This window comes from Lactuca serriola, chromosome 6 (assembly GCF_051521515.1).
Source record: "Lactuca serriola cultivar US96UC23 chromosome 6, Lser_US96UC23_V15, whole genome shotgun sequence".
NCBI classification, from domain to species: domain Eukaryota; kingdom Viridiplantae; phylum Streptophyta; class Magnoliopsida; order Asterales; family Asteraceae; genus Lactuca; species Lactuca serriola.
The window spans coordinates 46,574,389-46,646,036 of NC_136413.1; the positions used below are offsets into that span (position 1 = coordinate 46,574,389).

Consider the following 71,648-nt stretch of genomic DNA (forward strand, 5'->3'; position numbering starts at 1 on the left):
CGTGATAGTTTATACTTGCTGTCTGTGTGATACTTGTATGTGCCTGGTAGGGAGGTGAGTGTGGGCGAGGTCCCGTATCTCACCAATAGCAGGGTGTGGACGGTGTTTCACATCTCATTAGCAGCAGATCAGGGGCGAGGCCCAAGTTAGGAAGGGGTGAGTGTGGGCTGGGCTCGTATCTCACTATCGGTAGGAGTATGGACGAGGTTCCATGATTCATCAGTAGCAGGATAAGGGCGAGGCCCAGGATAGGCGAGGCCTTTGGACAGAATCCGTTAGCAGGTGTTTAGCTTATGTGTTGTAATATGATTATGTGTGATTATGTGTTAGTGGGCGAGGCCCTGAGACAGGCGAGGCCTAAGTGAAACAGATCTGTATCCGAGCAGGGCTCGAAGCCAGGCGGGGCCTGGAGCGGCGGGGCCGTTGTAATGGGCGAGGCCCGAGGTAGGGGGCGAGGCCTCGGTTAGCGGGCGTGGCCCAGTAAGTGCGGTATGTGATTATGCATGGTATGTGGTAGAGTGGGGAACTCACTAAGCTTCGTGCTTACGGTTTTCAGTTTTGGTTTCAGGTACTACCGGTAGCTGATGATGGAGCTCGGGGTGATCGTATGGCACACACCATAGATTTGTCAGCCTGGAAAGGTTTTACTCTGATAATGAACATGTGTTTTGAAAACTATTACTTTGATTATGTTTTGAATCGATGATTTTACTTTAAGTAATATTGTATTAAAAGAAATTTTTAGTCTTAAATTTTGGGACGTTACATTATGCCTATTGTATGTGTATGAGAACTGCATGCTAGAATAGGGATAAGGATCTAGGAAAATGCCTGATATGCCTGTTGTATGTGCTTTTTGAGCTGCACGATAGTACTGATTAGTCAGTGATATGATAATATGAATAGCATATGCTTGGTTTGGGTTATTCAATGCCCAAATGCTGCTTGCTTTGTGCTATTAGGAGTTCTACTTATCTTTAACTAACTAGTAAACGAATACACTAAATCACATATTACGAAGTCTGAATAATTTCTGAGGCTTAGGTTTAGCCTTACTTCGTAGCACTCGTTTGAGTCTAACCGTTGTAGGGAGAGACCTCTCATTCGAAGAATTATCTGGTCTTAGTAATATGTAATGGTATTCGCGAGCTAGTTAGGGAGAGATGACCGGAATTTCTTATGTGGCTAATGGCGGAGAGTAGGTCGGTGAGTTACCCTAGGGTAAGCCTAGAATGAGATTAGCAAAGAATGCAACAGTAGTAGAAGGGACTTGGTGAAGTCGAAGCAGTTCTTGAGGAAAGTACGGATAGATGTGGAAGGTAGTATGGGCCCGTACTATTGAAAACAGAGGATCCGTACTCGAGTCAAGGAGAGCTAAGATAGAACCAGGGAACTTGTAGAATGAATGAGACCTCTCGAGGTTATGTATGAACCTGAAGATTATGTGTTTTTTTTTTCAGAATGGTGATGATTAGGCGACATGGAGCAGGAGGGCCGGGATCAGGATTAGGATCAGGTTCAGGTTCGGGATCCGAACCAGTTGATGAGAGACTGCACGAGTTCATCGCGTCAGAGATCACGAGAGGCATCCTTGAGGTGAGCCCGGTGATTTTCGGGTCGATCAAGGAGGGGATTATCGAGTTGATGGAAGATCGCCCCAGGGCGTTCAGGAGCGATATGGCATCTAGCCAGACGGGGACACGCACACTCTCTTTCAAGGAGTTCAGGGGATGTGGTGCGCTAGACTTCAAGGACACACACATTCTCTTTCAAGGAATTCAAGGGACACACACACTCTCCTTCAAGGACTTCGGGAGATGGATTGCATACATGGAGTCTGCCCAGTTGATAAGATTCTATCCTGAGGGCTCGAAGGTCCGGTATGTTGTGGGATGTTTAAGAGACAGAGCTAGAGATTGGTAGGAGTCGGTCGGTGACTCTTTGGGAGCCTCAGCCATTGAGGCTATGACTTGGGAAAACTTTGTGGCCTGGTTTAGGGCAGATTTCGTGCCGACTGTGGAGCTCCAACAGCTGGCCATGGAGTTCCTCGACATGAGGCAGACGACAGAGACAGTGGCAGAGATTACCGCCAAGTTCCAGGAGAGGGCCTTGTTGGTGCCTCAGTATACAGGAGATGAGGAGATGCTGAAGACCCGCTATCATGACATGTTGAGAGTTGATATTCGGGAGTATGTAAGCTACTCGGCATGCCCGACCCTGGATTCTATGATTGCCAGGGCGAGGGAGAGAGAGATTGACTTGGAGCACATCAGGAAGAGGAAGGCGGAAGAGGGATAGGAGACAGGGGTTTCAGGGAAGAAACCCAAGGGATTCGAATCTAGGTCGAAGGGCCATCAGGGCAAAAGCTGCTGTGGGAAATGTGTCAGGTCACATGAGGGAGTTTGCTGCACTGGGACATGATCATGCTGCTACAAGTGCGACAAGACTGGGCACTTTGGCACGGATTGTACTTGTAACACCCAAAAATTTCAAGCCAATTTAAAACTTTTCAAAACATTTAAATCCAACAGTTATTACATATTTGTTTTTCAAAATAGTCTATATCAGAGTTTTTCCCAGAAACATAAACAAAACATGAGGAGTTGTACAATCATGCCTTCACCTTGCCACGATCCCCTGATGTACCTGAAACAATAAACTGAAAGCGTAAGCCTGATAGCTTAGTGAGTTCCCCCAAAATACCGATACATTGCACATAATACATATACAAATAACAACATATACTGAGTCCACAGCCTTACAAACTGGATTACCCTCTGGGCCCACAATGTGAGTCTGGATTACCTTACAGGCCCACAACTCACATCTAGATTGCCATCGAGCCCACAATACGAGTCTCCCTTGGCCCGTAACTAGAATGCTGCAGGGTTTGTTGGATCACTGCACGGAGCAGTATCACCCACTATTGTAAAAATCCCGACTAGGTCCCAATTAATCTCCGATTAATCCCTAGGCGCTACCTGACCGATTAGAGGGCGCCTAGCGATTAATCCCTCCATACATAATGAGTGAAACAATATAAACTATGAAATTTTAACATTTTGAAGAAGTTTTATCTCAATGGAAACTATTTGAGGCATGATTAGTGTTGTATTAATTATATCCGCCTAGCTGATTAATCCCTTAACCTCAGTCCACCGACTAGCTAACGTCAAGCGTTTTTTACAATCTTGGTATCACCTCAACCCATCCCACATAATATGTCAACATACATCATAACTAATGTGCATATAAATGACCACATAACAACACAGGTAGTCCTACAGACCTACCTAACTGACATAACAACTAGCATGCAACACTACTCATACTCAACATACTACCACTGCTAGGATACCATATCCAATGGGTCGGCCTTGGTGCCTTAGACCCCTTAGTATAGTGAGGATAACTCACCTCGCAACTGTTGAATCGGAAGAAAACTCGACTCTCTGATTACCGCCTTAAACTCCACCACCTATATTTGCCACACAACCATGCTCATAAATTCCCAAAATGCCCCAGAAGTCGAATAGTCAACCCTTGGTCAAGGTCAAAGTCAACTGCCAAGGTCAATAGTCCATGTTGACCTTAACTCGTCGAGTAACCTCAGCTACTCATAGAGTTTCATGCATAACTCGCCAACTCGCCGAGTCACTAGAGTGACTCGTCGAGTTCCTGAGGTTTGCGACTATAAACTCCTTGGCCGACTCATCGAGTTTCCCTTGCAACTCGCAAGTTCATATGTGTCCAAAGGTTGCGAAAACCCTAGCTGATTCGCCGAGTCACTCATCTGACTCGCTGAATCCACGACAATCTTCATCAGACTCGCCGAGTCGTCCATACGACTCGCTGAGTCCCTTCAGTCCTTCATCCATACAGATGCTTTTTAAGCCATGCTAAGGCTCCATATTGAAGATCCAGCTTCCCAAGGCATGTTTATCACGTAAAGTTGCAAACTTTACGTGCATGCAAGGCTATGGAGACTCTAAATGACACATTCAAGCTTGCAATGGAGTTTTACACCTTATGAGAGTCTCATTCATGCAAAAGTTGGAGGCTTTATGGACTTGGAGACCCAAGGGAGTTCAGATCTGAAGTTGCAACTTCAGATCTTAGCTCAACCACAAGAAAGGCTTCCTAATATGCTAGAAAAGCCCTAAAATCCACCCAAAAGAGGTCTAGAATGAAATGAGGTCAATATATCAGCTTAATACCTTCCAAAGGATGCCAAATGAGGTAGATCTCTTATTCCCACACGTTCCTGGCTCCTAGTCACTTGATCTCCAAGTTTTTCTCACCAAAAAAATCCTCTTCCAAAGCTTAAAACACACCAATGGAGCACACTCACACGAATTAGGGTTGATGAAGTATCAAGAGGATGTAAGAGGAGGTTGAGGAGGCCAATGATCCTTTAAATATGGTGCAAAACCCCAGAATTTAGGGTTTCATCCTCCAGCTCCTACTTGTTGAGTCCATACTTGGATTCGGCGAGTAGGTCACTTAAACTGTAACGACCAAAAATTCAAGGGTAAAAATTTCATTTTTAATATAATGAAAACATAGATATCATTTATTCCAAACATGCAAAACATTATTAACTAAAACATTTATCAGAGTCCATCCCAAAATCATTCAATGCGGAAAACATGAGTGTGTTCACTGCGATCAATCTGTAAGCATGAATCTTAGTGAGTTTCCCAGAGCATACCCCACACGGTCCACATAATCACATAATCCATATTAGCTATAAAAGCTACAGAAACCATATCAATCATGTATCCATATCAATCACATATCCATATCAATCACATAGCCTTACATATCAACATATACGGATGCCGTGGGATCGTCCCCAAGGTCTTACTCCAGGATGCCATGGATCCCCCTCATGGTCTTACACCTAAGTGACATGGGCTCTCCCATGGTATTTGATAGGAAAGCCATGGGTTCTCCACATGGTCTTACATCTAAGTGCCATGGGCTATCCCATGGTCTTCCATGCAAATATCACAAAGACGACTAACATACCACGTAATCACTAGCATACCATATATATATATATATATATATATATATATATATATATATATATATATATATATATATATATATATATGCATGCATATCAGTAGTGAATCTACAATAAACACTACAACATAATAGGAAATTCATGGTCTTACATCCAGGTGCCATGGGCTCTCCCATGGTCTTCCATACAAGCACAACACATATACCACCAACATACTTCCTAGAAAATAACCAACTAATATGCCACATAATACAACTTCAGCTAGTGTACCCCATATCATAAAATGGGCCGGCCTTGGTGCCTTAGACCCATTGGTATGGTGAGGAGACTCACCTGGCACTACTGAAGTCCCGCAGATAAAACTCCAGTGCTGGTTGACAAGTTCCCGAACTGTCAACATCAGAACATCACCCAATTAATAATTGGGTTCCACTACATAACCATAAATACATACTTTGGATAATTACTACATTACCCCAAGCTAACTTTATACCAACCCAAGATCCAATCCATAGGCCCAAAAGTCAAACTAGGAATCAAAGCCCAACATATGGCCCAATTTTCCAAATTGGGCCCAAGCCTTTACATGGTCTTATTCAAAGGCCCAACCATTTATTCCGGTCCAACATTTGACACTCTAATGGCCCAATATCATATAATCCTTAAGGCCCAAACTATGACCCATCTATGGCCCAATTTTCCAAATTGGGCCCAGGCCTTCACATGGGTCTTACCATAAAGCCCAACAACACAGTCTAGTCCATACGATCATTCTTGGATTGCCCATTAATGATCCAATTACCAAAGCCCAATGGAAAGGCTCAACTCAAGGCCCAAGAGAAATTAGGGTTTCACATAAAATAATGATTAGGGTTAAGTGTTCCTACTTAACCTATTAAAGACTTATTCCCTTAAGTCAAATATTGCTTTAGATTAATTTGCCAACAATTATTAATTAATAATTTAAGTTTAATAAATAATCCCGATTCGGGCCCCAATCAGTCCCGAAATTAGGGTTTCATGACATTAGGGTTTTCCAAACCCTAATTAGGGTTTCCAAACCCTGATCCGGTTGGAATACCATACATGTCGGGTCCAATCAACCATCGGGTTGGTATACCCCCAACCTATTGACTGATGCACAGAGCAGTCCAATCTCACCATATACCATAATAATCATGTTGGGTACAATCAACCATCGTGTTGGAATACCCCATGCCCAGTCAATCATAGGGTCCAGTCATCCTCGGGATGGAATAACCTGGATTGGAATGCGAATATATACATAACTTGGGTGCAATCAACCATCAGGTTGGAATACCCTTGGTTTGTTGGCTCACGTACAAAGAAGTAAAGCATCAACCACCAACCAAATATGTGCACATATATACATAAGCATATAATCAGTCAGCAGACAATTAGGTAAATCTTCAGATCACTAAGCATATCATCATACTATCACATATCAGGATATCTAATCCAATGGGTTGGCCTTAGTGTCTTCGACCCGTAAGTACAATAAGAAAGACTTACCTCAATCCGCTAATAATCAAATAACTTCTTAGACCGCCGAATCAGATAATCTCGCACCAACTAACAATAAATACAATCTTAATCAATAATTAACCCTATAACCCAAAATACCCTTAGGTCAAACTTGGTCAACCATGGTCAAAGTCAAAGTCAATGGTTAAGGTCCAAAAGTCAATATTTCTTCCAAGCGGAGTACACCCTGCGTACCAAGAGAGTACGCCCATCTTACTCTGGGCGCTGACTGCATATGCCCAGCGTACTAAGCCCAATCCCAAAACTCCATTAAGTTCTTACATCCAAAACTCAGATCCAAACCCAAAATGATGTACTAAGTCATAAAGTTTCCAACTTTATGACTTTGTATGGTTATAAAGTGCTTAATGTCCAAAACCCTAAGTTCTTAACGCAAGAAAATATCACAACTCTTGCATGGAAGGGATAGAAGGGTCAATATCACATTTTTATAGTTCATAATAGCTTTATAATGGATAAAGTTTCCAACTTTATCCATTATAATGGTCCCAACAAACAAGATCTAGTCTTTAAGTCTCAAAGGGACCCAAAAGTTTATCTTTTTCAACTTAATCCATTAAGTATAAGTCGCCAACTTTCATATCTGAATCAAAATGATGTTTAGATAATAAAGTTTCCAACGTTATCCATAACAAGGTCACAAAATTTCAAGATCTAAACTTTATGCACTAAAATGACCAAAAGCTCGTGACATCCAAAACTAGTTAGATCTAACAAATGTATCATCAAAATTCAAACTTTATACCTCTAGAAGATAGATCAAGGTGAACAAAGTCTAGATCTACAAGCTCCAATGCAACCAACACTTCTCTAAGAAGTTCCTTCTTCTCCGAGGTACACCATGCATACTCCAAAGCACTCAAAAACACCTTCTTTTATCACAAAGGGGTCAACTAGGGTTATGGTTTCATGGAAGGGGTGTTAGAGGGGTGGAGGCTGAGAATGGAGTGGGTTTTGGGGAGTTAAGGTGCTTAAATAGGGATCAAACCACAAATATAGGGCTTAGGCCATGATTTCATACGCCCAGCGTACTTATGGTATGCCCAGCGTAATTAGGGTGTCTCAGTACGCCCAACCTACTCTCCTCTGTACGCCCATCGTACTCAGCATAACCCAAAACCGACTAAACTTCAAACAAGCATAACTTCTTCGTTCTAACTTCAAATTTGATGTTCTTGATATCCAATGAAAGTCAACAAGAAGCTCTACACTTCTATCAACTCATCCTTGCCTTAAAACTTTCCGAACAAAAATCCAAAATTCATAAAAGCCCGAACTGACACTTTACCGAAATTCTTCTTGGCGCCAAAACATAGACCGGACTCCCGGATCATCCAAATTACATTACCCACACCTAAATAGGTCTAGATCTCTTTTCCTTAAATCCCCTAAGCCTGATGATACTCGGTCTTCGAGTCACCACCCCCACATAGGAAATGATTCGGAATAGGGTGTTACACATATAAGGAGTTCATGTATAAAGTTTTTCAAATTGAATGACGCCTTGAAATAACATCCTTTCTGATTGAAACTGTCACTCCAATCATCCTTATTAGAAGCTGCAACAACACCATTCACAAAATTTAAGTGAATCAATCAGCAATATCAACGACAATGTCAGTAAAATTGTTTTAAAGGAAAACAGAGATAAGGAATTAAGATTTCAAAATTTGAATCCCACAACCTATGATGTGTATGTATGAACAATCGATATAGATGTAAAAAGATTAAAATCAAAGAAAAAATGTCCTTCAATATCAACGAATGCATTCTCATTTGTGATTTCAAAGCTACCATAGATTCATCAAAATAAACGATATATTAAAAAGAATTTAAGAAATACTAAATTATGAAGAGAAAGAGAAAGTGAAGTAAGGATTTATTACAAGGTTTGTAAAGGTGACCAATCTAGTAACCACCAGTGCCATCAACATGAAAGAATTGCATCAATTCAAATCATAATCCAGTTTTCTTCATTAAGAACCAAATCTTATATACATACACCTCTCCTGTAATTCAAATTTAGTGACTGTGTCAAGTATCATTCTTATAAAATAATCCTTCCTACTGATAGACAAACAGACACCTGTATATAGCAAACCAGGTAACATATACATGTTCTTTCTTTAAGAGTTATATAGTGGAGGCTTTAAATTCCTAATAGAAAAGATGAGCTAACAGTGGCAACACTTGGATGAAACCTACAATTAAATCAAAAGGCAGTCAGTTGGTTTAATTTTGACTGACAGAGGGGTTTGCTTGATGTGGATATAATTCGCCTTTTTTTCTTTGATCGACAAACCCAAATCGAGATTGGAAGAAAGGCCGCCATTAGCCCGTTAACTTGGAAAACACAAACAAAACCAAATTCAAAATAATTTAGGAAAATCGTTAAGGGAAGAGCAGAATAGAAATTTCAAAAATAGAGGTCATGATAGGAAGAAACAGAAATGGCATTGAATCCCTTTACCTGAACCGATTCCATAATTTCAATCAACACTCTTTGCAAGCATCCTTTGTAGGCTTTGATGATGTTGGTGGATGAAACCGGGGTCGGTTGAATGATAAGGGTTAGGGTTTTGATGCCCGGTGGAATGATTTGTTCATAAAGTGGATTTGAAGAAGATACTATAACCCCTAAATCGACATCGGCTTAAATCCTAAATCGCAGAAAACACATAAGCATATAACACTATAGGGCAAAAAAACCAAAATGAAGTGTAGTAAATACCTGGAAATCAAACGGATGAGCAAAAGAGAACGAAAAAGGAGCAAGTTACAAGCGTCATCAAGTTTTTTTGTGAGAAACAAACTATCCCTCATTTGATCGACAACAATGATTAAGATACCAATTAGAGTTCGTGGAGTCTGAAGTTTGTTTGTAAGAAGCAGTGCTCGATGTTGGAAACCCACATAGAACAACCGACATCTACAGTAACAGGTAGATGCTTCATGTATGGAGGTAATCAGCTTTACAAATTAGGGCTACAAATCACACAATTCTTGTATGTGAAATAGCAAAAGCAACAGTCAGTTTAGGGCATGAAATCGTTGAAGGAAGTAAGATAATAACAACCGATACAATTTATTAATCGACGGAGGCATGAGTGATAATCAGTGATGTGGTGGAGAATCGAGTAAATGATGCCTTCTCTTTGAGATAAAAGAAAAAAGAAGGAGGTGGAAGCATACCAGATGAAGACATGATTGGCCAACGGTGGCGGTGGAAACGATGGTAGAGCAGAGGGTGAAGGACTTCATTCTGATGATGTAATATGGTTGTGGTGTTCTTCTACAACGATGATAAAAAGAAAAGGGATCGACAAAGGAATAAAATTATTGAAGGAAGTAAGATAACAACATTTAACAAAGCGGTGGAAAGTAGATGTGAGAAGAAGAGACGGTGCTCCAATTCCAAAGCGGCTAGAAACAAAGATGGTATTGAAGCATAAACAAACCACTCAAGCCATAGCTCCAAACGTGCTACTATATATATATATATATATATATATATATATATATATATATATATATATATATATATATATATATATATATATATATATATCATTGAAGCATAAACAAACCACTCAAGCCATAGCTCCAAACGTGCTACTATATATATATATATATATATATATATATATATATATATATATATATATATATATATATATATATATATATATATGTTTTTGTTGTAAAATATATATTACTACTGTGACAAGTATGTTGCTATAAATACAAAACCGTTGTTGCTACACTTTCAATTTTGTGTTGAATTGATGTTGTTGTCACATTTTTAAATAACTATCGTATAATTTGATTAAACATAAATTTCGAAAGTATTGTGGCTTTTCTTTTGTATAGATCTGGTAATACGGTGTCTTTATTAGATGCATATTTATGATGATTAGTTGTTTTGGATGTAATGGTTATTAATTTTACGTTACCTACGTATTTTTAAAAAATTTCTTGCAATTATAATTTTATATCTTGTAGTATAGAAATTAGTAGAAAATGTATTAGCAAAATTTTGTAATTATCAAGACCGCAGACAACCAACGATGATCTAGGCGGATGAAGTCTTGATGCGGCATCCATTCGAGGATCACTAAGAGATGACTTTTTAGTGGACCAGACACATCAATTGTTACCGTTATTTTGCATGTATGCTTGTGTTTATATTTTATGTTTTGTCTAGGATTTTAAATACTAGAAAGCTCTAAAAACTATGGATAAAAATTAAAAAGCAACACTTGTTAGAGTTAACAAATTAATGCTTTCAAATTCAAATTAGCAAACTATAAAATTATTTTTATATTGAAAAAAGTTCGTTGTTGCCGTCGTATACATTGAACAAGTTTTTTGGTAAAATATGTAAAAAAAAAAAAAAAAAAAAAAAAAAAAAAAAAAGACTACTAACAAAAATCATTAGCCACCTGAGTGGTCCAATAGTAAAAGATAATTCTGCATACGGGGATTGGGGTGTGCAGATGATGCGGTATGGGCACCAAAACGACGTTATGGCCGACGTGGAGGGGCCTCAACGGCGTCATAATGATATGAACACCCTCCCCCCCCCCCCCCCTTTCTCGTTGTATCTTGTCGCGGTGCATCTCGTTGCCGTCTTAACTGAATGAAACAAGCAAATTTCGACCGTTTGAACATTTAGATTGTTTGACAATGGTAGGACTGTTCACTATTCGGATAAAACCGAATTATCCAATTGGACAATTTGGATTGGACAATCTGGTTCGGATATTTGGATTTTTGGATTGGTTTTCAAAAAAACCGAATTATTATTTTGGATTTCGGATTGGTTTTGGTTTATAAAATAAGAACCGAATAGTCCAAAAAACCGAATAAACATTTATTATTGATCTATTTATAATATATATCTATAGTTTTTTTTTATTAATTTTGTAATTTATTTTTTCAAATAGGAGCATTTTACCCGATAAAAAAACATTAATATGCATTTTCACTCAAAAGTTTTCTATCTATAAAATATTTAACTATAATATATCTTCTTATTAGTTGTTTATTAATTTCAAATCATAATTAAGCAATTTGTTTTTGCTTCTTATGTAAAGTTTAGTAATATTATAATTATTTGTCGTGTTAAAATGTTTTGGTTTTTGAAAACCGAATTATAAAAATCGATCAACCGAATTGTAATTGGATCGGATCAGATTGGATTTAAATTTAGTTTGGACTATTCGGAACCATGTTTTGAAAACCGAAATCAATTTAGATTCACTTGATTTGATCGGATCAAACCGATCCATCCAAACGAACACCCTTTGAGAATGGTAAATTTAATAAAAAAAATTAATTTTAAAGAAAATTAATTATTTTTGTAACGCCCCATCTCTGGTATGTTGTTCCCGTGGCATTTATTTAGAAGTTTTATAGAGGGACTCGGCGAGTCTATGGCTTGACTCGTCGAGTAGGGTCGAGTTTTCGAGCACGTGTTAGTCGGCGACTCGGCGAGTCCATATTCGGGACTCGGCGAGTCTGCCTGCCAGGAAGAAACCCTAAATCCCCGGGTTGCTCACTATTTAAGCAATGTTATGTGCCCCAAACTCGCCTCCTTCACCCTCAAAGAGCTGTGAGAAACCCTAATCCATTCCTTGATTGATTTAAGTGTTTTGTGTGGATTCTTGAAGGCTTGAAGAAGAAGAAGAAGAAAGGAACAAGGAGAAGAGGTGTAGAGCAAAGATCCAAGGTCAAAATCAGAGTTCATTGAGGTATTTCTCGGAATCCTCCTGTTTTATGCTTAAAACCTCCATTAGATCATTTCTAGGGCTAGTTTGATGTATTTTCCAACCTTATAGTTGTATGGATGCCTTAATAGGTTGAGATATCCCTAGATCTGTTCATTTAAGAGTTGTAGAGCTCGGATCTATTGCCTTTTTGAAGTTGCTTTGCATGAGAACCCTAGATCTAGCCTTTATCATGCTTTTTGAGCCTTATAACCTTCTTGGATGCATATGGACACGTAAAGATAGAATCTTTACGTGTTAATCGAACTAAGGAAGCCCAGATCTATAAGTTTTAGACGCTGGATTCAAGCATTATCGAGTTTAGAGTAGCTGCATGGATGTCACTCGGCGAGTCGGAGGAACGACTCGGCGAGTCAAGTCGCGAGTCCCGATTTTTCCCCCATTTGAGTGATGTCGAGTGGGAACCTGTGAGTAGTAGAGTGGACTCAGTGAGTTGGAGGGAAGACTCAGTGATGGAGGGACTCGACGAGTTGTTCATACAACTCGGCGAGTCCAAGGCAATCTTCTTAGCTCAAGAACAACTCGTCGAGTTGTTCATATGACTCGGCGAGTCGGATGCAGATTGCCTGAGTTCTTGAATCGAGAGGGTACTCGTCGAGTCGATGCCATACTCGACGAGTAGCCACGAACAGGGTTGAGAAGTGAGACTAGGGACTCGGCGAGTTGGCGGCCCAACTCGGCGAGTCAGGTCAACTGTAGGTTGACTTTGACCGGGAGAGTTGACTTTGACCAGGGGTAAAAGAGTCATTTACCCAATGCAGTGATTAGCATCTGATTGAGTGTGTTTATGGACTTGTAGCCGGGGAGATACTGGAGCTGCAGCAGTTAGCTTCCAAAGCCATACATACAGCATCCAATTCACGAGGTGAGTTTCCTTCCAGTAGGAACGGGTCTAAGGCCACAATGTCGGCCCGTTCAGTTAGCCGTAGTTTCTGGACTTCGGTCCAATGCAGTAGTTAGTATGTTTGACGCCTCCGTGGCTCAGACATGATTTATGTGTCTATACTAGTTGATATGTTATGCTATGTTGTGTTCAGTTAGTCAGCTTCGGACTTCGGTCCGATGTAGGGGACGGGGTCCCAGTCAGCTTCAGACTTCGGTCCGATGTAGGGGACGGGGTCCCAGTCAGCTTCGGACTACGGTCCGATGTAGGGAACGGGGTCCCAGTCAGTTTTCGGACTTCGGTCTGATGCAGGGGACGGGGTCCTAGATAGTTAGTCCGGACTTCGGTCCGATGCAGGGGACGGGGTCCCAGTCACTGGGCAAGGCCCAGTATGTGCTTTTTATGTATTGTATAGTATGTGGTAGTTTGGGGGAGCTCACTAAGCTTCGTGCTTACAGTTTCAGTTTTGGTTTCAGGTACTTCTGCAAGCAAAGGGAAGAGCTTGGGATGATGGCATCGCACACACCACAGCTTCAGTTTTGTCCTGGGAGTTGATTCAGTTTTCTTGATATGTTTGGATACAGTTGTGATACAGTTTTTCTCACAGTATTTTATTATGGTTTTTGAAACACGCAACATATGGTTTTATTATGTGATACTCAGTTTCGTGGGTTTTGTTATAATAAAAATCGAAATTTTTGGGTGGTATTTTTGGGTCGTTTCAAGTTGGTATCAGAGCCTTGGTTTGAGGGATTCGGATACACCTCCGGGTGTATCTGAACTCAAACTAAGGGAAAGATAAAAAAATTTTCAAAAAGGAAAAATGTTTTCAAATGGAATTTGGAAAAGCACTTGGAAAGAAAAGAATTTTTAAACAAGATAAGGGTGTGGTGCATGCGATCAGCCGAGCTCAAGTAAGTACTCCCAAATTACCCAGACAAGCTTTATTATTATGATTAATTGTTCCAGTTTCAGTAGAACAGCATGCTAGTATAGGACTAAGGATCTAGGAAGATGCCTTATGTGCCTGCTATATGTGTTTCAGCTTTATGAGAATTGCATGCTAGTATTGAGTAGACAGCAGTAGGATAGCCTGTTTAGGTTATGCCTGGTAGCGCGAGCTTAGCATTGTATGCTAGTTCAGTTTCTCGTTATGAGAGTAGATTTGCTTGAGTAGTTTCCGGTGTCCGAATGCTGCTTGCTTCGTGCTTTGTAGAACTCTTGGTGATGAGAGTTAGCCGTTAGATGAATACGCCACATCACATGTGATCAGGGTTGAATAATCTCAGAGTATTGGATTTGGCCCTATTGAGCAACTCTTGTTTGATTCTAACCGTTGTAGGGACGAGCCTTTTACTCAAAGGATTATCCGAGCCTCATCACATGTGATGGTATTCAGATGATGACTAATTAGCATTACAAGGAGGCCTTTAGCAGCTGAGGACTAGTTTGAGTGGAGTCAGAGATTTCCCTAGGGCAAGCCTAGGATGAGAGTAGCAGAGATCAGTAGTAGTAGAAGTGACTTGGTGGAGTCAAGGCAGTTCTTGAGGAAAGTACGGATAGATGTGGAAGGTAGTATGGGCCCGTACTACTGAAAGTAGAGGATCCGTACTCGAATCAAGGAAGGCCGAGACAAGACCAGGAAGCTAGTCGTAGTATCAATGATCCCTTGAGATATTTCAGTTTTCTGATGTTGCTATGATGTGTTTCAGAAAGGTGGTTTTACGTTCGAGGCCAACAGCCGGCAATGGAGGTGCCGGGAAGGGATCAGGATCAGGCTCGGGGGACGAGCGCATGGATGAGCAGACCAGAGAGTTTCTTTCTTCAAAGATTACTCGTATCATTTTAGAGCAGACTCCTGTGATCTTCGGTTCGATCAAGGAGGGTATCCTAGAGCTGATGGATGAGAGGTTGGGCACCTTCCGTGCCGAGGTGGTGGCCATGATGGGGTCGCGCACACTTATGTTCAGGGAGTTCAGGGCATGTGGAACAATGTTAGATTGGCGTCCTGTCTCCTGAAGGACAGGGCACGGGATTGGTGAGAGGAGGTCGGACATACCATTGGAGATGATGCAGCGTCGGATGCCATGACCTGGGCTGATTTCTCTACCAGGTTCAGGGCGGAGTTTGCACCGGTTATTGAGGTGCAGCAGTTAGCCAGAGAGTTTCAGGACCTCACCCAGACTACAGAGACCGTGGCGGAGATCACCGCCAAGTTTAGGGAGAGGGCTCTTCTTGTTCCTCAGTATGCGGCCGATGAGGAAATGAAGAAGGCCCGTTATCATGAGATGTTGCGGAGCGATATCCGCCAGTTCGTGAGCCGGTCCAGCTGTAAAACGCTAGATGACATGATTGCTAGGGCTCGAGAGAGGGAGATTGATCTAGAGATGGAGAAGAAGAGGAAACCGGAGGTGGTTTCAGGTTCAGGAGGTTCGGGCAAAAAACCCAAGGTTTCAGATCACAGATCCAGGATTCAGCCGAGCCACGGTCGATGTGGCAGGTGTGGGAGGATGCACGATGGGGTGTGCAAGGCAGGGAGTTTCGACTGCTTCAAGTGCGGTCGGACTGGGCATTTGAGCAGGGATTGTACGACCCCTGCTACTGTAACGCCCGCAAATCCGGGCTAGTCAAATTAGAGGCAATAGGGGTCGAAAACGACTTTTCGACAAAAGATTATTTAGAATAAATAATCTTAACCAAGTTTTAGAGTATGTTACAAGGTTTTCGTACATATAAAGAACGCCGAAATCGGAGTTATAACGAAGAAGTTATGACCCGTTGAAGTTTCGCGACGGAACCGGCACGATACCGGGAAGCGTAAATAGTGAATTTACGATAGAGCGAGATTTAGCCTTAGCAATCTAAATGAAAGTCGTAGAATATGTTAAACTAAGAACATCGATAAAAAGAACGCCCAAATCTGACTTCGTATGAGGAAGTTATGATTTTTCTAAGATTTAGCATAGCAGTGTACAGCCCGAAATCTGAATTTTAGATCGGTCGATTTTTAGCCAATAGGATCTAAATGAAAGTTGTAGTACTCGTAAATACCAATGCGTGGATATAAAGAACATCGATAATAGAGCTCGTATGCGAAAGATATGGACGAAGCTTAGTCCCTACTTTTCGAGCGCGGCGAATTCGATACAGTTTTGTAAATCCGAGATAGAATGAGAATTAGCCAACGAGGTCTAAATGAGAATTAGCCACCAAGGCCAAGGGCATTTCACATGATCCTTGACGAAGCAGAGAACCATGCGAGGAATTAAGAATGAGGACTTCTTACCCGAAGATCGGATTATGCAGTAGCCATAGTTTCGTATGATGTAGCCTAGTAGAGGCATAGTCTAGGGTGAACTTGAACACCTATGTAATCGTTTCAAGAATTAATATAAAACCTTCGTTTTGTTATCTGATGTGTTGAATGATTGTATGATTTGCTGCATGGTGACTTGGAAACTGCGAGACAATACTTGGGACGAGTATGAGTAGGTGTGAATGGTAGTAGAGGCCTATACTACCGGAAGCACAGGACTCACACTTGGATCAGGGAAAGTCACAAGGTTACCAAGAAGCTAGTAATTGATTTCGTTTTATTCAAGTGTGTTGTTACCATCGTTTCGGTAATGACTAAGAAGATTGTTGATATTCCGACCCTAGTGTTCATATCGAATCGAGTCCGACTACGATGAGTATGTTGTGTGGTTCAGAGAACCAAGTTTGATGTAGCGTCCGACTTAAACCAAACGGTTGAAATCAAAGCGATCAATAGAAGTATCGCACTCGTTGTTAAAGAAGTTGGTGACTAGAAATGCCTAATGTTAAAGTGTGATTATATCACATTAGAACATGAAGGAAGGCATAGTTTGTTTTAGAATTTAACTCTAAGAGACCTAAGTCTAAGTGTTGCAACATACGATGATAGGTCATTAGAATATGACACATCGATCTATAGTAGTAATAAAAGAACTTATCTCAAGTCCGTATCCAGCAAGGATCGAGATTGTGACTTGAAGGTCATAATTTGGAGTCTAACCTGAGGTAGAGAGCAGGTGCACGATCGAGTACTCTTACAGTCAATGAGTTTAAGAGATAGAATTGAAGGAATGTAGAAGTATAATTATTACCTAGGATGAAGAGATGACGTATGGAGTCATTATACGACCCTGTTTCGTTGATGATTCCGGGACGCAATCATCCTAAGGGGGAGATAATTGTAACGCCCGCAAATCCGGGCTAGTCAAATTAGAGGCAATAGGAGTCGAAAACGACTTTTCGACAAAAGATTATTTAGAATAAATAATCTTAACCAAGTTGTAGAGTATGTTACAAGGTTTTCGTACATATAAAGAACGTCGAAATCCGAGTTATAACGAAGAAGTTATGACCCGTTGAAGTTTCGCGACGGAACCGGCACGATACCGGGAAGGTAAATAATGAATTTACGATAGAGCGAGATTTAGCCTTAGCGATCTAAAAGAAAGTCGTAGAATATGTTAAACTAAGAACATCGATAAAAAGAATGCCCAAATCTGACTTCGTATGAGGAAGTTATGATTTTTCTAAGATTTAGCATAGCAGTGCACAGCCCGAAATCTGAATTTTAGATCGGTCGATTTTTAGCCGACGGGATCTAAATGAAAGTTGTATTACTTGTAAATACCAACGCGTGGATATAAATAACGTCGATAATAGAGCTCGTATGCGAAAGATATGGACGAAGCTTAGTCCCTACTTTTCGAGCGCGGCGAATTCGATACAGTTTTGTAAATCCAAGATAGAATGAGAATTAGCCAACGAGGTCTAAATGAGAGTTGAAGATCTCATTAATAGGAACTCAACGGTAAAAAGACAGACAAAAACAGAACTCGTATGCGAAAGTTATGGACAAAGCTTAGTCTCTACTTTTCGAGCACGGCGAATTCGATACAGTTTTGTAAATCCGAGATAGAATGAGAATTAGCTAACGAGGTCTAAATGAAAGTTGAAGATCTCATTAATAGGAAATCAACAGTAAAAAGACAGACAAAAACAGAGCTCGTATGCAAAAGTTACGGACGAAGCTTGGAGACTACTTTACTATACACTTCCTATAAATACAAGGGTGAACTCCTCATATTTTCTTCACACCATAAGCCTTTCTTTCTCTCTCTAACTTCTCTCTAACCTCCCTAAAACCCTCCCAAGTCTAGGGAACCTCCCTATCACGAGAAGAAAGCCCGAAGCGCCCGACGGCTCCGAGAAGAAAAGCTTTCGGCTCGGAAACGCTGCTCTAGCGAAGCCCGGTTTTTAATAAAAACCCGTTGTAAGTGAGTTACGCCTATACTATATTTAATATAGCTTTTATTTAATTATAGTAACATTATTAGGACCTTAAAATAATTATTTGAGCTATTATTATGAGTTGTATTGAGTGTTATTTAACGCTTATATAATAGTAATAATAGCTAGACTATTAATTAGTCGCGATTAACGTTAAAACTAAACTCTAGTGGTATTAATAGTAGGTTTTGGTCAAGGAAAAATTGTTTTAAGAAGTAACGAAGAGCTGTCCGAGTGCCGAGTCACCACCTTACCAGGTGAGTGCATAGTCCCTTTCATCTTACACATAGATATGAAGTATTTTATATAAACTATGTGCTATGTGTGCATATTATCTGAATACTTGATGTTTATGCTGGTTGAACGTTTTATACATGTTTTAAAGGACTTAAACTGTATACGTATTTTATATATACAAAAATGTTGGGTATGAGATGGGTAGATGAATGATGAGAGATAGAAGATGACGTGAGTATACATTGGCAGCTATAGACTTAGTGCCTATGGGACAAACACCGGTAGCTATGGACTTAGTACCTTTTAGACGTTGGTAGCTATGGATTTAGTACCTGTTGGGAATTGGTAGCTATGGACTTAGTACATATTAGTTAGACGCTGGTAGCTAAGGACTTAGTACCTGTAGGAATTGGTAGCTATGGACTTAGTACCTGTTGAACATTGGTAGCTATGGACTTAGTACCTATTAGATAAAGACTGGTAGCTATGGATTTAGTACCCGATGAATAGACTATAGCAGCTATGGAATTAGTGCTTTATGAACGAATATTGGCGGCTATGGATTTAGTGCCAGTCCTATAACCCTGGAAGTAAGGGACTTCAGAATAAACGAATGCAGGATAGATGACTCTTAGGTTAAATCCTTAAAGAGTAAAGAAGATAATGGGGATGGGTAATTGGGTTGATTGTTTGATTAAACATAATAATTATATTATTGTGGGTTGAAAACCCTATGTACTCACCAGGTTTCCCAACCTGACCCACTCAGTTTATGTATATCACGGGTGACGAAGTGAAGTGACATTACACTGAGAGATTTAAAAGAGATGTAGATCACTAGTGTAAATCATTGTAAGTTCTGTTTATGCTTATGTTTCGATATTAACGATGACATCCCAAACATTTTAAAATGAAATAAATACGTTTCTTCGAAAATGTTTTAATAACGTATTTACCATGTTTTTCTGGGAACAAATTCCGCAACCTTTTTATAAAATGAAGTACTCTGATTTTTATAAAGCATAAACAAAATCGGTCTTTTCTGGCCGTGATTTTGGGGATGTCACAGCTACTGCCATTGCAGCATCAGATCTGATTTGCTTTCAGTGCAATCAGAGGGGACATAAAAAGTCCCAGTGCCCGAGTTTAGCCGCAGTAGGGAAGGTGGCTGCACCTGCCCCTGCTACTTTGAGGATTACAGATGGCCGGCAGGGCCGAGCCGAGGCGCCAGTGGCTAAGAGTAGGGCGTTTCAGATGACAGCAGAGGAGGCGCGAGCGACTCCTGATGTGGTGACGGGTATGTATCTTCCCTTCATCTCTGTATTATTATTGTTTGATTATTGCTTATGATTATATGTTTTATATAGGGTCGTTCTCTGTGAACGACATTTCTGCTATGGTATTATTCGATTCGGGGGCTACCCGATCATTTGTATCGCTTGCGCTTAGCAAGAGATTTAGTAGAGCTCCAGGGAAGCTGGATTGTCCACTAGAGGTTGAGATAGCAGATGACAGGACCGTGAGGGTCGCCAGAGTGCATAGAGGGTGTTCTCTTCAGTTGTTCGACGAGCAGTTTTCGGTGGACCTGGTTCCTATTCCCCTGCGAGGGAATAAGGTTATAGTAGGCATGGATTGGCTGAGTCCCAATGGGGCAGTGATTGATTGTGAGCAGCAGCTAATGAGGGTTCGCACTCCCAGTGAGGGAGAGTTAGTTATTCAGGGCGAGAGGCCACAACGCGGACCAACCTTCTGTTCTGCCGCGAGAGCGAGACGTTATTTCCAGCAGGGTTGCGCGGGTTACGTAGCTTATGTCTTGGATGCCCGGGAGAAGGGCAAGATGACAGTTGATGATGTTTTGATAGTGCGAGACTTCCCGGATGTATTTCCCGAGGATTTACCGGGAATACCTCCTGAGAGGCAGGTTGAGTTTAGGATCAACCTGATTCCTGGTGCGGCTCCGATAGCCAAGGCACCGTATCGTCTAGCTCCCCCTGAGATGCAGGAGTTGTCTACGCAGCTGCAGGAGCTGCTAGACAAGGGTTTCATTCGGCCGAGCAGTTCGCCTTGGGGAGCGCCGATCCTGTTTGTGAGGAAGAAGGATGGGTCGCATCGTATGTGTATAGATTACCGGGAGTTGAATAAGGTAACGGTGAAGAACCGTTACCCACTTCCGAGGATAGATGATTTGTTTGACCAGCTTCAGGGAGCGTCTTGGTTCTCCAAGATCGATCTACGCTCCGGGTATCATCAGATGCGGGTTAGGGATGAGGATGTTCAGAAGACTGCTTTCAGGACCAGGTATGGTCATTATGAGTTTGTGGTGATGCCATTTGGGCTCACCAATGCTTCAGCCGCGTTCATGGACCTCATGAATCGCGTGTGCAGGACGATGCTGGATCGGTCAGTGATAGTATTCATAGATGATATCTTGGTGTATTCCAAGACGCAGGAGCAGCACGAGGAGCACCTGAGGGAGGTGCTGGAAGTTCTGAGGAGGGAGAGACTTTTCGCAAAGTTCTCCAAGTGCGAGTTCTGGTTGCGCGAGGTGCAGTTCCTTGGTCACCTCGTCAACCAGAAGGGTATTTTGGTGGATCCGGCCAAGATAGAGGTCGTGATGCAGTGGGAGGTCCCGAAGTCTCCATCCGAGATTCGGAGCTTCCTAGGGTTGGCAGGGTATTGCCGGAGGTTCATTCAGGATTTCTCCAAGATAGCAGTGCCGCTCACCCGACGGACCAAGAAGTCGGTGGTATTTCGTTGGGGGCCTGAGCAGCAGGCAGCGTTCGAGACCCTCAGACAGAGATTGTGCGAGGCTCCGATCCTTACCTTGCCAGAGGGAGTAGAGGACTTCGTAGTCTACTGTGATGCCTCAATCACAGGTATGGGAGCAGTGTTGATGCAGCGAGGCCATGTGATAGGATAGTGGGCCGAGTAGCTTCGTTTGATTATGACAGTCGGGGATTGCTGATGCTTCATGGGAGAGTGTGGGTACCGTACTGGGGTGGAGTACGGAAGGTGTTGATGGACGAGGCTCATAAGTCTCGATTTTCTATCCACCCAGGGGCGACGAAGATGTATAGAGATCTTCGACCTGATTATTGGTGGCCCTGCATGAAGCGGGATGTCGCTTGGTATGTTGAGAGATGCCTGACCTGCAGGAAGGTCAAGGCGGAGCACCAGAGGCCTCACGGCAAGATGCAGCCGTTAGACATTCCCATGTGGAAATGGGAGGACATCACCATGGATTTTATCACCAAGCTTCCCAGGACCGCACGAGGAGTAGATTCGATATGGGTAGTAGTGGATCGGTTGACGAAGAGTGCTCATTTTATCCCGATTCAGGAGAGTATATCGGCAGAAAAGTTAGCTGATATCTATGTGCGTGAGATCGTGGCACGTCATGGAGTGCCGGTATCGGTGGTGTCAGACCGAGATGTCCGTTTTACATCCAGATCCTGGAAGCGGTTTCACGACGAGATGGGTACTCGTCTTCATTTCAGCACCGCTTTCCACCCTCAGACGGACGGGCAGAGTGAGAGGACGATTCAGACTCTCGAGGACATGCTCCGGGCATGTGTTTTAGACTTCGGTGGCAGCTAGGATACGTATCTTCCGTTAGCGGAATTTTCGTATAACAACAGTTATCATGCGAGCATTGATCGACCTCCCTTTGAGATGCTTTATGGGAGGAAGTGTAGGACCCCGATTTGTTGGGGCGAGGTCGGTCAGCGAGTCGTTGGGAGCACAGAGGTGGTGCTCAAGACGACCGAGTTGATTCAGCAGGTCCGTAGTAGACTGCAGACTGCGCAGAGTCGGCAGAAGAGCTACGCCGACAGGAGGCGTTCAGACTTGGAGTTCCAGGTAGGCGATATGGTCCTCCTGAAGGTCTCACCCTGGAAGGGTGTCATCAGGTTTCGGAAGAGGGACAAGCTGGGCCCCAGGTTCATTGGTCCTTTCAGGGTTTTGGCCCGAGTGGGTTGGGTTGCTTATCGGTTGGATCTTCCGGTAGAGCTTAGCCAGATCCACAACACTTTCCATGTGTCTCAGTTGAGGAAGTGTTTGTTGGATGAGTCAGCAGTTGTTCCCCTAGAGGACATTCAGGTTGATAGCAGCCTGAATTATATTGAGAGGCCGGTCGCGATTCTGGACCGGAAGACGAAGACCTTGAGGAATAAGGCAATTCAATTAGTGAAGGTTCAGTGGCAGCACCGGAAGGGGTCTGAGTGGACGTGGGAGGCTGAGGAGGAAATGAGAGAGCACTACCCGGAGTTATTTGCAGATTCAGCCGTAGCAGACTTCGAGGACGAAGTCTGAGACAAGTGGGGGAGAATTGTAACACCCCATCTCTGGTATGTTGTTCCCGTGGCATTTATTTAGAAGTTTTATATAGGGACTCGGCGAGTCTATGGCTTGACTCGTCGAGTAGGGTCGAGTTTTCAAGCACGTGTTAGTCGGCGACTCGGCGAGTCCATATTCGGGACTCGGCGAGTCTGCCTGCCAGGAAGAAACCCTAAATCCTCGGGTTGCTCACTATTTAAGCAATGTTATGTGCCCCAAACTCGCCTCCTTCACCCTCAGAGAGCTGTGAGAAACCCTAATCCATTCCTTGATTGATTTAAGTGTTTTGTGTGGATTCTTGAAGGCTTGAAGAAAAAGAAGAAGAAAGGAACAAGGAGAAGAGGTGTAGAGCAAAGATCCAAGGTCAAAATCAGAGTTCATTGAGGTATTTCTCGGAATCCTCCTGTTTTATGCTTAAAACCTCCATTAGATCATTTCTAGGGCTAGTTTGATGTATTTTCCAACCTTATAGTTGTATGGATGCCTTAATAGGTTGAGATATCCCTAGATCTGTTCATTTAGGAGTTGTAGAGCCCGGAACTATTGCCTTTTTGAAGTTGCTTTGCATGAGAACCCTAGATCTAGCCTTTATCATGCTTTTTGAGCTTTATAACCTTCTTGGATGCTTATGGACACGTAAAGATAGAATCTTTACGTGTTAATCGAACTAAGGAAGCCCAGATCTATAAGTTTTAGACGCTGGATTCAAGCAGAATCGAGTTTAGAGTAGCTGCATGGATGTGACTCGGCGAGTCGGAGGAACGACTCGGCGAGTCAAGTCGCGAGTCCCGATTTTTCCCCCTTTTGAGTGACGTCGAGTGGGAACCTGTGAGTAGTAGAGTGGACTCAGTGAGTTGGAGGGCGGACTCAGTGATGGAGGGACTCGACGAGTTGTTCATACAACTCGACGAGTCCAAGGCAATCTTCTTAGCTCAAGAACAACTCGTCGAGTTGTTCATATGACTCGGCGAGTCGGATGCAGATTGCCTGAGTTCTTGAATCGAGAGGGTACTCGTCGAGTCGATGCCATACTCGATGAGTAGCCACGAACAGGGTTGAGAAGTGAGACTAGGGACTCGGCGAGTTGGCGGCCCAACTCGGCGAGTCAGGTCAATTGTAGGTTGACTTTGACCGGGAGAGTTGACTTTGACCAGGGGGTAAAAGAGTCATTTTACCCAATGCAGTGATTAGTATCTGATTGAGTGTGTTTATGGACTTGTAGCCGGGGAGATACCGGAGCTGCAACAGTTAGCTTCCAGAGCCATACACACAGCAGCCAGTTCACGAGGTGAGTTTCCTTCCAGTAGGAACGGGTCTAAGGCCACAATGCCGGCCCGTTCAGTTAGCCGTAGTTTCTGGACTTCGGTCCAATGCAGTAGTTAGTATGTTTGACGCCTCTATGGCTCAGACAGGATTTATGTGTCTATACTAGTTGATATGTTATGCTATGCTGTGTTCAGTTAGTCAGCTTCGGACTTCGGTCCGATGTAGGGGACGGGGTCCCAGTCAGCTTCGGACTTCGGTTCGATGTAGGGGACGGGGTCCCAGTCAGCTTCGAACTACGGTCCGATGTAGGGAACAGGGTCCCAGTCAGTTTTCGGACTTCGGTTTGATGCAGGGGACGGGGTCCCAGATAGTTAGTCTGGACTTCGGTCCGATGCAGGGGACGGGGTCCCAGTCAGTGGGCAAGGCCCAGTATGTGCTTTTTATGTATTGTATAGTATGTGGTAGTTTGGGGGAGCTCACTAAGCTTCGTGCTTACAGTTTTAGTTTTGGTTTCAGGTACTTCCGTAAGCAAAGGGAAGAGCTCGGGATGATGGCATCGCACACACCACAGCTTCAGTTTTGTCCTGGGAGTTGATTCAGTTTTCTTGATATGTTTGGATACAGTTGTGATACAGTTTTTCTCACAGTATTTTATTATGGTTTTTGAAACACGCAACACATGGTTTTATTATGTGATACTCAGTTTCGTGGGTTTTGTTATAATAAAAATCGAAATTTTTGGGTGGTATTTTTGGGTCGTTTCAATTTTTTTTACCTATAAATATCTACTATTTATTTACAATTTTTTTTCACACAATTCCTCTCTTTCTCTCTACAAATTCAATTATCTTCAAAAAAATTATGGATTCTTTCGACTCGTCCGATGATGACAGTGACAATATATTCTTTACTATGATGTAACATTAGTACACTAATGAGATGCTACAACCAGATCCACCTTGCTACTAACAAGACGTGCGATGTTAAATAGAATCGCGAGGAAGGACACAGACGTCTATATCGTGATTACTTTGCGGATAATTGTGTATACAGGTCGAAAGATTTCAAAAGAAGATTACGTTTGAGTAGGAATGTGTTCTAACAGATCACCAACGTAATGGAAAGCCGATGTCGTTTCTTTAATCTTAAATACAAATGTACTATATGTTTCTTTAATTTTAATACAAATGTACTATATTTCTAAACCATAGTTAATATATGTTTAGGTATAAATTTTTTCAATAGAGACATGATACTATAGGTAGACGAGGATTTACAACGTTGCAGAAATATGTTGCGTCCATTCGTTTGATGACTATGGGGGAGTCACCCGACACCATGGACGACTATATGAGAATGTCTGAAAGAACTACAAGGGAAAGTTTGTATAGATTGTCAAAATGTGTTGTTGAAACATTCAGAGACGTATATTTGCGGAAACCTTCATTGTATGATACGTAAGAGCTTTATGCAACATATGAAGAAATACATGGGTTTTCCGAAATGAGTAGAAGCATTGATTGCACGCACTGGAAATAAAAAAAATTGTCCAGTAGCATGGAAAGGGCAGTATGCAAGTGGTCATTATGGATCGCCTTCGTTGGTTTTAGAGGCTATTGCTTCCCATGATTTATGGATTTGGCATGCATTTTTCGGGGTTATGGGTTCCAACAACGATGTCAACATTCTTGATCAATCGTCAATATTCGACGATCTTTTGAATGGAAAAGCCATGGATGCTCCTTTCATAGTGAATGGAAACGAATACAAATTTGGATATTACCCTACAGATGGAATACATCATTCGTATTCCATATTCGTGAAGGATACGACACCCAGTTGAAGAAAGAGATGAATTATTCAAGAAAAGGCAATAAGGAACACGTAAAGATGTGGAACGTGTTTTTGGAGTGCTAAAGGCGAAGTGACACATAGTTGAACATGCGACACGACCATTGAACTTAGAAACTCTATGATATATCATGTATGCATGTATCATAATGCATAACATGGTAGTAGAAGATAAATGACAATATTGCATACTATATCCCAACGGAGCCCAGACACATTCAATTTCAACCAGGAACAACAGAATATGTACATAGAGTCGTTGACATTCAGGATGCATATAAACACAGACAACTTCGTGAGGACTTAGCGGATTATATCTTTGATGGTAACGATAATGAATAGCGTTGTTTAGGAAAAATAAAATATGTTTTTTGTATTGTAATGTGTTTTTTTTTTTTTTTTTTTTTTTTTTTTTTTTTTTTTTTTAATTTGGATGTTATGTGTAATTTAAATGCTATGTTATTTTTATTTTTTAAAAAATATATTTTATTTAGATATTATGTGTTATTTAAAATATATTTGTTTTAATAAAAAAATCGGCAAAAAATAAAAAAAAATTTATAAAATGGAAAAAAGTTAGTGTTATAATATGCTCTAAAATGGTGATCATTTCACACTTGGTGTTACAACACCATTAGTGATGTGACATATGAGGTGACATCAAAATGATATTATAATTAGTTGTCCATATCCAATCATTTCAGGTTTTCAACCATATTCATTTGGTAAGTCATTTAACTTGTAATTATTTTGATTAAAACAATTAACATTTATTTTTCAAAGTTCATGAGTATTTACAATTTTAAACTAAATGAAATCGAACTTCAAATCAAAGAGTTTATGAAAATTCTGTAAAAATGTAATAAAGTTTTATAGCCATTAATATTTTCCGGTATGCCTATCGCATGACTTTAAAAGGTGGAACTTGCGGAGCAAATATGAAATATATGAGTGGTAATAATGCAAGTATCCATATAGTTTATTTTCTCAAACGTTAGTCCAACAAAAGAAAGCCACGTGGAGAGCTCAAAATAGCTCCATGAGTTTCTTAAAATCGAGTGAAGAGTTAAATACTTAAACAATGTGCTCTTTTGTTGTTTTATAGGAAAAATCTATTTTGAAAACTGATATTCAGTCAAAATATGATAAAACTTATTTTCGTGTGTTTTCAGCATGGTCATTACAACTTCAATAGTAAAATTTAGATAATTAATTGACTAATATTATAAATAATTCTATAGTTTATGTTTACCTTCAAACATCATTTTTCTTAAAATCCTTAATATATACATGATCAAGAATCATGATGCTCGTATTTGTTTCGGACCGAGTTGGGCCAATCTAAGTGTCAACAATAATTACCATACGAGAGTTTTAGGTTGAAGATTTTTTTCATTAAAAAAAAGTTTTTTTTTGAACCTTTAATCTCCATTAAAAGGAGAGTTTTTTCAATTTGTTTTTACGTGAGACCGTTGAATATATCTGGTTATTGAGATTTTTTTTTCATCCACATTGACCCATGTAACTTGTTAAACTGTACACATTCGGTCATAAAGTCATTATGACCGAGTATTCCAGATAAACCGAAAAAATGACTTAATAGGGAAGTGTATTTCTCATTTTGTACACATTTAATTCTTAATATTTTATTATTATTATTATTATTATTATTATTGCACATTTAGTCTTTAATATTTTTTTTTGCAAAATAAGTATTTGTTGTTTTTTTTACACATTCACTATTTATGACCGGTTTATTTATGTTTTTTCTCACGACATACTATGGGGACAATTATTAATAAGATGTTCAAATTTCTTGATGCTTATGGTCACTATGGTGTTGGCTACTTGGTTGATTAAGTTTTGTGGTTTGACTTAAGTCTTGTGTTCTAAACGTAGTAAGTTCTTCATATAATCTTGCATTTAAATGATATTTATATCCACACGTTCGTATTTGAGTTTACTACAATTCTCGTTTAGATTACTCCCGTAAAAAAGTAATATATTTTTACTTACGATCTTTATATTCATGTGTTCTTTATGAATATATGTATAAACATTTTTTTTAATCGTAAGAAAGTTATATTACTATTTAACGGGAGTAATATAAATGAACAATGTAGTAAACTTAAATATGAACACGTGGATATAAAGATTGTTGAAATCCGAGATCGTATGAAGAAGTTACGACGTTCAAAACACAATAATCCAAATCATAAGACCTAACCAACCAAACCATTGAGGTTGTAGTGGTCATAAGCATCAACAACCTTAAGCACCTTATTAATGATTGTCATACGTAGGGCGTCGTGAAGAAAACCTAAAGAAACCGGCTATAAGTATTAAATGTGTACAAAAACAAAAATGACTTATTTTGCAACAAAAAAATATTAAGGAGTAAATATACAAAAAAATATTAAGGACTAAATGTGTATTAAATAAAAAATATATTATCATATTAATTCATTTTTCCGGGCTTATCTAGAGTTGTCGATCATAATGACTAAGGTGTACATTTTAACAAGTTGAAGGGGTAAAATAGATGAAGAGAAACTTGATGACCAAATATGTACAAATCAATATATATATATATATATATATATATATATATATATATATATATATATATATATATATATATATATATATATTCCGTTTTTAAGTCATTATTATCCCTATATAATGATGATGATGTTGGTATTTGCTTTGGACCGAGTTGGGCCAATCTAACGTGTCGACAATAATTACCAGAGGAGAGTTTTGGGTTAAAGATTTTTTTTATTGAACAAAAAAACTTATTTTTAAAATTTTTTTAATCTCCATTAAGAGGAGAGTTTTTCGATTTGTTTTGTTGTGAGACCTTTCAATAAGTTTAATATCTATAATTGGTTGAAAACCTATGAAACCTATCAAATCATTGAAAATTTTATAATTAAAACTTTATAATTCTTTTTAACAAGCTTCATAGTAATTTTTCCAATAATAATTAACTTTTTGGTATAAAAAAACTCTCAAAAAACTCTTATTATAACGACCATAGCACATTTTCTATAACAAAAATATTTAGGGACTATTTATTTAGTTTAATCCATTAAGTTGACAAAGTGTCTAAATAAGTATGAATAAGAAGTGATATATGTCTATAAAAATATAGTATACACAAATTTTGTTTTCGGGTCATGTTACTATACTCCCACAAACTATTGGTTTTAACTTTAAAATGTCACTTGTGTTTTTTTTAGAATTGCGTGTCCTTTATGCTTCAAAATACGTGTGTTAAACAGGGGATTATACCCAAATTGAAGGGGTTAGCACGTTGAAAATCATATGTGGCATGTGATTGGGCAGTTTTTATTCCATGTGTGCATTTCCAAGTGTTATTTGTAAATTATAGAGTCCGAAGCAAATATGTGGGCATAAAGATCTTTCAATAAAGTATACCCGGCCCCAATCCAATCCCCGGTTTACCCTAATGGGGATTCCCGACCCTATACCCGGTACCCGTTTCTGCGGGGAATACATATCCCTGATTGGGGAAGTCAACTGGTTCCCTAACGGATGGGGTGAACTTTTCATGCCTAAAGTTCAACAAAAATGTTGATGGAGCAGGGAGCACACATTACAAATTTACGTACATCATCTCTTTTGGAAAAAACTCTGACACGTTTCAAGTATTGTAATGGATGTATGTGGCACGGGACCACTATTAAACTATCTTCCTTTAGACATGTCTTGTTTCTCTAAACACTTTAGAATCAATTTAACATTGAATATTGCAACAACCGTTAAAAAGTAAAATTGAAGACAATCAACTATTGAAGTACTAAAATTAAACACAACTAATAGGGTATAGGATTGACTACCATTCATATTCCCTCAGAATGACTGAATTGCCAAACCTTGCATAACCCCCGAACTATATGAAAACCTCGAGCCACATTCGATACCTGAGCTTAAAGCATCGAACTTAGGCGAAGGGGATGGCAGCATCCACAAGACAATGTCTCTATAGTACACAAAGTATATGGGAGCTCAAAGAAACAAGAATAACTATATAAGAATGATTGATTGAACCTTGTACAATTGTATAACGGTTTTCGAGTATTTCTATTCGTACCTTCAAGTGTACAGCCATAAATGCGACAAGACCTCAGACCAGTTCGGTAGAAAAGAAGGTCGGGATGTTTCCTACTCCAGTTATAAATAGGGTGCATAATGCACCCCTGCGAGCTACGCTAGGAACTATTATCTCACTTCGATTTAAGATATATTCTAATAACCTTATCAAGGTCTCAAACTAACTTAATCATCGGAGCGTTGTTCTGGGATCCCTTCCCGGGCAACCAATTCATGAGTTTGTGATTCTTTATAGGTAATCCATCATTAGAAGAAGTTACATAACGCTGCTAATATAGAGGACGGACTCGGAGACACATCAACAACCAACCAATGCTTTAATAATAGGGAAAGTATGGAATCTTGTTGTTAATAATCGAACCCATGTGATATTAAATAAAAAAGCCCAATCTTTATTACCTTGCCCATCCATGTTCATCTGTCATATGCAACAGATTGTTCAAAAGAACCACTATATAATCTTCGTCTACCTATATTGTATCGCCCATCCAAAGAACCCAAACCCATCGAAAACTATACAAATACAAACCCTCCAAAACTGTACAAATAGACCTCCTTCAAACTATCATAATTTAGACTATTTACTATCATCATGAACCCACGTCCACATACATACTCAAAAAGGATCCCCAGTTTCAGCTTCATACACAATGTCCTCTTGATTCTTCATCATGAAGACATGGTTAACAAACAATTCTCGCTCCTCCATCATACTTATTTGCAACTCCTTTATTTTTAGCTTTATTGTTTGAGAACAACAATGTATATTTAGGTTGTTTTACATTTCAAGAAGCATCGTCTTATAGTGTAATCTTCAAGCTTAGGGTCAATCTATTTAGAGAAGTTACATTTCTTTCTTGTCTATAACAAGCAAAAAATAATCTTGGTTATATAATTGAAGAATTAGTTAACATAAAGCTTAGGTACAATGACCGGTCAACGAAAAGGGACACTTGAAAAATCTTCGAGCTGGATTAGTATCCATCCATGACATTCTTTTCTTTGTAGGGTAAGGATAATCACATCGGGAATTATGGGTTGTTGGATGCCTCCAAATAGTAACCATTTCAGGTGAAATAAGGCGAAGATGTAGATCGAAAGAATGAAGCTACCATTTCCACTTTAGGGTTTCTTGAAAAATGTTTGGACGAAATATGGGAACAATGTTGAAGACGTTGATCTTACAAACCTTTGTGTCGAAAGCTTAATAGTGACCATTTCAAAAGAACCACTATATAATCTTCGACTACCCATATTGTATCATCCATCCAAAGAACCCAAACCCATCCAAAACTATACAAATAAAAACCCTCTAAAACTGTACAAACAGACCCCCTTCAAACTATCATAATTCAGGCTATTTATTATCATCATGAACCCACGTCCACATACATACTAAAAAAGGATCCCCACTTTCAGCTTCATGCGCAGTATCCTCTTGATTCTTCATCATGAAGACATGGTTAACAAACAATTCTCGTTTCTCCATCATACTTATTTGCAACTCCTTTATTTTTAGCTTTATTGTTTGAGAACAACAATGTATATTTAGTTTGTTTTACATTTCAAGAAGTATCGTCTTGTAGTGTAATCTTCAAGCTTAGGGTCAATTTATTTAGAGAAGTTGCATTTCTTTCTTGTCTATAACAAACAGAAAATAATCTTGGTTATATGGTTGAAGAATTAGTAAACATAAAGCTTAGGTGCAATGACCGGTCAATGAAAAGGGACACTTGAAAAATCTTCGAGCTGGATTAGTATCCATCCACGACATTCTTTTCTTTGTAGGTAAGGATAATCACATCGGGAATTAGGGGTTGTTGGATGCCTCCAAATAATGACCATTTCAGGTGAAATAAGGCGAAGATGTAGATCGAAAGAATGAAGCTACCATTTCCACTTTAGGGTTTCTTGAAAAATGTTTGGAAGAAATATGGGAACAATGTTTAAGATGTTGATCATACAAACCTTTGTGTCGAAAGCTTAATAAGAGAATATGGTATGGGCAACGAGAAATGCTATTATTGCTGATGTGACACCTCATAACCTAGTCATAACAAGAAGACAACCTTTTGATCAATTAACGGGGCTGGAAAATGACTTAATGGCCGGAAAATCGGTTTTGGGACAGAACACCGACACCAAACCGGTTTAGTCTACGACTATCCGATTCACAGTCTTCTTCTCTCATTCGGTCGGTTCCTAGTGTAGTTCGGGGCGGTTTTGGAACCGTGCTAATTCCTAATACATTTAGCCAAATTTTTTAGCTTAACCAATTAAGTCGGTCCAAAGTAAAGTAAAAAAGAAACATCTATGAGTAGATTAAGTGGTAAACCCATTAAGCACATTAAAAGGAAAAATAAAAAACATCAACCCTTCTATTGAAATACTCAACAAAAGTGTTACAAACTAGTGGGACATTTTTATGGAAAATGGAACAAAAAAATCACCTAGTCCATCTCAAGAATGCAATTACTATAATAAAAGTAAGTATCATTCCTGCATACTTGATCCTTTGATCAACTCGATTCCGCCTCTCAATTACCCTCAATACTGTATTCGATAGCCCCAGTGTATTCAGCACATCCAATGCTTTCCGTTGAGCTCTCTGCATAGTGCATACAATGTAATGACTCATTCCATTCCATTACTTTATTGGTGATTCCATTCCATTATAACAAACAGACCCTATTAATGGAAACGAAGTACAAGTACCTTTAATCGATCCCTTTGTTCAGAGTATTTAGCAAGAATGGCTGTTCCAGTTGCAGTTGCTTCTTCCAACATTCGAGATGAGTTACGTGCAGACTGCATTGCTTGTGCTTCCTCATCAAAAATTCTCAAAACATGAGATGATTCACCGTTCTAAACATAAGGTAAAAGCGAGTTGTAATAAAAAATTCATTGAAGATCTTAAAGAAGAAAGGTAATTAACATACAGCTCTTCCAAGCAATTCTGCTCTCTCTTGAGCTTCTTGAATCCTTTTCTGTTGACGTTGAAAATACCTATCTAAACTTTCCTTGAAAGAATCAGCCTCTTCAGCTATTTGCTCCACTTTTCTGCAACATTAGAAGTCGTTGAAACTTTCTGCCTATGATCAAATCCATAATCATGCGAATTCTTCAATATCGGTGTCTGAAATCTCTTCATTCCCGTGTCAAATTTGATTTTGGGGATATTAATATAACCTTAGTTGATTAGCGAGGAATCACGATTTTATACAATCAGTTGTGATTCCTAACCTTTAAAAAGTTCATGATGGTACCGAATTCTAAGCTAATTCTACATTCAATTTAAGAGAATGTAAGATAGACGAACATTCGGATCACGGATTCGTACAGCTGCGGAGGATAAATTTGAAAACTAATTGAGATATGTGTTGCGATAAACCCTAGGGCTAGAATACGAACCTTTTCCAGAGATCACGCTGAGGCTTGGAACCAACGGATCGCCAGAGTCCATCCATATCAGAACAAAGGGTTTGAATTTGAGAGATATCTCTCCGGACGGCAACTGCAAGCTCCGGAGAATCGACGGAACCTGCTGAAGACGAGAATTCGAGACGTTCAAGGCGTTCCAAACCATCTCTAGTTTTCAACAGCAATCGCCTTGAGCTCTGATACAGCTCCGATAGCGTTCCTCCTCCTTCCACGGCCATAGAAGGCGAGAAAAAGAGAACGTGTAGAGAGTGCACAGAGGAGAGATTAGAAAACTAGTTTCAGCAAAATTTGTCACAAGTTAGTATGAAATGCCAATAGCGAATTTGGGATGCATAGGCCAATTTCTAGGATCCCGAATCTGGATAGTAATTGAATCGAATTTGAATCAGAAAAAGAATGAAATTATAAAAGGTTATTTGCAAAACTTTTTGGATGTATCTAATAAGCATTTCATCGGGTAGAATCGGAGCGGGCCAAGAAAAAACTAGAATAGAACCGAACAAGGTATTGGTTCTAGGCCTAAGCCAGCCGCACACATCCTAAAAATCATAGTTACTTGTAGAACCAAACTAAACCAGAATTAGGGTATTTGGTCTACTTTCGAGTTCTCGGTCCAGGTCCAAACCAATGCTCAACTTTTCATCCCTAATCTAACTATCTACAAATTTTGCATTTCCAAAGTCTGTAAAGGTAATAATGGATTTGTTTAAATTATGTCGTTAGGCACATCTCTCTCTCTCTCTCTCTCTCTCGTCAGTGCTAAAAAGACATGAATGCCGTGAATTTAAAAAAAAGTACCATATTGACCTCTACGCCTGACATCTTAACATTATTGTCTACTAAAGTGGAGCTATTCTCTTTGAGTTTTAAACCAACCTTCCTACCTTCCTCGTCTCTTAACATCTAGAAAATTGAATCTAAAAATCTAAATGAGAAACAAAAACACAAATCCTTCTTTCACATCGGGGACTCATACACTTCCACTATCTCTAACTTCTTATTATATATGACACTAGGTCGCCTAATTCTTACTGGGATTCCATACACGACCTTAGACTCTTATCATGAGTCTACTAACTTCTTACTATTCTATGCAACTTCACAATCCTTCTTTAACTCCCCCTTATTACACATAAGGTTCAATCTACTTCTTTTTCTAACAGTTCCTCACAAATGAACTGTTACATAACATGCAAATATCTACATCATCTCACGGGTCATCTTCAACACATCTCTTTATCATGGTAACCATGCATCATTCTCTTTACATACATAACATCTCTTCACTTAGAGAGCAACTTCTTATGTCATTTCATAAAAATGACCATTCATTCTCTATTCTTAACATAATTGAACCAAACCCTCTTGGTTAGTCCATCTACTAACTCAAACTCTTAGGATCTTTATCGACACATAATTGTAACCGTGTAGCTAAATCTCATAACATAGTTTATTAAGAAACCAATTCATACTCTATCTCTTATCAATACACCATAACACTGACAATAAACATACATGACCTAAGTGATTATCACTAATAGTGGTCCTAAACACTCTGACTCTTTTCATCTCCCATAGCTTAAGTCTAGTTGGCATACCAAACCTAATTCGCCCAAATTATAGATTTGATACCAATTGTAACGACCCGACTTTTTCCATCTAAATATATTGTAACATCCTGAATCTTGCAGGTATATCTTGAAAGCCCTTCTTCTTTTTAGTAGTCATCATTGCTGGTCCCTGGAGTTGGTTGTGATGGGTCACGAGAAGTATAAGGATTAAAGTTGCATCTTTGGGACTGGAAGTAGTACGTTGAGCGTACATAAGGGTACGCTAAGCGTACTAGGCATGCCCTAGTACACTCGGCGTACACTCATGTACGCTGGGTGTACTTATGTCCAATGAAAATCCTAATATTCGGGGTTGAGGACTATATAATCACCTTTATGGCTCATTCCTTTGCTCATCCTTAGCCTCCACACCTCAGAAAACATCCCAAACCCTAGAGTGTGTGAAAAAGTGTGAGCTAGTGTGCATTTTGGACCTTGGAAGTGAAGACATTACTTTAAGGAGCTAAAAGAGGAGACCAAGGTTGTAGATCTGAAGTTGTGTTGTGCCATTAAAGCTCCAGAAGGTAAAAAGATTGAAACTTTGTGCTTGCTTGTTTATAGATCTAGACATTTAACTTTATGGAGGTCTTATGGTCCCAAGAGTCCCAAGAAGATGCATGTGATGTTTAGGCGAAATAAGCTGTCATTTCAGACCTTAGGAGAGGTCCTAAATGATAAAAATTAGTTCCCAAAGGCTAGACTTGTCCCATGCATGAAGTAAGAAGGTCTTAATGGGTTAAGACCATGATTTAAGGACTTTTTGGACGTCCAAAGTGATAAAGTCTTGAACTTTATGGTCCCAAGGCATATTTGGTCGACGGATCTCGAATATGGGCTTAAGTGCTTAAGCCATTAAGCACTTATTAGGATTTTGATAAAATACCGCGTACGCCTGGCGTAAGTTCTGTACGCCCAGCATACGGGGTTACCTATCCCGAGGGCAGTCAGCGTAGAACGACATTACGCCCAGCATAACCAGAGAGGTACGCCTCGCGTACGCTCTCTGATTGGGCTCTTGTCATATGGGCTTAGGATTTGTGGGCTAAATAGATTTAGGCCTTGTTGGAATCTGCAAGTAGCATATTTTGGGCCAAGTTATGTTAGTGGATCATGGAGATAGGCCCAATAAGGAGGTTGGGCCCAATTTGGTAAGTTGGGCCAATAATGGACTTTAGTGTATGGACCTTTAAGATAAGGACTTGGTGTTGGGCCTTGGCCCAACAAAAAGGAATAGACTTTATGAATTATATGGATACTTAGTCAAGGGAGTAATGTCGGGTAATAACCTAGTATTTATTATGTGTGTCAGTTCGGGATTTCTCGTGAAGCAGCGGTTAGATGTTCAGCATTTCGGCACTGTTAGTCAGGTGAGTTTTCCTCACTATACTCACGGGTCTAAGGCACCTAGGCTGGCCCTTCGAATTGTTATTGGTTATGTTATGCTAGTATGACCTGTTAGCTAGATATCCTAGAGGGTAGGATAATATTATATGTTATGTGGTATGATCTGATAGATCAGTTTGTTGTCTATAGACTGTTATGTGACTATCTGTTATATGTGCACATGTTTGTTTATTGGTTGAGGCTTATTTGCTTTGTGCGAAAGCCAATAGACCTGGGCATTCCAACCTGTTGGTTGTGGGCCTGGAGTATTCCATCCCGAGGATGACTGGACTCATAGTATATTGACATTCCAACTGAAAGGTTGAGGGCATGGGGTATTCCATCCCGAGGATGATTGGACCCATAGTATATTGACATTCCAACTGGAAGGTTGAGGGCCTGGGGTATTCCAACCCGATGGTTGATTAGACCCATAGTATGTTGTTTATGGTTATATTTGTATTGTGTAAGTATGGGTATTTTGGGGGAACTCACTAAGCTTTCAGGCTTACAATTTCAGTTTATTGCTTTTGGTACATCAGGGGATCGCGGAAAGGCAAAGGCGTAATCGTACAGCTCCTCACATTTTGTTTAGATTTCTTGGGAACTCTGATAAAGACTATTCTGAAAACAAAGATTTGTAATAACTCTTGGATTTTGAATGTTTTGAAAGTTAAAAATTTGTTTAAATTTTATGGGTGTTACAAGTTGGTATCAGAGCCTTGGTTTGAGTGAATTAGATGAACATTCATGTGAATCCAGTCTCAAATCAAGGAAAGATTTTCAAAATGGTTTTCAAAATAAGTAAAGGAGGAGAAGAGTGTACGATCATCCGGAGCCAGCAAGTAGACCCCAAAATACTATACATATATTGATTGTGTAATATGTAATAACAACATGCTAATGTTAGGCTAGGGATCTTCAGGAATTGCATGATAGAATTGTTTGATTACATGATGCCTGCTAGCCTAGGGCTCCCTTTATATGATATTGACATCCTTATTGTAGTTGTTTAGTGTATGCATCACAGTTATACATAATTAAGATCTTATAGCCTGAGAATGTTTGATTTGGCCTTATGTTCTGTTCTTGTTTGATTGGGAGCTTAGGGTAGGGTTGGATATTTGAAATTTTATGGGTTTCAGTGTTATGTATGGCTAGCATACACTAGTGCTGCAGGGTTGGTGGAAGTTTAATGGGTGGGTTTTGTGAGGCCGGTAGGTCAGTTGTGAGATAGTTATCCTTCCTCCGGGAGTGAGGTTGAGCGGTCACCATGTGTATGTATAGTGTTAGGACATTGTGATGATACTTGAGGAAAATATGGGTAGGTGTGGAAGGTAGTATTGGGCCCGTACTACTGAAAGCACAGGACCCATACGCATAGCAAGGAAGTCGCAACCCCTAGGGCTTTGTAGGGAGTTGGTTCCTGGGGTACTTTTGCAGATTGTCTGATATCTTCCTGTTTATATTTCAATATGGTGGTTACGAGGCGTTTCGTGACTGGATCCGAATCGGGATCAGACAGGGTGACCAGGAGGCCCCAGCGGCGCCTGAGATTATCAGCCAGGAGGAGCCAGTGATGACAGAGGATCGGGTTAGGGAGATCATCCGCGAGGAGGTGGTTGAGATTGTTCGGGGTCAAATTTCGGAGTTATTTGGGACTATTAAGTCCGCTATGAGGGAGTACTTTGATGAAAAATATGCACCCCTTGCTGAGACGGCTGCCACTGCAACTACCACGGCTGTAACAGCGGCAGGAGGGGGAGGAGCCAGTCGGGGCTTCCAGTACCAAGACTTCGATAACACGAAGCCCCCGACATTTGATGGTGTTTAGGATCATATCTTAGTTATGAGGTGGCTGTCTGATGTGGAGGGATGTTTCTTCACATGCTCGTGTCCTACTGACCAGAAGGTCAGGTGTGCCCTGAACCTGTTACGGGTCGGGGCAAAGGATTGGTGGACGTTGGTGACTGGGTTATACACGGATGATCATATAGCTGTAATTACTTGGGAGCAGTTCCGGGATATGTTCCGTGCTCGCTACATTCCGTGGGTCGAGCGCGAGCGGTTTTCACAGGAGTTCTTAGATCTGAAGCAGGGTACTAAGTCGGTAACGGAGATCACCCACATATTTACGGAGAGGGCGATGTTTTACCTGTAGTTTGCCTCAGAGCAGGCTCAGATGACGCGTTATTTGGGCATGCTCAAGACTGACACTCGTCAGTTTGTCGCCACTCAGAGATGTGATTCACTCCTGGACCTACAAGAGGCCGCTAGGCAACGTGAGTTGGAGATTGAGCTGTAGCTGAGGGAGCAGCAGCGGGCCTCGGTATAGGCGCAGCCGGCGCCGAAGCAGCCTAAGACCGTTGATACCAGGATTAGGGGATAACTAGGCCGAACTTATGGGAAGTGTGGGAAGGCTCATTCAGGGACATGTTGAGCAGGGAATGGGTGCCACCGTTGTGGAAAGCAGGGCCATCTGGCCAGGGATTACAGGCAACAGGCTCTGAATTCTGGGGTCAGACTTTGTTATCATTGTGAGCAAGTGGGCCATATTAAGGCCCAATGTCCTTTGTTAGCTGCCAAATCGGCGCAGGCTCCAGCGCCGGCTACCTTGAGGATCACGGATGGGAGGCCAGTTAGGGCGGAGCCTCCGAAGGCTCAAGGGCGTGCTTTCCAGCTTACAGCCGAGGAGGCCAAGGCAACACCAGATGTGGTTGCTGGTATGTTTCTATCCTTTACCTCATTTATTACATATGTCTTATGCTTATTTGTAGTATCTATGAATAGGTACATTCTTGGTAAACTCCTTGCATGCGTTGGTTTTATTCGACTCGGGGGCGAGTCGGTCTTTCGTATCTCAGAAATTCAGTAGGGAGTTCAGAGTGCCTATAAGGGAGCTAGAGTGTCCGTTGCGAGTCTCTATCGCTAACGAGCATGGGATTTCTGCTGCTTCAGTTTACCGAGGATGTGAGATGGAGATCTTCGGGATATCCTTCCCGATAGACTTGATTCCGATTCCCATGAGGGATGTATGCTTGATTGTGGGGATGGAATGGCTCAGTTGGTTCAGTGCCATGATTGATTGTGAGAGCCAGCGGGTACTGGTTCAAACCCCAAGTAAGGGAGAACTGTTTATTTATGGCAAGGGCACCAGAGTGGGATCAGTATTTTGTTTAGCCGCCAGGGCTCGACAGTACATTCAGCACGAGTGTACGGGTTATCTAGCGTACGTGGTGGATACGCGGGTCAGGGATCAGACTTCAATATCAGAGGTTCCAGTGGTTCGAGAGTTTGCTGATATGTTTCCGGAGGAGTTGCCAGGGATACCTTCGGAGCGGCAGGTCAAGTTCCGGATCGAACTGGTGTCAGTTGCGGCTCCTATTGCCAAGGCGCCATATCATTTAGTGCCACCTGAGATGCAGGAGCCGTCATCTCAGTTGCAAGAACTGCTAGACAAGCAGTTCATTCGTCCAAACAGTTCTCCATGGGGAGCATTGATCCTCTTCGTCAAGATGAAGGATGGTACGCACCGTATGTGCATTGATTATAGGGAGTTGAACAAGTTAATGGTGAAGAACCGTTATCCACTCCCGGGGATAGACGATCTCTTTGATCAGTTGCAGGGAGCATCTTGGTTTTCCAAGATTGATTTGAGATCAAGGTATCATCAGGCCCGGGTCAGAGAGGAGGACGTGGAGAAGACCGTGTTTCGAAATCGTTATGGTCATCACGAGTTCGTGGTGATTAACCTTAATAATCAGGGTAAAAACCCATAAAAAGGTCCAAATTATTATCTAACATGCTAAAGGTAAAAGACCATTTTACCCTTCTCTCTTTTGATCCATCTAACCATGGCCCAAAATCATGAAGACCTAGGACCCAACAATGGCCTAAACCCATTAAGACTTAAGACCTAAAATTTACCCAAAGGCCTTTTGGTGAGTACGCCCTACGAACCACCATTACGTCCCATGTATAAACCTTAACAACGAGAAAAACAGGGACAAATGCATTATGTTCAGCGTACACATACGTATGCTCAACGTACTCCCCTGATGGCAAAATTTCACGTTAAGAACTTAATAGCTTGAGTCCAAATGTCCAAAACATAGATCTTGCTCAAGGGCAATGTTTTAAATGATAAAGTCATCAACTTAATGCTTTTGCATGGCGCAACAAGGCCCAATACCCATTTCTAACACTCTAACTTCACATAATGACCATCAACTCATGCATGGTTGATCTAAATCCATCAAGATGCCATTTTTATGAACAAAGGACCTTAAAACGTCAAGATATACTATTTTAAGCTTCTGTAGTAACTTATACTCACATGAATCAACTTGAGGTACCAAAATATGCAAAAAAAACCCTAACTAGCCTATATCTAAACAAGGAATCACCAAGGTTGGTTGAGACTTTATACCTTCTAGAAAATGACGAAGGTGAAAATATTATGTATCCACAAGCTTCAAGTCAAAAAAATGTTTCTTTAAAGGGTTCTTCTTTCTTTAAGATGCACCAAAACACAGAAAATGCTAAAAGCTCTCTAAAAAGGGATTAAAGTTTTGTAGGAACTGCTTTGGGATGAAGGAGGCTGATGATAGAAGATGCCTTGAGGTTATAAAGTGCTTAAATAGGGTCTAAACCCTAAATTTTAGGGTTTACCCCTGGCTCGATTACGCCTAGCGTACCAGGGGGAAAATCTCGTGTCCAAGATTCATCAAGGTACGCCTAACGTAATGGCCACCATTGAAAAATAAATAAACATTTAAAATTTTAAGAAATTTACCTGTAAATCGGGTGTTACATGTGACGTCCGACTCGATCATATACTTGAGGCCAGTACGATCCTTGTGATAACTACTTGTATTCCAGAATGATAATGTACACCAACATTTTTGTAAATTTTTAAATGAGAAAGGAAATATTTAGGTGTACTTGGTATGCAATCCCAAGCGTTACAACTTGAACCCGCAACAAATGAAAGGATCTACAACATCATACCCCAAGTTTAGTGAGTTATATCATACTTTGTTTTCATGCAATCATACTCTATTTATCTTCTTTATTTCTTTCCATACTAACCATTCTTTTCAAAATTCTTCTACTTTATTCTCACCTTTTCTCAACTAATACTTTCTCCCCCTCTATCTTTACCATGCTCATGCTCTCTCTCTATCTTCATCTCATTTCATGCTTCTCTCTATTACTTTATCTTCACCTCATCTCACCTTATTATTTTCTCAACCTTTCTTTTTACCCCTCTCATACTCTGCTCAATCTCATTTTTAACCTTTCTCACACTTTACCTCTCTATTCTCATATTCTCACCCTTTTCCATTCTATTCTCATATAGACCCAATGGTCTAGTCACAAATGATAGCTTCACCTATCACATAGGCGGACAACATACATATACCTTACTAAAGTACAATCATTCATACTTAGTCCCCTCACTTTTATCAAGTTTCTCTAAGGAGACTTCTTACCTTGTTCCACTTATGGAACCCTTTCTCACTCTTTCTAACAACATATAATATTATTCCCGCATAAATCATGTATTTACATTCCTGAAGAAATCATCTATCTCCATTCCCGAAGGAATCATCATCTCATTCCCGAAGAAAACACAATCTTATTCCTGTAGGAATCATAGCCTCATTCCCGAAGGAATCATAACGTCATTCTCGAAGGAGTCATATTTCTACATTCTCATAATCTTTCATTTTATTGTTATGGTCTCTATATAATCTTACATATCACATGTCACATAGCATTCTATCTCATCATCTCATTAAGAGATCTTCTACTACCAATCTAGTACTTAATTTATTAAATAATTAATCTAAATCTTCATCTACTAATATATAAGTCTTTAACACAATACCATTAGCTTCTAGCCGTGCATCTATACTCTATCTTCATCTATTGGCTTGTAGGTATTTAACATAATACCATTATTATCTAAAGATAGATACATACTTATTTACTTGATTATAAGCATATAATCATAATCTATCTTCATTTAATATATGTGGGTATTAAACATAATACCATCTACCTCTAATCACACTTTCATACTCCATCTGTCATCTAATATATTACATGTATTTAACTAAATACCACGAACATCTACAATCATCTACATGGTTATAATTCATATAATCAAGCACTATCTTCATCTAATGAGTTATAGGTATTTAACAAAATATCACTAGCATTTCGACATGGATACATAATAACATAAACACATATAAACATGAATACATAATCTAATGAGATAGAGTTATAACTCACCTTGTTAGTTAGTGAAGACTAACTACCATTGGCTTCCATTCTTCAATTGATGCATCTTGATCCATCTTCTTTGCTCAAGGCCCATTCATACAAAATATCAAGCTCCTTAGAACTTTTTTTGGCCTATTAACAACTTAATCACTCTCTATACCAAAACGATCACTTAAATGATCATAATTCTCACATCTAATTGTCTACTTATAATCTATTTTACCCAATGAATTAAGCATCCCATACTACCTAATTCATTACAATCTAACCTCCATTACATCATTTCATCACTCTCATTAGTTAAGGTTTGAAACCCTAACTCTCTATAGATGGATTTTACTATAGGATTGACTTCTAAACTTGATTAAAGCTTCTAAACACTCTTAATAACATCATAATAAAGACATAGTTTGATTAATTCAACCATTCTAGTTAATCTAACATTTTCACCATTAAAGCTTAAAGCTTCATACAAAGGAAAAATCATTACCTTAAGGGGAAGAGGATGTTAATTCTTGCAATCCTTCATCTCTAGCTCATCTTAGCACCTCTTAGCTTCAAAATCATCATTCCTCGGCTTTCTATCAATTTTAGGAAGGAATAGATGGAGAATGAGCCCGTCACATATTTAAATCTATTTCCTCATACATGAACTATGAAACCGTGTCGCGGTAATATTGCTACCGCATCGTGGTAAGCGTATTAGGCTGCAGTCCCCCTCTGACTAAGCATCGATGTTGTAACGCCCGTAGATTCGAGCTAGTCAATTTAGAGACAATAAACGTCAAAAATGACTTTTTGATGGAATATAATTTAGAATAAATAATCTTAACCAAATTATAGTATATCTCACAAGGATTCCGTACATATAAAGAACGCCGAAATCCGAGTTATTATGATGAAGTTATGATACGTCGAAGTTTTACGGTAAAACCGGCACGACACCGCGTAAAGTACAAAGTGATTTTTTTTGATAAAGTACTTTTTATCGTTAGCGATATAAACTAAGTCGTAGTATACATAAAACCGGGAACGTGCATAAAAAGAACGTCCAAATCTGACTTCGTATGAGGAAGTTATGATTTTTCTAAGATTTAGCATAACAATGCACAACCCGGAATTCGGACTTTAGACCGATTGATTTTTAGCCGACACAACCTAAATGAGAATTGAAGATCTCATTAATAGGAGCTCAACGATAAAAAGACAGTAAAAAACAGAGTCTGTATGTAGAAGTTATGAATTTTACACGATCGTTAACAATGTACTCTTCTCATACTGTTAAATTTAAAATCGGTAGAGAATTAGCTGATGGAGTCAAAATGAGAGTTGTAGATCATGCCAATACCTATGCATGGATATAGAGAACGTCAAAAACGGAGCTCGTATGCAAAAGTTACAAAATTTAGAACGCGGAAGAGTGCTGCTGCGAAAGGGGTGACGTGACTCAATATGGACCATTGCTTTCTCCCCACGCCTTGCCACCAGATATGGTAACATGTGGCACCAACTCGACGAGTTGGAGGCTAAAAATCGACGAGTTTGGCCATTTTCCAGCCTATAAATAGGATGCGATAGCACCTAATTTTCCTCACACCTTAACCCTTCTCTCTCTCTCTCTAACTTCTCTCTAAATCTCTCCCAAAGCCATAGTAACTCCAAAGGGCTAGAGGAAATACCTGGAGCGCTAGAAGGATCCGAGAAGAAGAGATTTTTGCTCAGAAGTTCTTCCCTCGCAGAGCCCGGTTCCTCGATAAACCCCCTGTAAGTTGAGTTATACTTATTGTACTTTAAGTATAACTTATGTTTAACTTCATTATCGTTATTATGAACCTATAAACAAGATTTATCAGTGATTCTGAGTCGTTATACTGATTGATCTACTTACGGGTATGATGTCTAGGCAGTGATTTAGTAAGGTGTTTAAAGTAGGATTTCCAAACAGTATACTTCGTATACCAAACAGACTCTACCTCCGATATAATCCTACCTGGTTATTCCTTACTTGATAGATTATGAAAGTAGACTTTGAGTTAATGATGAATCTAGACCAATAATTAGTCGCAATAAAGATTAGACTAAAACTTATCGATAATAATGCTAGGTTTCATCGAAGGAAATAGAATCGTTAGAAGCAAAGCCCTGCCCGAGTTTGGAATCATCACTTTAACAAGTGAGTGCATAGTTACTTTCATCTTACACATAGATATGAAGTATTTAATATAAATTACGTGCTATGTGTGCATATTATCTGTGTTCTTGATATCTATGTTGGATGAACAAAATAAAATGTTTTATTCGATTTAAACTGTATACGTATTTTATACCTATAATTATGATGGGTAAAGATGGGTAGATTAGAGATGAAAGATGAAAGATGAAAGATGATATAGATGATGAGAGCTGAAAGATGATGAGAAGCGATGGCCCAGTCATCTAGCAGACTATAGATGACAACCACAGAGTATTCTAGACAGTCGAGTGGAACACTAGCAGGCTCGCAACCTATAGGTGTTGTGAACGATGTGTTCACCATATGTACTCTAAAAATCCATTGACATGTATTGTGGGTGGACTCCCTAAAATAATACTATCGATAAAAGAAATAAACCCTAGCAGCTATGGATTTAGTGCCCTATAGATGAACATTGGCAGCTACGCCACAACCTATAGATGTTTTTGAACTACGTGTTCACCAGATCCTGGCTGCTGCACCTAAAGGATAATGTTGGCAGCTGTGCCTAATAGATAACATTAACAACTATGGAATTAGTGCATGTTAGATAAACCCTGGCAGCGATGGACTTCGTGCCTATTCCTTAGGATAATCCTTAGGAATGAATAAATGAAGAATAGATGATTCTTAGGTTAGATCCTTAAGAATAAAGAAGATAATGGGGATGGGTAATTGGACTAATTGTTTGATGATGAAACATAATAACTTTATTATTGTGGGTTGAAAACCTTATATACTCACCAGGTTTCCCAACCTAACCCACTCAGTTTACTTGTATCACAGGTATCGATACGAAGCTACATTACACTGAGAGATTAAATGAGATGTAAATCACTAGTGTAAATGAATGAAAGGTCTGTTTATGCTTATGTTTCTATATTGACGATGACATCCGAAAGTTTTAATATAAACAAAAATACATTTCTTTGAAAATGTTTTGATAATATATTTATCATGTTTTCTATGAACAAATTCCGTAATATTAATCTTTAAAATGAATACTCTGATTTTTAAATAAGAATAAATAAAAAATTTTAAATGACTGTGAATTTGGGGACTTCACAGATGTCTTTCTCATGTAGCATCTTACTTTCGCCACCATGTCGCGGTACTAATATACCATGATGCGGTGCAAAGTACATTGACCTCGAATTACGATGAAACTTTCATCCACTTTACTGTTCTATAAACCATGTCGCATCAAGACACTTACCGCGCCACTGTGGCTGCACATCAACATCTCCTTAACTAATTCCATTCTAGCTTTGAGGACAATTTTCTTCTAATCTTTAAATGCTCATAACTTCTTCGTTTTAAACCCGTTTCTATGATCCTTATATCTATGCGAAGGCGGGTATGAGTTTTATAACTCCATTAAGTCACTTCGTACTAAATACTTACAGGTCTTAATCTGTTAAGTCACAAAATTGACCTAAAAAGCATAAAATTCATATTTTACCCTTTATGGCCTAAATGCACCATCTCTTGCATTTATTCTTTTGAACTCACTTATCTCATCTTATAAATGTTACTTAGACTTATCGCAACTCGTTTCATGAAATTACATCTTCTCAATTCATGAAATTCCTCTAAATAACCAAATTACTCTTTTGGTCATTTATTCACCCAAAGCTAGTTCTCTCTAATGTATGGGGTTCTTACACAACATATATAGTCACTTATATGACCGTATCGCACCGATATGTGTTATATATTTTTGGATTATTTATTTGTTCACATCGACAACAACCACTTATCTTGTTTAGTGATTTCCAATTGATGTCTTTGGTTCGTGTTCCTTTGAATCAGGTTATTCAAAATTTTTTTCATACACTATTAACAAGCTTTGCAGCTTATCGACAACACTCTGTTGATATCTTTCTATTATTTTATTACATAAACAACAAAATAGTCTTTCTATTACTAAGATTTGATGTTAAAGATCAAATAATTTTCTCAATTGCTGTAACATCTTTCTCTTATCTTCATGAATTTGAATTTTGTTGACAACGAACATCTCTCAATGACAATAATTCGAAACATATGCTTTCAATGAAGTCTCTTTTTTTCTTTATAAGGACTTTTTTTGGAGAGTTAATATGAAAATTTATATATATCTTACATGGTATCAGATGATGTCCTGCACTTCTGTGGCTTAAAATATCCACATCTACCTCATGTGCTCATCGAACCTCCATCTCTATGAGTGTTAGTATATCTTATATCGTTGCGGCACGGTCTTATAAGTGTCTATATATCTTGGAGTCTATGCTCTTTTCATACGAGAGCTCTTTTGAAGAGTTAATATGAGACAACGTATATATCTCATACAAATATCCTTGGAGGTACCTTTGTTGAGAACTGTTTCGAGAAATGATCGATCGATGGCTTGAAAAGGATAATTTTTGGCTTTCAGATCCTTGTAACTCTAATTTCTCTTGTTGAGCCTCAATACGATTGACTACAAGTGGTTTAGCAACACAAAATTCAATAACCAACCACTACTCATTCCACTTCAATGAAATTCTCCAACATACTCCAATGTTTATATTGTCGATAGAAGGAATGAATAGTAGGTTGAGTAAAGTTACTTTCACTCTTTCAAAAGCCACCATTACAGTAGGATGTGTAGACTATTTTATTTTCATGGCAGTTTGTTGTTTCTTCAGTTGGAGAATAAAGCTTCAGTTTAGTCCTCTGTTTCTCTTTATCTATCTTAATTATACCAAATATTGAGGATATTAGGAGTTAGAGGTAATCCCCTCATTATACATTAATCAAATAGCCTTTAAATAGGTGTACATCAAACAAAAAGATAAAGTAGGAAAATAACAATTATCCAAAACAAATTACTAGAAAATCTGAAACTATCTAAACCTTCTCAACTTGGCAAACTTTAAACCGCTGTCCAAATAGTCCTCTCTAACATTTTATTCCAACACTTCTTAAAATAAACCATATGCTCTCTTTCCTAAACAGGCCTAGATCTGGGCCTTTGCCATGCCCAGATCTTCAAAGCCAAGCTCTAAACCCGGTTAACAATGTCGGTAACAAGCCCAGATCGAGGCCTTGGCCTTCCTCCGCCACTATCCTTGCAACCTCCGGCAGACTTGTTCACTATCCACTTTTCCGGTATCACCTTCTTACCATCATCTTTGTCTTCTTCCTTCTGCTTCATCATTATCCTTCCATTAGAGGTCTGTAAGCACTTCGGGAAGCTCGATGATAGCTTTGAATCAAGATCCAATTTCCTATTTCCGGCTGCATTTCCAACGCAAATATTTTCTACCATGTTCTGCAGCGGTACTTTGGTGTTTGGGAACCCTGATCCGTTCATCGGAATATTCCAGTTGACTCCGGCGACAACACTTCCAGCTTTCTTCCGTGATTGATTTCCAGCGATGTTGCTGAAACTATTTGCTCCAATTGCACCACTCGAAGCTGAAACTTCTTCAAACCATTTCTGTACATTCAAAAAAGTAATTTTCATGCATTTACGTATAAGAAGTATTAAAAATGCAAAAACTGATGACTTACCATTTCCATGTGTTCTTCCTTGAGTCTCCTAGCAACACCTTCAAACTCAGCTGCGTTATACATAGAATTCTGAATAATGCTAACAATGGAAGTGAGGTTACGCTCGATGTGAGGGTGATTAGACGTCAACAAACCACGTAGATCTTCATTTGTTATCGGCATCTTCTTGGCTACACATTAAGTTACCAAATTCGATAAGATTTTTATAGTAAAGGTAAAAGAAAAGAGTTGAGTTCGATCAAAAACATGGGAAAAACTAAAAGTATCTGTTTTTGAGTTACCAATTTCGATAAGAATTTTGTTTGGCAATACATATCCAGTACTCTCATCTTCTGCACGTGCAACAATGTCTCTCCATTCACAAAGCGCCTGTGTGCCATTTACAAACAAAACCTTAAATTATTCAAATACGTACGAGAGAAAGTTAATTTCATTGCAAAATGCAATGGAAATACGATGTCTTACTGCAACAATGGAAAGTTGTTGACCATTGAGATCAGCTTCATGCAACCTATATCAACAAAAAGCGAGTGTTGTGAATATATAAGTGGATTTTCTAAATAAAATAATGTAAAAAAAACAAAAACAAAAGGTGTTCTTGGTAATTTTGGTATTATAATTAAAACCCACCCGTATATGTTGAGATATGAAGATTCGGTGAGAATGTCTTTCTCATATAACTGCATGCATACATCGTAACTGCGTTGATACACCTGAAATAAAAAATAATGAGAAAAATATTACAAAATACAAAATCTCATACACAAAAAACAGATCGAAAAATATTGGTGCTTACTTCTACAAGAAGTGCATCAGGATTATTCGGATCTGTTGATGATGAAAGCAACCTTTTTTTCATAAGATCGTATACATACAAAAGGTAATGTGTGTCGTCTCTTGCATATCTGTCAAAATAAAAACCAAACATTACATAAAAGAACGAATTAATGGATCAATATGAGTCAAACTTAACATATATGATATATACCTCAGCATTTCATCTGTCAATGGGCGAAGTCGCCAGTCTGCAGTTTGGTATCTGCAAAAATAAGTAACACATTTTAATTATATCTTTTTTATGTTTTCCAGCGAAAAAGGATTGAACTTTGAATTAAAAAAAGGATTTTAACGAGGGAAGATACACACTCTTTATTTGCAGCAACCCCACAAAAGTATATCAACAAATAGTCCAAACGATTTCTCTCCATTTTCAACACCCTTGAAGCCTAAGATTTAAAGATTTAAAATTCATCAAGTCAACATGAAAATAATTTTATAAAATAAATTTGGATTTGAAAGTTATATGAAGAAAGATAACCTGTCCGGTGTCAAACATATTGCAAACATATATGCCAAAGTCTCGTTGCAGCCACAAAATATCTTTATCTGCTCCATGCATAACCTGATGAGGTATATATATTGTTATAACTGGTGGAATTTGATAAATAATATGAGTCACAGATTGTAATCATTGTATACATAAGATTATATACCTTTCTTTTAGTTGGATCTTTGAAAATCTCTCGCAAATACGGACCAATATGAACACGGAGTTTGAGTGTATCAACAATGAAATCTTCTGTTCGTGTAGATATTTGCATTAAGCAAGTTAAACCTTGGAAAGATCGATATTGGTTGTGTTCCAAATCAACCTAAAGAAAAAACATAGAGTGATACAATTAATGTCTAATTTCAAAAGAAAAGTAGCTTGTTACTCTCAAACTCAAAACATGGTCAATGGAAGAAAGTGCAAATTACCGCAAATTCATTAGTGTCATGCAACTTTGCAACAAGTTCTTTCAAGTCTTTGACATCTTGTACAAACTTTAATGGTGTTGTTTCAACCGGAGGTGGCTTTAATGGCTCGGTATTGGTCATACTTTTATTAACAAAGTCGAAAACGGAATGTTTTTCCTGTGTGTGTAGAAGAGAAGTAAACCACATGTATGAAGAATTTTGCTATTAAATAACACAAAACCATAAGAAGTTAAAGATCGACTAATATAATATTGTCTTGCTTTGAATCTATCATGGAATTGATAATTGAAAAATCAAAGAAAAAGCATCGTCATATTGGATATAAAAGAAAGAAAAGAAACTAACCAATGGGTGTATGAGCCTAGACCCATCCTCACTAGTCTTCAACCAAACATGCTGAAAAGGTTGATTTACATTGTTCACCACTATCTTATACACATCTTGCGGCTTTGGAATCCAATTCATGTGAAAAGACACTTTTGGCCTTTGTGTCCCCATTGCATTAATATCTTCCAAAGAAACTACCTTCACAGATGAAGAATGATTAGCTTCCATGTTAGGGTAATTACTATTAACTAACAAATCTTTCTCAATGACTTTCTCTTTCTTTAGATTAACTAATTGAAATTTAGTATCGTTAGTTAGATTTATGAGCTTCTGTTCTTTATATCTTGATTTCTTAATCTCATCAACAGACACATCAAACCTCTCAAACATCTCATGATTAATGTTGATTAACCAGTTATAAACTTCATCATATTTAAGATCATTTTTAGGAAAACGCTTCTGAGTTTTGCCCCATAGTTTCTCACAAGGAATATATTCAAGAATCAACTGGGACGACTTTTTAGAGGTTTCTTGAATTGGGTTTTTGAATTCTTCAAAGTTGACATAGAAATTAATATTTTTATTGCTTGAGATTTCTCCTGAACACCCGGAAATCTTTGACATTGAGGAAAAGGAATTGCTCTTTACAGAAGAAGCAACCAATGATTTCTGGGTTCGGGATTCTTGAGTGAATGATGGATCCATTGGGAGATTTTAAGTATGAAATTGGAAGAGAAAGAGGGGTTTTGGTGGAAGAAACGTTTGGGGTTTATGGGTTTTATAGTTTAAAAAAAAAAAAAAAACGAAGAATGTGTGTTTCCCAGCAAGATTCACGTTTACTGGTGTTCTTCCATAGAAACTGTGTGTGATTGTGAGTAAAAGATTGTACAATGAACATGATAATTTTGTTTTTTTTAATACGTACAAGAAAGCTTACAACAATTTCCAAATAACTTACAATATTCTCCAATTTTCTAGTTTCAGATTATTGTGTTTGAAAGAAGTTAATCCCTTGCCTTATTATTTTTCCTATGCGATGCTTATAGCATTATATACACACGGAGTCCTATCTATATGGCAAGTCTTGAGCCACAAGGAAACTACAAGATATAACTATTAGTGATTACAAAGATAAGTACACTGTACGCTAATAGTTTTATATTTTTATTGATAACCGAATATAATTCCATAATTCTTTACATACTAGGTGAGAGACCCATGTATTACATGAGTGTATTTAAAACAATTAAATATATATAAACATTTGAAAATTTTAAATTTATAAGAAATATAAAATTATAATGAAAGTCTATTAATAGAATTGATATGCATTTATTATTAAATTTAAATACCATATGAAATTAATAAAATAAGAAAACCACAAAATTAGATGTGGAATAAAAATTAATTCAAAATAACCACAAAATGACATGTGGCAAAATGAATGTGAATGTGACAAATGGCAAAAAAAACCTTCATTTATTAGAGAAGATTCTAATTAGGGGTGTTAACAAATATCCTAATTCGAAGATCCGATCAAAATCCAAATATCTAATACAAAATTATCCGAACTTTTGGATATGTGATTTTTGGATTTAGATTCGGATAGCTATTTTCAAGAACTTCGGATATTTCGGATATCCAAAATCTAAAATATTATAATTTTAATGTATATTTTTTAATTCAAAATGAAATACATGGCGATAGTTTGAGACGGAGGGCTTAGTTCGCTAACTTTATACTTTATACGTAAGGCATTTCACTTTCACTGTCAAATGTTTTTTTTTTTTTTTTGTAGTTTTTGTGTTGTTTGTCTTTGCATACCAAGCTTTTATCCATGCCATGTTTTAAACATAATGAAAATTAAATTGTAATATTAAATGATACTTAAAAAGATATTGTTTAACTATTATATATTCAGTGTGTTGTAAATTCTAGTTTTTAAGTCATTATGCGCTCTGTCTTTGGGTAATTACGTAGTTTAATCTTAACTGATGACCTTAATCTTCAACTAAATTTGCAAACATACATGGGCACGTGGCTAATTTTGGATAATAATTGAGATAGAGAAATTAAATATCCTCATATATTTTTTCTACATGAAATTATAACAAGTATTTTATTTGATAAAATTAATTATATTTTAAAACACTTGTTATCATTTCAAATGAATAAAAAAAATAATTAGAAGGACATTTAATCCAATAAACAGAAAAATCGATGGGCAGCTCAAGAAGTATGGTTTCTGGTCACTTTAAAGCATTATGTTAATGCATTTTATTTTATTTGTTAACTAGGTGAACAAATATCCACCATACGAAATTTTCGGAAATTCAGTTTTGAACACCTCTAATTCTAATTTCTAACATACATTAATAGACATAATGAAAATTAAATTGTAATATTAAATGATACTTAAAAAGATATTGTTTAACTATTATATATTCAGTGTGTTGTAAATTCTAGTTTTTAAGTCATTATGCGCTCTGTCTTTGGGTAATTACGTAGTTTAATCTTAACTGATGACCTTAATCTTCAACTAAATTTGCAAACATACATGGGCACGTGGCTAATTTTGGATAATAATTGAGATAGAGAAATTAAATATCCTCATATATTTTTTCTACATGAAATTATAACAAGTATTTTATTTGATAAAATTAATTATATTTTAAAACACTTGTTATCATTTCAAATGAATAAAAAAAATAATTAGAAGGACATTTAATCCAATAAACAGAAAAATCGATGGGCAGCTCAAGAAGTATGGTTTCTGGTCACTTTAAAGCATTATGTTAATGCATTTTATTTTATTTGTTAACTAGGTGAACAAATATCCACCATACGAAATTTTCGGAAATTCAGTTTTGAACACCTCTAATTCTAATTTCTAACATACATTAATAGACATAATGAAAATTAAATTGTAATATTAAATGATACTTAAAAAGATATTGTTTAACTATTATATATTCAGTGTGTTGTAAATTCTAGTTTTTAAGTCATTATGCGCTCTGTCTTTGGGTAATTACGTAGTTTAATCTTAACTGATGACCTTAATCTTCAACTAAATTTGCAAACATACATGGGCACGTGGCTAATTTTGGATAATAATTGAGATAGAGAAATTAAATATCCTCATATATTTTTTCTACATGAAATTATAACAAGTATTTTATTTGATAAAATTAATTATATTTTAAAACACTTGTTATCATTTCAAATGAATAAAAAAAATAATTAGAAGGACATTTAATCCAATAAACAGAAAAATCGATGGGCAGCTCAAGAAGTATGGTTTCTGGTCACTTTAAAGCATTATGTTAATGCATTTTATTTTATTTGTTAACTAGGTGAACAAATATCCACCATACGAAATTTTCGGAAATTCAGTTTTGAACACCTCTAATTCTAATTTCTAACATACATTAATAGACCGACACCTTATATATTGTAAAATTAAAAAAATATCAAAACAACAACAACAACAACAATAAAACAAAATGATTATCTTTTCAAAATTTAAACATTATGTAGTAGACTCGTTATATAAAAAAGGAACCATAAAAAGTTGTCACCATCTATTTAAGATTTTTTTTTCTAAATATTTTCTTATTTTCACATAAAAATATATCTCCACTACAAGAATAATAAGCTTTAGTGGCACCATTAATAGTGGTGACGAGTGTATTAGGGTTTAGCGGTGACACTGAGCAAACACGCTTAGTACCGCTGTTAATACTCTCGTCCCCATTAACAGTAGCATCATTAAAACTATAACTAGGGATCCATTTGCTTCGTCCCCCATAAATCCAAGCCGTTAATAGTATATAGTGATCCAGAGTCTAGGGTGTACCGACATTTACCGTCACTGCTAAAGGTCGAAAAGAGGATGGCGAGATTTTTTGCCTTAAGTAAAATGTGGTGTCGTTGCTAATGTTTTAAAGTAAAAACACCTTTTGCACTGTCCCTTTTCATTCATCGGCGAAACTTATCCTTCCAATAGAGACCAAAGTCACAGGCGACGAAGGCCATCAAATTTCGGCAATGGTTTGCGTGCTTCCCTCATTTCTCTTTCTGTTTGTCTTCTCCCCGAGGACCAACTTTCATACTTTGGTCATTTCAGGCACCACCGCCGCACTTCCTTTTCCACTGTTGTCAAAGTTCCACCACCACAACACCGCCTTTATGTAGAAATTAAACGCCCTAACTAGCCCCTTCTTCTCGAACCTCCTATCCATTTCTTCTCCATTTTTTATTTTTTTTTGTCAAGTTAGCTCCACCGTGACAAATAACCGACGATCCTCCAGTCCGCGACCACCATTCTACATACTTGTTGATGTTGGTGTTAGTGACCACCAAATAATACAATTTTTTTCTTGGTATTTATAAAGAAATATATTAATTTGTGGATGGATATAGCTATGCTTTGGTATAGAAATTTATGGATGTAAATTCATTCTTGTTTTTCTTTCTAAAACAGGATTGATTTTTGTTTCCTAGCTTTGTCGATGGTATTGTGCTAGTCTCATGTAGGGCTATAAATGAACCGAACGAGAGTTGTTCATATTCGTTCGTTTAAGTTTGTAGCATCCATAAAATTCATGAAAAATTTAATCTTTTAGCTCAAAATACAATCTTATGGGGTTAGGGTTTGCCAAAAATGACTCAAGGGCTTGGAGGCTGGAAAGGTGGGGGTAAAATGAGCCATAATGATGCTTATATACCACCCAAACCCTAAAAATTAGGGTTTTCTCCTGACAAGAGTATGTCTCGCGTACATAAGTGTACGCCTAGCGTACTAGGGCGTGCCCTAGTACACTCAGCATACCCTCATGTATGCTTAGCATACTCATCCTGCTCAAATTACCAAAATGTCAGAAGGCTTCAAGGCTCATTCTCATTAGGGACAGAGCCAGGATTTAAGAATAAAGGGGGCTGAAAGCCTCATATTGCAATCCTTCTTAATAAATGAAAGTTTTTTTTTTTGCCACATATTATCCACTTGTCAATTTTTGGTTTATTTCAATTTTAAAATTAAAGTCATATAATTATATATGTAAAGTATTAAATATCATATATATGATATTAAATTGCAATAAATATGTTTATTATTTTCTTATTTTAAAGTTGTACATTAAAAAATATTTTCTTTTTACACTTTAATGTTTAATTTTTTTTATCAACTCATGTAATACACGGGTCTCACACCTAGTACTATATTAAAATATATGTTATACCCAAATAAAGTAATAAGTCTAAGACTTTCACTACAAGAAAAGTCCTTATTAGTGACCAATTTTTTAGTGACAACCAAAAATTTGGTCACTAACAACATCATTTAGTCACCAAATATTAAGTCGTCACTGAATTTTGATATTCCTACAAATTTAATGACAAATTCTATGTGGTGGTCACAAATTCGGTCACTAAACTGTGAATAAAATTAAAATTCTTTTTCTTTCGTATCATAACAATTATTAGTGACTAAAAGTAGTGGTCACTGTGTTAGAGGTCTAGTGACCACTCAATAGTCGTCACTGATTACTATTTGTTATTTAAAACTACTTAAACGCTATACGAATAAACTGTGACCACTCAATAGTGGTCACTGAATTACAAAATGAAAGACAATTAGTGACCATAAAATAGTGGTCACTAACTATAGTTGTATAATTTTCAATAAGTATAAAATAAAATATTTTTAATTAATATTATTATTTTTAAAAATGACAAGAGCTTTGTTTTCTTTCGGAGTCTCTGTGCACTCATCCACAACTAACCAAAACCCTTCTATCAAACATATATACTGTTGTGCCACTTTCAAATCAAACATATTTATTGTTCTGCCATTTTCAAATATGGGTGGCCTAAAATAAATGTTTGGACTCTTTTGTCTTTTTATATATGTTGTATCTCATAAATAAGAAATCAATCTTGCTTTTTCTATTTTATATTATTATTATACAAAGGAAAAAGTAGAGACAATTGTTTCATCGAAATGTTCAAAGTATCCGGCCTCTCATCAACACATTTCTCTCATAGTTTGCCCTAAATCAGCACACCAACCATCGACACTTCGGCACCAGCATAGCTCCACCCACCGACAGTTTAGCACCTCCTCTTGCCGGCTCACTGATGTCGCTCCATCCCCCTCCATCGACGCACCTCCTTACGTCGGCATGGGAGTTTAGACCTAATCGCATCACATCGCCATTTGGACCTAATCGAATATGTACAAGTCACACCGATGCATAGATCGTAGTCATATCTCTATTCGTCTCTCCTTCTCCGTTCATCGCGTCTACCATTTCTTGTCATTGCGTTTCTGGTATCTCTCTCTCTCTCTCTCTCTCTCTCTCTCTTCGAATTTTATGTATTTCTATGATTTCGATTTTATTAGGTTTAATTGCGATTTTTTTCTTTCTAAGTGGCTATGATTTTATATGATTTGTCTTTGACAATGAGTTTATTTGTCACGTGTTAGCTCCTCTTGTAGTTTATTCTTCAATTAGATAAGAAAATCCACTGCAAACGCTTCCTAGTTCATTCTCTTAATAACCTATTGGATATGTCGATAATCATTTTTCTCTAGTAATAACTATCACATGATCACATCTTCACAGCTCCACTTACAATCTAGACAATGGTCCTTTTGGTGTCGCTTCACAAGACTTCTTCAAGGTAAAAATTGCAATCTATACTCTTATTTGTTTAAATCTTTTTCCTAGGTGTGAATTACATCTCTGTTTATCATGTATTTTGAATTCATCATTTTAATTTTTGAGTGTTTAGGGTCTGTTTTCATATTAGTTAGGGTTATTGTGCATGCATTTCAAGCTTTTGAGGGTATAATAGTGAATGCTGATTTGCATTCTGATTGTCATTAATCCATATTCCCTACCACATTTTAATCACTGAAGTGGTCAAGTGGCTATATTGGTAAGGACATGACTCTATGATTAGCTACAAGACTACAATCTTTATTATTTTTCCATAATTTACACAATTTGTCCTTTGGCTTCGTTAAAAGTCACAAAACCTACAAATCGTTTTCCTTGGTATTAAGTATTAACCATCCACCAATTCATGACTAAGTAGGGATGGTGAAAGCCTTTGCAGTAAAGAATGGATATGATTTGGATTCAAGTCAACAGGTAGTTTTATAAATTTATTTTTAAATAACCGAACAAATCATTAATCTTTTCTACTTATTCAATTATTTTAACAGTTGTTTGGCCTTGGAGTAGCAACTTTTCTTGGGTCCTTTTTCTCAGTATACCCTGCAACATGTGAGATTTCTTGTTATTCTTCGCATTAAATCATGTATGGGTAAAGTGGCTGAATCGGCAATGATGTCTAAATAAAGTGTTGTTATACATAAGGTTTGTCTTTTTTCTAGACCGAATAAATCATTTTGAATGAGACTAAATGACCATTTTACCTTGCATTAAAAAACAAATTTCACGATAAATCAATTATATCATGAGAGGAAAAAAGAAGGGAAAATAGTTAACTAGTTAGTGGCTTAATGCAAGAAGCCAATTTTTTTCCGACTTAACTCATCAAGTCATTCTTTCGCGATTAGGTAAAAAAGAAAGTCTTGTATAGCTGCTTGTGCTTAACAATTAAGGAGATTAAGCCAAAACAAAACAAGTGATATAACTTAATAATACATGCAAAATTTTAGTAGATGCTTAAATCATAATAGGGAAAACTATATATATATATATATATATATATATATATATATATATATATATATATATATATATATATGTCAATTTCTGTTTGATTCTTTTTTATAGCAACTTACTTTTTATGCCAACATTATTCTTAGTTATTAATGAAATAAATAAATAAAATTAATTGTATAATGTGTATGTTTTTGTTCATTTTTTCTCCAGGAGAATCAACAGCTTTCGAAGTACACAGATACAAAAATAGCAAGGGTTGCATGGTTAACACATCATCTTTTTTATTGTATAAAAGTTAATTGCTATCATTAATTTTATTTATGAATGAAATATTATTTTGTTTTTTCAGCCATTGAAACCACAAGAAGCAGCACCATTTCTTATTCAATCTCTTGGACAGGGATTAGTCAACAAACCATCTTTGACTCACCAACCTGTTTTTGTTTCTTTAGGGGCTATTCTTTTTGTTGCTGCTAACACCGCAGGTAACATTAATCTGTCTTGATAATACCTTTTTGATATAATGTGCAAGATTGAAAGTCAAAGGTTGAATTATAAATGAAAATGAAAATTATATTAATTCAATTAAATTGCAGTTTCTGAGTGTATCTTGAAGAGAGAAAAAATGCCTTTTGCGATATCAGAGGAGGTAGATATTTTTTTCCCAATTCCTATTAATTTATAAATTCTTGCAATTTGTTTTCTAATGAGACCCACATGGAAACCTCACTAGTATGTCCTACCTATTTGCTACAGGGGTTAGGACATATCATTACTTGGAAGCAGCAGAACAAGGTTTGTGGATTGCAGTGAAACTTAACATCTACTTATATCACTCTTATTTGTTCTCTTGTTGGCCTTGAGATACTCTTTTTATATTAAACTTGTATAATCATACTTTGTCCAAAAGTGAATATATGGTGTTTTTAGCCATTTCAATACCGAATATTGTAAGTTTCTTTAAATTTATGAACAATTTATGTATATGTTTTGATTAGATTTATTTTGATAAATGGATCATAGTATATCTTACCATTGATTAACATGATAGTTACTTAAATAGTTTAAATACATAAAACAGTAACCAGATTAGTGACTACCATTTATGGTCACTAGCTGAATAAATCAGTGACGACTCTTTATGGTCATTAATTGGGTAAATCAGTGACGACCTTTTATGGTCACTAATTTGATAAAACAATGACGACTTTTTATGGTCTCTAATTAGGTAAAATAATGACAACTTACATTGATTAGTGACTACTTTTAGTGACAAAATGAATCGTCACAGATTTAGTGACGAATATATTTTAGTCACTATTTAGTGACCATTTATATATTTGGTCACTAAATCAGTTTAGTGACGGACCTATAGTGACGAAAAGTGACGACCAAATATTTGGTCACTAATTCATTAGTGACCACTCTTTCTATTGTTAGTGACCATTTTGCCTTCGTTACTAATAGACATTTTTTTTGTAGTGTTTAAAGAAAAATTCACAAGTAACATCTATTTATTTGAAAAAGAAATCAGTGTTTTTTTTTCTTATAATTTACCATATAATTATAATAAACCAACTATCATGCTATAATAAAATTATTAGTTACAAGTAACATTAAAAACTGTATGCAATAAGAAATAAAATTTACCAGAGAATTGAAATCATGTCAATGAAGTAGTGTAGCTGAAAATACTTTGTTAATCAAAAACTCATTTTATCTGTCTATAGTATTGTTGCAAATAGAAAAGTGTTTGAGGGGACCAAGCATCCGGAAATGGTCCTAATTTTTGTTTCAAGTAACTTTGAAGTTCTTAATAATGTTATAGCGGTTAATTATTATAGTTTTTATGTAACTTAGGTGACGTTTGGATTATTTATTTAATTTAATAAATATTTATTTTTATATTTTATAAAAATGTTTATTAGTTTATATGATAATAAAAATAATTAAAAATATTTAAATTATGGTATCAATTAATTATAACTTGTAAACCTTTTAAAAAAATATTAAATTACTTATAGTTATTTTATACGTATTTTAATGAATAAGTTATATTTTTTTTTTTGAAATAATCACAATTTCTAACTTATTCAAAATGAGTATTTGAAAGATAAAAAAACACTTTTAAAAAAGGACTATTAACTTAACAAGTATTTTTTTTTAGATTTATTAGCTTTTTAAAAAATTATTAAGTCAATTAAAACTCAATCTAACACACCCTCTTAATTTTGATTAATTGTATCAATAACCTATAGCTTCTATAAAACATATCCGCTATGAAAATATTCTGTTTTATAATTTTGTTGTAAAAATATATGGCACCCTTGAAATCATGCATGTCCACCGCGTGTCACTAATTTTGATATCACCGAGCACTCCTTCGTCCCCAGCAAACTCCTGCTTCTACAAACACAAAACGCATCCGTTGCGCATCACAGAACACGATCCATATGTATGTATGTATTTAAATCTGTATATTCAAATCGAATAAATGATTCAAAATCAGCAAAAAGAGAGGACGAAGAATCTGTCTTCAATTGCCGACGACGTTCTTCAACGATGTTCCCTGTACGTAACTAATCTCCATTTTTATTTTTGGATCGATACAGAAACTGGCGACTATTTTAAATTTATCGTTGATTTTGATTGAATTCCCAGGAAACTAAAGACATCCGTGAGCGTATTGGTCAAAGATTTTGATAGCAAATGGAAAGGGGAGAAGAAACAATACTCGAGGAAATTAGTTGAATATTGCTCCTCGAAAGCGCTGTATGAAATATGCAAAGACATGGAACAAACGATTAGGGAAGGAACCTTTAGTCGGTTGAGCTTTGATATGATGCTTGCTTGGGAGAAGCCTGCCTGCGCTGATGAACAAGCTCAAATGGTACACAAAATTTGTCTCTGTGTCTTTCTTCTTTTTAAGCTATTGGTTTTATCTGTGATATGTAATAGAGAGGTACAAAATAGGAATCTCTAAGCGACTCACAATTGATTACAGTTTGTCATAATGCAAACTACATTTACACAGATGAAATATTGTAGGCAACTAGACATTGATGTCTTATTGATTCATTCGACCTAAGAAATCTAACACTTGAGCAAAAGAGCGTAAATTTGAGAGTGTATACATTATTGTGTTGATGATTGAATGATTATAGTGACAATATTAGTATGTATAGGCTTCTATATAATAAACTCTAAATCAATCTTTTGAACTACAAACTCGATAAAAAACCCCCCGACTTCATATAGAACTTGGTAGTTAGGTAAGGAAAATATGCTTTGACTCCTTTAGCTTTGTAGTTCTTTGTTGCATATGGATTATGGCCTTCAAGATCGGTTGGTATCTTTGTTCCTAAAAAATGGCTTTTCGATATTGTGTTCGCTTCTAACGATGGTATTAGGAATGTATGGCAAAGGAGAAAGAAGAAGTGAAGAAACCCGCAAAAGAGAAAGAAGATAAAAAGAAACCTGCAAATTCATCTAACAAGCAAGATGACATTCCTCTCTTCTATTCAGACATCATGCCACTCCTTGTAAGCCACCATCTACCATTCATATAGTGTTTAAATTTTCATCTTTTTTCCAATAACATGTAAATATATAGTGTTTAAATATTTATAATAGACTCTATGGTAGCTTTTGTAATCCCATATCATGTGTTAGTAGGTTAATAATAAACCAAATGTTGGAGAAGATGCGTTTGTGTGGTTGGGATCATTAGTTCCTTTAGTGGCTGATTTCATTAATGGGAAGTTTACTTTCGAGACGCTAACATCAAGTACACAAAATCGTCTTCATTATCCTGCTTACGACAAATTTCTTCAAGAAATTGCCAAGTAACTTTTTTGACTTTCACCTTCTACATGAAACTTAATCTATTTCCGAATAAAATCATTAGAGGGTGTTTGGTTCGTTGAATGTTTTTTTGGAAGGAATGAAACCTGTCAAAGGGATTGGAATTTGAATGACTCATAATTAGTCACACGTGTGGGTGGCAGTAAATGGAATGAACTTAGTAGTAAACATTAAATAATTGCTAAATTCTAATTTATAATCAAATATATTGTATATATGAGGGCAATCCGCAGTAAATAATATTGTATGTTGCTCTCCCTTCCAATATGAGAGATGTATTTTATTTGTTATCCATTTTAGCAATGCACTTACATTTATTTACCGATAATAACAACATACTTAATTTTTTTGCCCATAATAATAGTAATGTACTTTATTCACTAAAAGTTGTAAATACTGGTAAAAAAGTGCACATACGTTGCTAAATGATAAGGAAATATACATACATTGTTTTCATGTGTAAACAAATGCATGTACGTTGCTATTATTAGTTAAAAATGTAAGTACATTGTTATTATAGATAAAAAAGTGCATGCTCATATTCGTAAAAAGAGTAAAATATATTGCAATTTTCGACATATATAATTGAATAACTATTTTTTTTATTTATTTCAATATATACATAATGAGGATCTTTCTGTCTCCCTAATAAAAAGGAAGATTGGAAATGAATTCCTTCCCACCCTCCTCGCGAAATAGAAAAACCCGTCAAAGATGCAAAATTTGAGCGATTACGACATAATTGAATTCCATCCACTTGGCAACCAAACATGCTAGGATTGGAATCTCGAATTCCAATTCCATCAAGAACCAAACCCTTAGTGATTGAAGAGTAAATATTGAATTATGCTAAAAATTAACATGATACTTTATGAAAATGCTAATTTGTTGATGTTAGATGTGTACAACATTTACAAAAGCAAGCAACACCAAGGAACGTGGAAATGGCAGATGATGAGTTCATTCTACACGTTGAAGGAACCGCCACTTCACAAAGAGTTATACGCCATATCGGGAAACAAAGTTGGCCTGGTTTGTGTTAATTTTCTATTTTCTATTTCTTTATTTTTTTTAGTAATTTTACATAATTTATTTTAAGAATGTGATCTGATACATCCTTCGTGCTATTCTCATATAGCTGAATTTTTTAGGTAGGCTTACATTAACCAATTATGCACTCTACTTTGAGGCCTCGGGGTCAATGACATATGAAGATGCATTCAAGCTTGACTTGTCAAAGGACATTAACCACTCGATAAAACCAGCAGCCACGGGACCTTTTGGTGCTCCTCTTTTTGACAAAGCCATTGTTTATGAGTCTGCTGAGCTGTGAGATTAATTACTATTTCATGTACTGAATAAGTTCTACAAAATTATAGGAAAACTCATTTTTACACCAAATTTGGTGTTAAGTATCTCTAACCCAACACCATTTTGGTGATGCTGAATAGTGAAACACCAAGTTTGGTGCTTTACAATTCATTTGCACCATCTTTGGTATTGAAATTTTTCTTTGACACTGATATCTCTAAATTTAGCTTGTTTAAGGGATAATCAAAAAAATGACCAAAATGGATGGAGGAAATTAACCAAATAACCAACTTTTTGGGACTCTGGAACAAAATGACCACCAATTTCGCAATACGCTCTATTGCGAATTGTGAAATTGCTTTTTAATGGTCCTCACCACAAAATACTTAAAAAGAATACAAAAAAAAAAATTGAAAAATAATATGATATTGCAAAATACATTCATATATTGTGAATTATATGATTGTCCTTCGAAATATATTTTTGAAGGTTTTTTGTGGTAAAAAACTATTTCGCAATTCGCAATGGCCCTATTGTGAAATTAGTGGTTATATTATGTTAGGTACTAAAAGGTGATCATTTTGTGAAACTACTCCACCGATTTTGGCCATTTATGTGATTATAATGTTATTGTAATACAATACTTGGGGGTGTTTGGATTAGATTTTTAGCTTATTGCTTATAGCTTATTTGTGGTGGGAATAAGCAATAAGCATAGGGATTAATGCTTATTAAAATTAGCTTATTTAGCCTAATAAACTGGATTTTATCCAAACACTTAAATTAGCTTATTGTGGGAATAAACAATAAGCAGCTCTTTTTTTCCTATCCAAACACCCCCTTGGTATATGTAATATTGTATTATAAGTTAAACTAATAATACTGTATGATATATTAAATATACTATTTATGTTTCAAACCTATCTAAAATTTGATAGTTCTTAATAATTTAAAAGTTAAAAAATACTAACATGACAATTAATTCAAAACTAATTGTATACAAATACCTTATTTGGTTATATATAATCCTCTAATAATATAACTTATAATTATTGTAATAAAAAAAGAAAAATCTTTATTTACACCAAAATTTACATATTTGAATGTTTTTGGTTCAAATTCAGGGAAGACGGTTTTCAAATCGAGTTCCCGGAACTAACAAGTTGCACACGACGTGACCATTGGCTAGCTCTGGTGAATGAAATCATGCTCTTACACAAATTTCTATCAAAATTCAAAGTGGAATCCCCCCTAGAAGCATGGGAGATGCACGCAAGAACAATATTAGGCATAATCCGACTCCACGCAGCAAGAGAAATGCTCAGAATCTCTCCCCCAAATCCCAAAAATTTCCTAATCTTTGCATTATTTGACGAATTACCTACAGGAAGCAATGTGCTACACGAGCTCGCTGAAAGCTTAAAATCTGTAAAAAGTGGACACCCGTGTAGTGCGAGTTCAATATTACGGAATTTAAACGTCTCCGCTTGTATTCCGTGTGCAGAAGAGGATATATCGGTTGAACAATCTGATAAAAATGTAAATAATCAACCTGACAATTTATTGTCGTTGGAGACTGCTGTTGATCAAGTTAGAGAAGAGGCGAAAGAGATTAATTCGGCTAAAGCTACTGCCGACGAGCTGAAAGAAGATGGAATTGGCGACAGTGCTCTTGTATTGATGGTAAAAATTTTATCGTATTTTGTGAATTTTAATCTTTTTCACGGAGATGACATGAACTTTTGTGATAATGATCCCATTTTCTTGAATTAAAATAGCTAGAATGTGAAATTGTGTAACATAATTATTTCTTTGAAATGTAAAGTTACTTCTTTGAAGGTAATTGCATATTTCTTTGTAATAATATAAAAGAAAATTTATGAGATTTTGCATGACCTAATTTTGTTAACATTTGAAAAAAAAAAGTTATGTTAGCCAATACCATGAAAATAACATTTTTTGTAAAAGAAAGTTACTGAAAAAATAAATTTTGCGAAAAAAATAGTATTTTTGATGTTCTATTTTTTCTTGGCAACTGTAATAAAGGTGGTCATTTATTGATATAACCCTCCCATTTTTGGTCATATTTGTTATAAACTTATTTTAAAATCTTATAATCCGAATAATATTTAGTGATTATCAGGCTTAATTTATGAGTTTATATTTTGTCATATAGGAGCTTATGAAGCCATTAAAAAATGCATTACCATGGTTTCAAGAAGTCATCGAGTGGAAAAATCCTACAACCACCGCTACGGTGATGAGCACTTCGCTACTTGTTGTATACAAGTAAGCGATTTTACATTTTTCTAATTTTATTGAAAATGTTATGGTTTAACTTTAATGGTGGTTATATTTTCAGAGAGTGGGTTGGGAAGGCAATAGCAGCATTCTTATTGTGGCTAGTTTCAAAGATGATTTGGGCAAGAAAATACGAAGTGGGAAAGCAAACAAAGTTTGTTGTTTGCAATAATAACGACCAAACAGCGGTGGATAGCATAGTAGCAGCACAACATGGAATTAACACTATTTACAATATTTTGCAGTCTGTAAATGTTTCACTGCTGAAAATAAGATCAATATGGCTCGCGAATGCCCCCAAGGTATGAAACTATGAGCCTTCACTTCAGTCCAGGCTGTTTGGTAATTCGTTCTGAATGTAGAACTAAATGGTTTCAACCTTTTTTAGACTATTCTCATTCACAACCAAAACCTGACAAAAGAAAGTTACCAAACACCCTGAATATTGACTGATTCAGAGGTTACTAAACAACCCATAGTTTCCCTATTTGGGGATTATAAATTATATATGAAATCAAATTTAAACACAAAGTACATAGCAATCAAACAATTTTCTATCGGTTTCTTTGCAGCACACAAACACGATGATTGTTGTCATGATTGGATGTGCGGTCATATTACTGGTTATCCCTCTCAAATATATCATCATGTCGGCCCTACTATCGACATTTGCAGTGAAATTGAACCCGGGTGATCGTAGGGATAAGAAAAATATAATGGGAAACCAACGGTTGAAAGGATGGTGGGATTCTATTCCTGTTAGTCCAGTTGAAGTTGTTCAAAAAGCAGGAGAAAGTCCTAAAGAATCAGGGCTAAAGAAGGAGTAACATTCTTTCTGATCTTGTTTAATCCCACATTTTTGTTTAGATATATTGTTTAAATAAGTTGAATGGAATTTTGTGGAGTGTAGACATAGAAGCTTATTGAAAAATATAGAGAAATATGTAGATCATGACATGTATACAAGAGTTAATAAGTTGAATCAAATTTTATGGTTGTTTTTAGAGTTGCTTGGTATATGATTAAATCAAATTTATTTAAGTTTTTTTTATTAACAATCATTATATATATATATATATATATATATATATATATATATATATATATATATATATATATATATATATATTTCCACGACAACTTTTGATTGATCTTTGAGCTAAAATAGAAATAAAATAAAAGTTAAGTTATGTTATGGTTATTTGAGCTGGTTGTCTAATTTTGATAATAGTGACCGTGCAATTTTTCCCTACAAAATAAAATTCAACCAGATTTGCTTAAGCTCTTATTAACAATCCCTATGGAGTGTTCGCAACATCAATTTCTGTCCATGAATACTTCTAGATTAACCCATTTGAGCTAAGAATTGTCTTATTGTGTTGTAATTCATAATTTAATCTTCAAAAGTTTCTAGAAAAGAAGCCAACTTCCACGCCTCTCAACAATAATAATATAAGAATATATACAAGAGTTAAGACCATGGTGGTCGGCATTTCTTCTTGCCCGTGCGGTGTACCGAGATCCCCCATAACCGATATAAGCCCTTCCAAGTTATGCATGCCAACTGGTTTCATCCTGCTATGGGCTCAGGTATGGGCTTATTAGGGAAGCGAAACTAACCCCCGACCAGTTGTATCTCTAGAACGTTGTGGCCCCCTTCCTCTTTTGCGACTCGGCCAGACTGCAATGGCTAGCATAAGAACGCCCTTGGGCTAGGACGACCCCTTTTGAACCCAATCTAAGCTAATTCAATGGCGTGGTTGTCATCTTCTCGGTCAACACGGTCACGGGATATATATATATATATATATATATATATATATATATATATATATATATAACTTATCATCTACAAACTGATGGTCAAAGCGAAAGGACCATTAAAACGTTGGAAGACATGTTCAGAGCATGTGTAATAGATTTTGGGAATGCATGGGATACTCACCTATCACTGGTTGAGTTTACATACAACAATAACTATAACACGAGCATCAAAGCAGCGCCGTTCGAAGCACTATGGTTGGAAATGTCATTCTCCCATGTGTTGGACACAAGTTGGCGACACCCAACTAGCCAAGAAGTTCGCAGGGGATACCTTACGAACAAACCCATAGATCATCCACGAGATGACAGGGAAGATAGTGTTGATAAGAGAATGCATGAAGGCAGCACGTGATCGACAAAAGTGCTACGTCGATGTGAGGCGTAAAACCCTAGAATTCCAAGTGGGAGACAGGGTGATGCTCAAAGTATCTCCTTAGAAATGAGTTATAAGGTTCGGAAGGCGAGGTAAACTAAACTCAAGATACATAGGATCATTCAAGATCCTTGAAAGGATAGGTACAGTTGCGTATCGACTCGGATTACCTCTAGAACTTAATAACGTGCACAACGTCTTTCATGTGTTAAATCTTAAGAAATGCCTTTCTAACGATACGCTCGTCATTCTACTTGATAAAATTCAAGTTAACCCTAAGTTGAACTTCATCGAAGAACATGTCGAAATAATGGATAGAGAGAGGTCAAACGACTCAAGCAGAGTCGGATTCCCATAGTTAAGGTATGATGAAACTCTAAGCGAGGACCAGAGTATACATGGGAAAGAGAAGACCAAATGAAGAACAAGTACCCTTACTTGTTCTAAAAGAAATCCATCGACGAGGAAAAATTTCGGGACAAAATTTCCTAAACAGGGGGAGACTATGACAACCCTGAGAAATTTTGTCACTAGTCACCGTTAGAAAATAATAGGAAAATAAATCTAATAGAAAGCATTGTAATATTTGAGTTTTAAGATAATAAAAATCAAATATGTTGTTACATTTATTTGCTAAAAATCATCCATTAGGCTCTAAAAATTAGCAATCAAAAAGTTGTGATGTTTTCCTATTTGGTTAACATACTTGGATAGTACTCGTTAACGTGATTTCAAGGATATATGATTCGTAAAAATCTAACTCCGGAGGAGAGAGTTATGGATTTTATAAAAATAGAAATCAACCGCGTAGTTAAAATTAATTACGTCGAAGCGGTACTTAGAGATTGGTTGATTTTTGACTAAAAGCGCAAACAGGAATTTCGTATTACTCCTTGAGATATAAACTTTAGGAAAATGTTTGTCGAGAATGGGATCCATATGAGTATGTTATGATTTTTATAAAATCATTAATTCTTACCCCTGCTGGGCTCGAAAATGAAAGTCAAAACCGGTCAAAACAACTAAAAGGAAAGTTTTATTACTCGTTAAGATCGTCACATAGATATAGAGAGGGTCTAGATTAGAGCACACACGAGGAAGTAATGATTCTTGAAAAATATTTACTTACGAGTCAAGTGCACGCCACCGCGCGCCACACATCTGACACTGGATTCGAGCAGATTGCGAGTAACGTGGCTAAGTAGGGTGGGGACACATGACAACTTCCTGTGTATCCACAGTGTTTAAATGCACACTGCACATAGGAAAGGCACGACGCGCACCCCCAAAACTCGACTATAAATAGAGGGTTGTGTCATTCAATCTAGCACACCTTCAGAACACTCCTCTCTTTCTCTCTGGTTCGTGTGTTACCTTGTGGAGCAGTCCCTAGAGTTCCAAGCTCGTCTTTGTTGGATTAGGTGTCTAAGCCCATAACTATAATTGGTATGTACTTGACCCGATAGTAGCATGGTCCTTTTGGGTTGCCTTCACCAAAGCAACTTAACTGGATGAATAATGGAGAAAGAGGATAAATGTGATTTATTAATATATTATGAGAATAATATATTAAAAGATAAATCATATTGTTTAATTGATATTGGTCAAGAATTAATTTAGAATTAATTTTGTGATCAAAATAGGTTAATTGAATTAAGGGGACTGATATTGTAATTATAAGATAATTGCAATATGGGCTGAGGAACCCTTAGAAAAGGGGTGGACGAAATCTTATGGAAGCCCATAAGGATTTCATCCAAGGCTAGGTGTTCTAGAAGATTCCTATGGGCTGCTTAGGGCTTAAGCAACCAGATTAGGTATTTAACTTAAACCCTAATTCTTCAGCTATATAAGGGACCCCGTAGCATCCCAAAACCGGCCACTTGAAACCCTAGAAGGATCACTAGCCGATTTTGAGCCTCCTCCTTTCTCTTTAACATTCTCCAATTGCTTTTCATGTTTGTGATCGATTAGAGGTATTACATTTGTGATACTAAGCTCTCAAAAGCAAGGATCTTCAAGCTACAATTGAAAGGTAACATTCTTACTTGTTTAATTTATGTTGATTTCGATTTCTATATGATAGATTAGGGTTTACAAGCATTGGATGATTATTTCATGTACAATTAGAAAAATCTAGATCCAAAGCTTTAGGGTTTGCATGTGCACCATAGGATTGATGTTTTGCTCAAAACCCATCAGTCTTTACCCTACATCAGCGGTTTCAAACCCTAGAGTGAGTTCACAACGCCTATTTTACTGTTTTAAAATGTTTTCAGCGGAGGGGGGAGGGGGGAGGAATACATGCTTAACAATTGATTTTATACAAATATTTATTTTATAAATAGTAAGTCATTTTATAATAAGCTAGATGCCTTAGGATAGTATAACTGTAGATACTATGCCCAGATTTAAGTTATGATCTGTGTCTAAAGGATATGATGCCCGATAATCTTGGAGTAGATATTCCCTAGATGTTATTGATGGGTTTTGAGCAAAACATACATTCCTATGTGTACATGCAACCCTAAATTGATTGGATCTACGTTTTCACTATTGAACATGAAAACAATGAACACAAAGAAGAAACCCAAGGATCTATGTATTAAAATCGAAATTCACATCAAAGAGATCAAAATACATACCTTGATTGTTATATTGTAATAACAATCTAAAACCTTGTAGATCTTGAACTTTGTGAACTTAGTGTCACAAGCGTCACACCTCTAATGGCTCATAAACACACTTAGCAAGAGAATCCTCGACTCCCTTAAGGAGGGTCAAAATTGGGGCCTCGCAAAGTCTCTACCAAAGGGTCTCAAATGTTGCTGCTCAAAGCCCCACCGGAAATCCACCCCTACCTCCTCAGACGAGTGAGAGTTACTGCAATCTTGGAGAAATCCTAAATAAATCTCCGATTGTACCCTGCCAAACCCAGAAAACTCCTGATATCCGAGGGAGATTTCAGAACCTCCCACTGCATAACTGCTTCAATCTTGTCCGGATCGACCAATATCTCATCCTGGTTAACGAGGTGTCCAAGGAACTGGACATCTCGTAACCAAAACTCGCACTTCAAGAACTTGGCATAAAGTCGTTATCGGCTCAAAACCCCCAGAAGCTCTCGAAGATGCTATTCGTACTGCTCTCCAATCCTGGAATACACCAAGTTATCAACAATGAATACAATAACTGAGCGGTCGAGCATCGGCCTGCATACCTGATTCATCAAATCCATAAATATCACACGCGCATTGGTGAGCCCGAATGGCAT

The 71,648-nt window shown here is 37.3% G+C and overlaps 5 protein-coding genes and 1 long non-coding RNA gene across 14 annotated transcripts; 3 read left to right on the forward strand and 3 right to left on the reverse strand.

Moving 5' to 3' along the window:
• Positions 1-2,487: 2,487 nt before the first annotated feature.
• LOC145058170 (uncharacterized) lies at positions 2,488-10,072 on the reverse strand. Of its 5 annotated transcripts, none has more exons than XR_013686257.1 (5): positions 9,330-10,072; positions 9,069-9,258; positions 8,485-8,941; positions 7,344-8,157; positions 2,488-2,646 (listed from the first exon to the last, which is right to left on the reverse strand). It is a non-coding gene; the product is annotated as an uncharacterized LOC145058170 (long non-coding RNA). The 5 variants fall into 5 exon arrangements; XR_013686256.1 differs by lacking the exon at positions 2,488-2,646 and having other exon boundaries at positions 7,174-8,157; positions 9,330-9,600; positions 9,791-10,072; XR_013686259.1 differs by lacking the exon at positions 2,488-2,646 and having other exon boundaries at positions 7,174-8,157; positions 8,485-8,607; positions 8,685-8,941.
• Positions 10,073-25,747: 15,675 nt separating this feature from the next.
• Positions 25,748-26,273, forward strand: LOC145059720 (uncharacterized). Its single transcript, XM_079007521.1, has 2 exons — positions 25,748-25,811; positions 25,942-26,273. The coding sequence occupies exons 1-2, from the start codon at positions 25,748-25,750 to the stop codon at positions 26,271-26,273; spliced, it is 396 nt and encodes a 131-aa protein (XP_078863647.1).
• A 6,505-nt stretch (positions 26,274-32,778) lies between these two features.
• Positions 32,779-34,354, reverse strand: LOC145059041 (membrin-11-like). Its single transcript, XM_079006902.1, has 4 exons — positions 33,830-34,354; positions 33,358-33,478; positions 33,134-33,283; positions 32,779-33,026 (listed from the first exon to the last, which is right to left on the reverse strand). Exons 1-4 carry the CDS (start codon positions 34,075-34,077, stop codon positions 32,865-32,867), a joined length of 681 nt encoding a protein of 226 aa, XP_078863028.1. The 5' UTR covers positions 34,078-34,354; the 3' UTR covers positions 32,779-32,864.
• Positions 34,355-48,407: 14,053 nt separating this feature from the next.
• Positions 48,408-51,709, reverse strand: LOC145059721 (protein RRP6-like 2). The gene is made up of 12 exons (XM_079007522.1): positions 51,023-51,709; positions 50,678-50,833; positions 50,413-50,571; positions 50,238-50,321; positions 50,066-50,145; positions 49,908-49,958; positions 49,716-49,824; positions 49,550-49,632; positions 49,385-49,430; positions 49,201-49,288; positions 48,916-49,089; positions 48,408-48,823 (listed from the first exon to the last, which is right to left on the reverse strand). Exons 1-12 carry the CDS (start codon positions 51,707-51,709, stop codon positions 48,408-48,410), a joined length of 2,133 nt encoding a protein of 710 aa, XP_078863648.1.
• A 5,268-nt stretch (positions 51,710-56,977) lies between these two features.
• LOC145058205 (uncharacterized) lies at positions 56,978-59,675 on the forward strand. 5 transcript variants are annotated; one of them, XR_013686267.1, is made up of 8 exons: positions 56,978-57,335; positions 57,492-57,688; positions 58,106-58,161; positions 58,236-58,296; positions 58,912-58,964; positions 59,051-59,186; positions 59,298-59,350; positions 59,458-59,675. XR_013686267.1 is itself a non-coding variant. In XM_079006118.1 (6 exons), exons 2-6 carry the CDS (start codon positions 57,613-57,615, stop codon positions 59,512-59,514), a joined length of 375 nt encoding a protein of 124 aa, XP_078862244.1. In that variant the 5' UTR covers positions 56,978-57,335; positions 57,492-57,612; the 3' UTR covers positions 59,515-59,675. The 5 variants fall into 5 exon arrangements, 1 of the variants encoding a protein (XP_078862244.1); XR_013686265.1 differs by having other exon boundaries at positions 57,631-57,688; XR_013686266.1 differs by lacking the exon at positions 58,106-58,161 and having other exon boundaries at positions 57,631-57,688.
• Positions 59,676-61,195: 1,520 nt separating this feature from the next.
• On the forward strand, positions 61,196-67,126 carry LOC145059722 (uncharacterized). Its single transcript, XM_079007524.1, has 10 exons — positions 61,196-61,272; positions 61,363-61,591; positions 62,130-62,243; positions 62,377-62,546; positions 63,464-63,597; positions 63,717-63,894; positions 65,001-65,559; positions 66,053-66,165; positions 66,239-66,479; positions 66,750-67,126. Exons 1-10 carry the CDS (start codon positions 61,196-61,198, stop codon positions 67,002-67,004), a joined length of 2,070 nt encoding a protein of 689 aa, XP_078863650.1. The 3' UTR covers positions 67,005-67,126.
• Positions 67,127-71,648: the final 4,522 nt, after the last annotated feature.

What these genes read in the sequence shown, in the direction of transcription:
- LOC145059041 (XM_079006902.1), bottom strand. Translation starts at nt 34,077, where the DNA reads ATGGCCGTGGAAGGAGGAGGAACGCTATCGGAGCTGTATCAGAGCTCA. An exon ending in CAGCGTGATCTCTGGAAAAG is followed by an intron (nt 33,479 to 33,829) that starts GTTCGTATTCTA and finishes CTAATGTTGCAG; the next exon opens with AAAAGTGGAGCAAATAGCTG. An exon ending in AACAAAGGGATCGATTAAAG is followed by an intron (nt 33,027 to 33,133) that starts GTACTTGTACTT and finishes TGCACTATGCAG; the next exon opens with AGAGCTCAACGGAAAGCATT.
- LOC145059721 (XM_079007522.1), bottom strand. Translation starts at nt 51,709, where the DNA reads ATGGATCCATCATTCACTCAAGAATCCCGAACCCAGAAATCATTGGTT. An exon ending in CTAGGCTCATACACCCATTG is followed by an intron (nt 50,834 to 51,022) that starts GTTAGTTTCTTT and finishes CTACACACACAG; the next exon opens with GAAAAACATTCCGTTTTCGA. An exon ending in AAGATCCAACTAAAAGAAAG is followed by an intron (nt 50,322 to 50,412) that starts GTATATAATCTT and finishes ATACCTCATCAG; the next exon opens with GTTATGCATGGAGCAGATAA.
- LOC145058205 (XM_079006118.1), top strand. Translation starts at nt 57,613, where the DNA reads ATGATCACATCTTCACAGCTCCACTTACAATCTAGACAATGGTCCTTT. An exon ending in CTTCACAAGACTTCTTCAAG is followed by an intron (nt 57,689 to 58,911) that starts GTAAAAATTGCA and finishes TTTTTTCTCCAG; the next exon opens with GAGAATCAACAGCTTTCGAA. An exon ending in AAAATAGCAAGGGTTGCATG is followed by an intron (nt 58,965 to 59,050) that starts GTTAACACATCA and finishes TTGTTTTTTCAG; the next exon opens with CCATTGAAACCACAAGAAGC.
- LOC145059722 (XM_079007524.1), top strand. Translation starts at nt 61,196, where the DNA reads ATGATTCAAAATCAGCAAAAAGAGAGGACGAAGAATCTGTCTTCAATT. An exon ending in TTTCTTCAAGAAATTGCCAA is followed by an intron (nt 62,547 to 63,463) that starts GTAACTTTTTTG and finishes TGTTGATGTTAG; the next exon opens with ATGTGTACAACATTTACAAA. An exon ending in ACAGTGCTCTTGTATTGATG is followed by an intron (nt 65,560 to 66,052) that starts GTAAAAATTTTA and finishes TTTGTCATATAG; the next exon opens with GAGCTTATGAAGCCATTAAA.
- LOC145059720 (XM_079007521.1), top strand. Translation starts at nt 25,748, where the DNA reads ATGGGGGAGTCACCCGACACCATGGACGACTATATGAGAATGTCTGAA. An exon ending in TGAAAGAACTACAAGGGAAA is followed by an intron (nt 25,812 to 25,941) that starts GTTTGTATAGAT and finishes CGAAATGAGTAG; the next exon opens with AAGCATTGATTGCACGCACT.